Raw genomic sequence first — 62,111 nt, 5'->3', positions numbered from 1 at the left:
CTCTCCAGGAGCTCCTGACCTGGCAGGAGAATGAGGTCTCCCCCTAAAAATAGTAAATATTAGTCTGAAAAATGTCTTCTTCATGACAATTTAATTCCAGCTCTTCCTCTAGCCTAAACTTCGGGATGGGGCAGATAGGAAAGTCTTCCCTGTTTCTTTTAAAACCTAACCCTTGTCACTTCTAAGAACTTTCCCAGCTGACCTAGAAACCCAGAGCACTTTGTTGCCCTTATCACTTAATACTGTAATATTTACATAGCTGTATCTCCACGGGGTAGAGTGAACTCCCTAAAACTAGGTGCCATATATCTTTGATCCCTCAACACGACTGGTATAAGGCAGGCTTCAGCAAATGTTTGTTAAATGGGTGAAAGTAGAGGCCTGCACCACAAATCAATGGGAAATGGACATTTTAATAGATAGCATTGGGAAATTTGGCTCACCATAAGGAGAAAAATAAAACTGGTTTCCTATTTATTTATCACATAAGAGGGTGGAGAATATCTGTGACCTAGGACAGGGATGGACTTCTTAAAGTATCAAATACGCAAACTATAAGGAAACAATTGTAATGAAATCTTTGATAGAAGTGAAAATTGGTTTTACTACTTTGGAAAACAATTAGGAAATATCCAGAATAGTTGAAGATGGCCCTGGGACCCAGCAATTCTATTGTTAGAGCTATATATACAGAGGGTGCCAAAAACAATGTACACACATTTTAAGAAAGGAAAACTATTAAAATAATACTCAATATATACCAATAACAAAAGGTGAATACAAGTCACATTTGACTTCTGCAATTACAAGAGGTGCTTAAAGTGGTTACCATCTTTAATCAGACACTTCTGATTACAGTGAACTACTGCTTGGACAATGTTGACCGAAGTGTCCACTTGTATATCTTTTATTGGCACCCCCAGTACATATCCGTCTCCTAGACTTTAAGTCCTAGAGAAATTCTTATACATATGTTCAAGGAGGCATGTGCAAAAATATTCATTGCAGAACAGTTTGTAATACAGAAATCTGAACAATCTAAAAGTTAACCAACAGAATGAATAAATAAATAGTGGTATACCCCTACCACTGAATACTATACAGCAGTGAAAAATGAACGAGAGCTGCATGTATCAACCCCGATACATTTCAAAAATACAATGCTGAGATAAAATACAAGTTGTAGAAAGATACATGAAGTATGAGACCATTTATTTATATATATTTTTTAAATCTAGAAAACTTTTTGTTTATATAAATATATAAAAATATTTTTACAACAAGAGAATTAAATACTAAATGCAGAATGGGGATTGCCTCTGGGGAAGAAAATGAGCAGAATGAGAGAGAAATACACAGGAGACTTAAACTGATTGTTTAATAGTTTATCTGGGTAGTAGATACATGGGTGTGTGTTACATTATTCTCTATAGTTACTTGCATGCCTGAAAGATTTCATAATTTTTTTTTAGAAAGACCACAAGGATCTACAACAAAATTAATGGTGGTTAAATCTAGATCAGTGGTTCCCAAACTTTGGCCAGCATTAGAGTCACTGGGAGGGCTTGTTAAAACACCATTTGCTGGGCCCCACGCCCAAAGTTGTGTTTCAGTAAGTCTGGTGTAGGGTCCAGGAATTTGCATTTCTAACAAGTTCCCAAGTTGTGGTGGTGGTGGTGATGGTGATGATGATCATGATGATGATGATGGTGGTGGTGAAGTTGTTAACTGCTGCTGCTGCTAGTACAGGTATCATATTTTGAGACTACTGACAGAAAATGAGGTTATCAGTGAATTTAGATTTCTTAATTGTATTTATCTGTGTTTTCCACATATTCCATGAATATGTATTACTTTAGGGAGGTTTTTGCTATTTTTAAATTCACTTTCATCTCCACTTACCACTCTTATTTCCCTCATGTACACAACCATTCTAAAGTGTTTTATGTATATCTTTTGTCTATATGTATTCTTGCAAAATATGTATTGTTTTATGTGCATATATTTTCCCCAAATTTTTATTTTTCAAAATTCAGAGCAGTTGAAAGGCTAGTACAATGAAAGCCTATTTACTTTCTTTAAAAGATTTTATTGGGGAAGGAGAACACAACTTTATTAGGGAACAGTGTGTACTTCCAGGACTTTTTCCAAGTCAAGTTGTTGTCCTTTCAATCTTAGTTGTGGAGGGTGCAGCTCAGCTCCAGGTCCAGTTGCCGTTATTAGTTGCAGGGGGCACAGCACACCACCCATTGCAGGAGTCGAACTGGCAACCCTGTGGTTGAGAGCCCGCGCTCCAACCAACTGAGCCATCTGGCACCTGGCAGCTGAGCAGCAACTCATTGACTTCATTCTGGTTGTGGAGGGCGCAGCTTGCTGGCCCATGTGGGAATCGAACTGGCAGCCCCATTGCCCAGAGCTCGCGCTCTAACCAACTGAGCCACTTGTCCGCCCTATTTGCTTTTAATGTTTTGCCAAATTTGCTGTATTTCTCTTTATACCATATTTCCCCCAAATTAAGACCTGGTCTTATATTATTTTTTGCTCCAAAAGACACATTAAGGCTTATTTTCAGGGGATGTCATTTTTTCATGTATAACAATCTACGTTTATTCATGTACAACAATCTACGTTTATTCATATTCATGTACAAAAATCTACATTTATTCAAATACAGTCATGTCATCTTCTTCTGGAACATCGTCATAACTCTCCAAACCCCGAATTCCGGCTTAAATTTCTTGCGACTCCATTTCCTGTAGAACCACTGGCCCCAATCTCTCATGTACAGCAATAGAGCTCTCCTTAAATGAGCGCTTCTTGTCCATGTAACCTGCTCATAGTGCGTTGGCAACACAGCTGTCAGTGATTTTATCCCAGGAATTCTTCACCCAAGTCATGACCTCTTGTAGACTAGGCTTCACAAAGTTTCCACACTGATTTCTCTCCATTTTATTTTCAATGTAGTCACTGATTTCTAGACACAAATGGTCCTTGAATGGCTTGTTTATTGCAATATCAAGAGTCTGAAGATAGGCAGTCATTCCTGTGGGAATCATTATTCGATCTATTCTTCTCTCTGCAAGGAAGATCTTCATGTCTTTATCGCGGTGAGTGCTGGCTGAATCCCAGACCTCTTTGGCCACCTCGCGAAACAAGAGGCAGCATTAAATCGAGCCACTTCCTTATAACTGCTTGTGTGCACCAGGCTTTTTCAGTTTCAAGAACATAAATGCCTGAAACATGTTCAACCTTATCTTTCTTGCCCTTAGTGATGATTAGAGGTGGGGCTTTCTTTCCATCCAGACGAATTGCCAAAATACAGGTAACAAGTGCACTTTCGTAACCAGCGGAAGGAATGTAGTAGATTGACGAGGCACCCTTCTGATCAATTGTTGTTTGAGATCCTTGGCCCATAAACACTGCAGTTTCATCCATAGCAATCATGTTGGAGAGTTGGTATTTAGAAAAGTCAATGCCATCAAAAAGGACTTGAATGCAAGTGCATGTTTAATAACTTCAGTATCTTCCAGCTTGAACAGTGTTGCCGATCTTACAGACAGTTCATAGCGCTGAAGGAAGCCATCCAGCCAGTGTTGTGATGCTTTGAATTCTTCTGGGGATATTTCTAACTGTGGTGCCACTGCAAGGGCAAATGCTTGAATATCAGCCGTGCGCACAACCAAAGCCTTTGCTTTCCTGTCAGCAATCCATTCACAGATGATGTCTTCCAGCTCAGGAAATGATGGCTGCCGACCTGATCCACACTTGCGCTTCTTAGCATTTCCCTCGTCCACCTGTTGACTGAGGTTATCGTACTCTGCTCTCCATTTTCAGACCATTCGGAGATCCAACTCCTTCTCTTTGCAGAAAGCCGTTAGATTCTTGGCCCAGAGTCCTCCACGATTCCTTTCTTGTACTCAATGGAATAACTCTTTCTTTTTGCACTCATCTTGTCTGGGGGTCAAAATAGTATTCCTTTTAAATCTACCATTAAATCAAGTGTTAACTGAAGATTTATGAGACAAGAGTGGCAATAAAAATGATGACAGTTAAGAACAATGGTCCACACAAAAGCAATGAAAAATTGCAGGCACCAAAATTCAGATAACGTTTATTTCACACGAGTGCATTAAGTACATCCGTTACAACACACGACATACTGAATTACGAAGATTCATATTAGACACAACCACATCCGTTCATTATCAAGTGCACACGTTATTCGTGCGTTGTGTCTGTACTCCGATTGGTCATTCGGCAATAAGTATCGAGTTCATTTGTTTACGTAGGCATTTACCTCTCATCCAAAGGTGCCCGCTTGGGTATTTACAAATAATTATAATTTATATTATTTATTTTAAGTATTAATGTCAATGATGTTATTTATTTATATTTAATTATATATTAATATTTTATTTTATAATTCGGTACTACATCGTGTGTTGCCACGGACGTACTAACTGCGTCTGTCTGGCTGACGATCTTAACTGGGGTTTATTTTTTGGGTAGGGCTTATATTACAAGCATCCTGAAAAATCATGCTAGGGCTTATTTTCTGGTTAGGTCTTATTTTGGGGGAAATACAGTATGTGTATTTATACATTTCTTTTTTTGATGAACCAATTGAAAGTTGCAGGCTGTCTAACACTTTATCCTAAGTTCTTCAGCACACGCCTATTGGATTAAGGGCATTCTCCTACTTAACCTCAATACCCTTATCCCACCTAAGAAAATTTAGCAATAATTCAATAATACCATCAAAGACACCCTATGTTCAAATTTTCCAAGTGTGCCCAAAATGTTTTCAGACCTTCTCTTATTTTTCTTTATCCCAGGATCTAATCAACGTTTGTGCGTTATGACTGGTTGTTGTATTGCTTTAACCTCTTTTAATCTAGAATGGTACCCCTGTATTTTTGTGTGTTTTATATTACACTGATATTTTTGACAAGTTTCTTGTAGAATGTCCCACATTCTGGATTCATCTCCTCTTTCCACATGATTAGATTCAGGTTAAATATTTTCAGCCTTAACATACATAGGGTGTTGTTTACTTCATACTGTATCACCTCAGGAGGCACATGACATCAGGTTGTCCCATGATAAAGGATGCTTTGTGTGTGTGCATTTTCATTTTATATAAATGATATCTCATTCTGTTTCTTACCTTTTTCATTCAGCCATGGGCTTTTAAAGTCTATCCATATTGCTGTTCATACATCTAATCCATTGCTTCTAACTGCTCGTGTAACCACAGTGTGCCTTTACTATGTTTTCCCTGAATATTCCCATAATAACAGGCAGCAGGATTGCCTCCAACTCCCTGATACCACAAATAATACTGTGATGAACAGCTTTGTGCATGTCCCCTTAAAGGCCTACATGAGAATTTCCTTTGGAACATACACCCGGAAACAGAATGTTTGCATCCTAAAGTGTGCATGTACTTAGCTTGACTAAGAACACTAATACTGCTAGATGGTTCTCTGGGATGGTTACACCAGTCCGCAGTTTTAACATCAGTGTACAAGGATCCCTGTATCCCTACATCCTATTAACACTTGACAATTTTCAGCTTTCTAGTTTTTGTCAGTCTAACAACTATAAAGTAATATTTGTTTTAGTTTGCATCTCTCAAATTACTAATGAATTTTTGAGCATCTCTTGGTACATATCTTAAACACCTCTTCTGTAAACCACTTACTTGTATAGTTGGCCCTTTTTTTTCTGTTGGGATTCCTCTTGCCTGTTGATTTGCTAGAGTTCCTTATATAGTGTAGCTATTACTCCCCTGTCAGTTTCAGACATTGTGAATATTCTCTCCCTCTTTTAACTTTGCCCATGATAGCCTTCTTTGAAAAGAAACTGTTAATTTTAATGTAATCAAATTCATCAAATTTTTGCTTTATGGTTTTTTATTTGAGGGGGTTTTATTTAAAAAGGAGTCCCCTCCACCTGGGTCAGAAAGATGTTCTCCTACTTTTTTCTATTAACTTTAGAGTTTACCTTTCACGTTTAGGTTTTAATCCATCTAGAATAGGTAGGGATGCAATTTTATTTTTTTCCATATAGTGAGCCGCATTGCCCACCATCAAACACTAAAGAGTCCTTCCTTTTTCATTGATTTGCCAGGCCATCTTTGTCATATAGTATGAAACACACACATAGGTCTGTTTGTGTTCTTGCACTAATACCACCTTGTTTTTAATATTTTGTAATATATCTTAACATCCGATAGAGCAAGTCCCTCCTCTAATTTTCTTTTAGGGTTGTCTTAGCTATATCTCCACATACATTTGAAAAAGTGTTTATCAAGCTCTTTAAAAATCCAACTGGAATGTTGATTAGGATTGCATTGAATTTATAGATTAATTTGGGGACATGGACACCATCAAAATATTAACTTATCTCATCCAAAGGTATGGAATATCTCCTCATTTGTCCAGTTCACCTTCTGTCTGTGTTCTTTATTAAAAGCTTAAAGTTTCTTTTTACAATAGTTGTGTTTCTTCTAATTTAATTCCTAATTGCTTTATAGTTTTTGTTACTACCATGAATATTTTTTCAATAGATAATACACATATTTTGAATATCAAAACTATATAAAAATTATACTTTGAAAAGTATCACTCTTTTCCATTGTACCCAGTTGTCACCACACTCCCCCATAGTTACCAGTTTTATTAGTTTATTTTGTATTCTTCTAGTGTTTCGTTCTTACACAAATGGTGACATGTTATACATATTGTTACAAATGTTGCTTTTTTCACTTAATAATACTTCTTGGAAGTATTTCCATATCAGAGCATTAAAGAGCTTCCAGTACATAGAAAGTCACTTATAAAAGCAGATAGAGTACTTCCTCAAAATGTTACATTATGTGGATGTACAATATTTAATGACTGCAGTCCCTTATTGATGGGTGCTTGGGTATTACACATCATGCCATAATGAGTTAGACATTTCATACATATGCAGATATTTTTAGAATAAATTCCAAGAATTATACTTGGAACTTTGGTGGATATTTCCAAAATTTCTGTCCATAGGTTTACCATTTTGCACTTACACCCACGTTGTTTCACCACAGCCTCACCAACAAAGTGTAATGTTAAAGACTTCCTCTATTTTTCTGTTAGGTTGTTGGCCTTTCCTTGATTTCTAGAACCTTGTTATATAATTAGAGAGATTAGACCTTTGTGAATGATGTCATTTGTCAGTATTTTTCCCAGTGTGTCTTTCTTTTGACTTTGCTAATGAATTTTTTCCAAGCAAATTTTATTTTTATGTAAACAAATTTTCCTATGTTTTCTTTTATGGATTCCTGATTTTGAGTGGTAGTTTTGCAGTAGATTGCATTAATGACCCCAATTTTTCATGTGTCTCTGTATCCACACCCTTTGGTAGTGCCCTCTCATACTGACTGAGTTTGGCTATGTAACGTGCTTTAACCAAAAGGAAACTTGATATAAGCAGAGATTTGGTAAAGCTCTTGCATATTCTGCTTCCTCTCTTGGATCCCTGCCCCTGCTATGAGAACATACCCAGGCTAGCCTGCTGGAGGGATGTGAGACACATGTAGAAATGAGTCTGGTCCTCCCAGCCAAGGCGTCCTATAGCAGCCAAACTCCAGCCAAGCCACGAACTTAATGCAGACACATGAGCTAACCCACTTGAGATCAACAGAGAGCCTGATCCAGACTGTAGAACCTCCCAACTGATCCATAGACTCTAAGTTTTGGTACAAAAATATTAATTTTGTTTTTTTACAGAGCATTATTATGACAATAGTACCCCATCCATTGTTCTTCCTTTTCAGAGATATCCTGGCTGTGCTTGCTTGTTATTTTTCCATTCAAACTTGAATTCAGCTTGTCTAGTTTCAAAAAAAGGAAAAATATGGTATTTTTAATAAGCTTATGTTAAATTTATAAATTAATTTGACATCTTTATAATTTTGAGTCTTCCTATTTAAGAATGTGGGATGCCTTTCCATTTGTTCCTTCAGTGTTATAAATATTTTCTCATAAAGGTTTTGGACGTTTCTTGTTAAGGTTTTTCCTAGGTAATTGCTATAGACTGAATGTCTGTGTGCCCCTCCCCCCACCCCAAATATGTATGTTATGTTGAAACCTAATTCCCAATGTGATGGTAATTGGAGGTGGGGCCTTTGGGAGGTGATTAGGTCATAAGGGTGGATCTGTCATGAATCAGATTAGTGCCCTTGTACATAGAAGAGGTTCAGAGAGCTCCCTTGTCCCTTTCACCAAGTGAAGGCAGAAGATGGCCATCTTTGAACCAGGAAGCAGGCTCTAAACAGACATAGAGTCTGCACATGCCTTGGTCTTGGAATTCTTAGCCTCTAGAGCTGTGAGAAATAAATTTCTGCTGTTTGTAAGCCACCCATTCTATGGTATTCTGTTATAGCAGTCCCAACAGACTAAGACAGTATTTTATCTTTTCTGTTGCTCTAATAAATGGAACCTTCTCCTCTATGATTTCTATATATTAATTTTGTATAATACTACCTTACTGAATTATCTTGTTTGTAGTAGTTTCTCAGTTGGTTTGCTTGGATTTTCTGGCTATGCAGCTTATCTATAAATAATGATAGCTTTACATCCTCTATTCCCATTGTATACTTCTGATTTCTTTCTCTTTTCTAACTACAATGCTTCCTACCTCCAGTACAATGTTAAATTGTAGTGGAGAGAGTATATACCCTTACCTGGTTTCTGATTTTAGCACATGAACACTGCTAGTGTTTCCTGGTTGAGTAAAATGCTGGATTGCTAGATTTTGAAGCATATGAAAACATGCGCACGCAGACACGCTCACACACACACACAAACACAAAATTACTCATATATCCAGGGAGAAACCATATATACCTCTTTTATTGAATGTTGTTATAAACAATGGATGTTAAATTTTGTCAAAGATTATTTGGTATCTCTGAAAAAATTATTTTTCTCGTTAGATTTAATGTTCGATTGTATTAATGGATTTCCTAATATTGAATAATCTTTGCATTCTTGGAATAAACGCGATACAGTTGTGGATTCTGTTTGCTAATATTTTATGTAGAATTTTGCATTGATATTCGTAAGTAAAGATTGGTCTACATAATTTTCTTTTTTTAAATTTTTTATTGGGGAATATTGAGGAACCGTGTGTTTCTCCAGGGCCCATCAGCTCCAAGTCGTTGTCCTTCAATCTAGTTATTGAGGGCGCAGCTCAGCTCCAAGTCCAGTCGCTGTTTTCAATCTTTAGTTGCAGGGGGCGCAGCCCACCATCCCATGCGGGAATTGAACCAGCAACCTTGTTGAGAGCTCATGCTCTAACCAACTGAACCATCCAGCCGCCCCTCTGGCAGCTCATTGTCTCCAATCTACCGTGTTTCCCCGAAAATATGACCGGGTCTTATATTCAGTTTTGCTCCAAAAGACACATTGGGGCATATTTTCAGGAGATGTCTTATTTTTTCATGTACAACAATCTACATTTATTCAAATACAGTCATGTCGTCTTCTTCTGGAACATCATCATAACGTGCTAAGTGTGTCCCTCTCACTGACGACCTTACCTGGGGCTTGTTTTCGGGGTTGGTCTTATTTTGGGGGAAACATGGTTGTTGTGGAGGGTGCAGCTCACTGGCCCATGTGGGAATCGAACCGGCAACCCTGTTGTTCAGAGTTTGTGCTCTAACCAACTGAGCCATCCAGCCGCCCCCATAATTTTCTTTTTATTCTGGAATCTTTGTCAGATCTCGGTGTCAATGTTATACTCATTTCATAAAAAGAATTTCAAAGTGTTTGTTCTTTATCTAGGCTCAGGAAAATAAAAATAGCATTCAAATTATCTGCTTTTTGGTGTTAGTATACATCTGCCTGTGGAAGCATCATAGTCTGGTACTTTGGGGGAAAGTAGATCTTTATAACTTTCTCTATTTCTTCTTTGGAAATTGGTCTATATGGACTTTTCTCTTTTAGAGTCAGTTTTGGTAAATTACCCTTTCCTAGGATGTTTCCCATTTCTTCCAGGTCTTTAAAACAATTTGCATAGAGTTGTATGAGGAAGTATTTTATGCTGCTTAAAATGTCCTCTTACGGCCAGCCCGGTGGCTCAGGCAGTTAGAGCTCCATGCTCCTAACGCCGAATACTTCCGGTTCGATTCCCACATGGGCCAGTGGGCTCTCAACTACAGGGTTGCTGGTTCGACTCCTCGACTCCCGCAAGGGATGGTGGGCTACGTCCCCTGCAACTAAGATTGAACACAGCACCTTGAGCTGAGCTGCCACTGAGTTGCCACTGAGCTCCCAAATGGCTCAGTTGGTTGGAGCGCGCCCTCTCAACCACAAGGCTGCCAGTTTGACTCCCACAAGGGATGGTGGGCTGTGCCCCCTGCAACTAACACCGGCAACTGGACCTGGAGCTGAGCTGCGCCCTCCACAACTAAGATTGAAAGGACAATAGCTTAACTTGGAAAAAGGCCTGGAAATACACATTGTCCCCCCAAAAAGTCCTGTTCCCCTTCCCTAAATAAATAAATAAATAAATAAATAAATAAATAAATAAATAATAAAATGTCCTCTTACTATGGCTATATCCAACTTTTCATTTCCTAATTTGTATATTTTGCTTTCTCATTTTCTTGATTATTTAATGGATCATATAGTTCTTTTTGATAGAATCGGCTTATTTATTTATTAGTTCTACTGTTATCTGTCTTCTAACTCCTTTATTTGAACTTTTCTCTTTGTTTATTTTTTCCTTCTGTTCCCCTTAAATATATTTTGTTTTCCTTTCTCTAACTTTTTGAGTCAGATGCTTATTCACTTAATTTTTCTCTCGTTTTTAATATAGGTATTTTAAGGCTACAAACTTTCCTCTGACCACTGCTTTAACTGTAGCCATAGATTGATACGTGGTGTTTTCATTATCATTATTGTCTAGAAATTGAACAATTTGGGTTTGGATTTCCCCTTTGACCCAAGAGTTGTTTGATAGAGAGTTTATAACATACTCAGATGGAAGATGCACTTTACATTGATTTCTAGTTTCATCCAGCTATGATCAGAGAATATTGTATTAGTTCTACTTTTTGGAATTTACTGAGATTTTCCTCTTGACCTAATATTGATTTTGTTGTTTAGGTTTTTAATATTCTTACCAGTTTTTTTTTTCGGGGGGGGGGGGGTTGTTTTTGTTTTTGTTTTGTTGTTGTTGTTCATTTGACCTGTCCTGGAATGAGAAAGGTAAGTTAAATCTCTCCTGTTTTTAGTATGTTTCAATCTATTATCTATTTCTCCATGTATCTCATAACATTTCAGCTTTGTGAAAGTTGCTGTTATTTGGTACAAAAATAGTCATAACTTTATATTTTCCTTTTGAATCATGGCCTGTTTTGTTGTGATTAATGGGGTTTTTTTGTAGTAAGCTTTTTACTTTGTATAAAATATACTGTAAGGTTTGGGTATGTAACCTTCACCAAGTTAAGAAGTTTTCCTTCTATTCTTAATATGTTAAGAGTTTTCATCACAAGTAGGCATGTAATGTACTTTTTCTACATAAATTGAGATAATCATGATTATTCTCTAATGTATTAATGTGATAAATTACATTGATTATTTTGATAGGTTTTCTGAGGTTGAATGCATTCTTGCAATAAACTCCACTTGATTATGATGTATTTTTTTAAATACTGTTGGATTCAATTAGCTAATATTTTATTTAAGATTTATGCATTTATAAAAAAAGAGATTTATGCATTTATATTAGTAAGTGAAATAAGCCTATGATTTTCTTTTCTTTCATTGTTCTTACCTGGTTTTAGAATCAAGATTTCAAGATTGTACTAGACTAATAAAATGAGCTGGGCAGCTTTCTCTCTTTTTCTATTTTCTGCAATAACTTGTACAAGAAGCAAAGTAACTGTTTGTCCAGTTCCTAACAGTCATGTTTCTGGCTTGAGTTCCTGGTGGTGCCTTCACAGAGAGGGGGGTGCTGGAGGAGCAGCATGTCTGTCATTTGGGGGTCAGAGGGAATTTGGCTACCTTTGCACTTCCAGCAAAGCAATGGCTACATGTGATTCTGTGTTGCTTTGGGTTTTTGTGATTGTCTATGAAAGTGCACACTTCTATAAATATGTGTGTTTATACATGAGGCTCTTGTGTGTTTCTGTTTATACGAAAATAGACTGAAAAAAAAAACAAAAAAAAAACAGTTTTCCAAAGGGAAATTAGCTGGATGAGTCTCTGTGTAGCTATTTTTCTGTATCTGTTTGCATGAGTCCCTGAGCTGTGAGGGGGTAATTCCATGGGTCTCTCAATGTCTCTGTGTATGTCTGTATCTCTGCCAGTGGGTGATTCGTTCTGTGTACTTTTCCATGTCTCAGAGTATCTGTTAACTGTGAGGGTTCGTGATTCTCTGTGTATTTTTATGTCTCTGCAAATGTCTGTTTTTCTAAGGGCAGGGGATTCTGTATGCATCTCTGTGTTTCACTGTAGAAATATATGCATAGAGTGCACATGCTACGTGGCAAGTTCAGACTCTCCAAGTCTGGAAGAAACATTACAACAGGAAATGCTCTGGATTCCAGCTTCCGGATGGAATTTCACTCAGAAAAATACCCCTTCCTGGTCCTCCCAATAACTGCAGCATTCTTTGTCTTTCTTCAGGAGGTTGAGTTGAGGGGGTTTATGCTAACCTTGACCTCAGAGGCCACATCTTTTAGGAGGATTTTGGCAGAGCCATGAAATTCCACACCCTGCCACTCGCCTCTTGCCAGGCCCACTTCTTCCTCCTAAACCCTTTTATAGCTCCACATTATCTACTAGACTAATTCTAATCTAAATTGTCCAGAGAGGCCAGAGGAAGACACAGGGAGTTGAGGACAGAGAAACAGAATAAGATTTTTAAAGGAAATACATAAATAAAGATAGCTATGGGAACAGAGGAACAGATAGAAAAATGAGAACAGGACATAAAGAAACAGAGACCAAGAAATAGGGCCTGAAAGGTGGGAGCAGATAGTCAGAAATGAAGATAAAGAAACAAAGAAGGATGGGGACAGAGAACTATACAGACAGATGGAGTGGGCAGCATGGAGAACGAGGGACTGACAGAAATAAGGTAAGAATGTAGGGAGGGAGAGAGAGAGATTGGGGTTAGAGGAGTAGCTGCATAAAAGATGAGGACAGAGAGACATAGACATGATAACAACTGGGTAGATAGGGAGGGAGTGACAGGGATTGGACAGACAAAGAGAAACAGATGGTGATGAAGATGAGGAGGAAGAGGCTGGTAGTGTAGAAACCAACATTTCTGACTGTTTGTTATGTCTGAGGCATGGTTCCATGAGCTGTACGTGTGTTAGTTCATTTAATGCTCATATGTAGTGATACTGTAAGGTACTGTTATCAGCGCTATTTTACAGATGAGGACACTGAGGCACAGGAAGTCAGTGGCACAACTAGGATTGGGATCCAAACCATCTAGCACCAGTGACCATACTCTTGACCACTGAGTCAGTCATAGAGATAGAGACAGAGGGATGGAGCTGGGGACAAGATAGCAAACAGATGAAACACAGAAGGACAGAGAGATGGAGACAAGAGACAGGCACATGAGGAGAGTGACCCAACAAGATGGTAACAAAGATAGAAAAAGGGTGATAGAGAGAGGCGAAAATCAAGTAGGGAAAGCGGGGCAAGAAAACCAACAAAGGTGTGTATATGCAAGAGAAAGGCAGAGACAGAGACAAAGAATGTAAATGTTAGGGGAGGGAGCAGATGAAGACAGAAATTGGAACAGAAAGGTGAGGACAGAGAAAGATAGGTAGGGAACACAGGCAGATGAATGCTGCAACACAAATAGAAAGATGAATGACAACTAGAAGACAGCTAGAGATAAGATAAGTAGGGATAGAGTGATGGAGACAAAAGGGCAGACAGAAAAGATGCCAAAGAGCCAAAGAAAACAAACAGAGACAGAAAAGACAGAAATTCTGGAACACATGGAAATTCAAAAACAGATGAGGTAGAGTAATGTGGTATTGCATATGTGAGGGCAGAGACACAGAGCACAATGAGAACCATAAGTTAGATGGAGACAGGTAACCCCCCAACATAGGCAACATAGTGAGAGTGAAAACAAGAGCAAGAAGCGGAGAGAGATTGAGAGAGAATATTAGAGACAGGAAAAGAGAAACCATCAGAAAGAGAAAAACAAGAGAAAGCAAAATGGAGACAAGAGATGGATGGATATCTGAGAGGTGGTGACAGTGATGGTGAACTGGGAGGGGGGGTGACAGACAGCAAAAAAAAATAAATAATAAGAGCAATAGAGACAAAGGAAGGAGTCATTTTGATACAACAAGGTTGCACTGGGCTGTGTGGTGCCCACTAAACGATGAGCTCAGGAAGGCAGCACCTGGGCCTTTGTTGTTCACTGCTGTATCCTGTACCAACAGTGTAGTCCCAGTCACGTCGGAGGGCTATTGTTTATTAAACATTAGGTACTGGAGACTGTGCATGCATCACATGGATTATATCATTGAATCCTCACACCTCTGATCTCGTAGGTATTATTAGTATCATTTCCAGTTTACAGACGAGGAAACTGAGACTCCACATGATGAGAAACTTGCCCAAGGTCACACAGAAGACCTAGGAGTGAAGACTCAGCCTGGACCAATGGTGAGAGTATATCATGAATCAAGGATGAGAATGAATCCTGTTCTGTCTGTGCGCTCGAGGCACAAAATACCAAATTCCAGTCTGCCTGACTCCCAGGCCTACATGTTTGACCACCATCCCACATTGTTCCAGTGAAAGTTTGCTGACAGACCGATGGAGGACTGCTGAGCCAAGGTAAGTGTGTCCTGACTCCTTATCCTCTGGAGCTCCCTCTATCTGGTGAAGGAAGCTGACCTGGCCAGCTCAGAGAGACTGGGAAAAGTCCAGTGAGTGGCAGGAATAAAGCCCTGTGGGAGAACCTTGGCCTAGGAAAATCAGAATGTTTCCTGGAGGAGGAGGTAGTTCAAAGAAGCCAGAGGCAAATTTCCGTAGGTCAATGAAGCTTCAGGGGCCCTCATTTGCACAGGTTCCTTCCAAGGCCTGGTTAATGAACAGTAAAAAATCAAAGAGTACTGAACATTTGTCACTCTATGAGAAAATTGAATTGCCCTGAAATCTTACAGCTCCTATATGAAATTTAACAGATTTTCTCACATTGGACAACAGTTCCAAAAATGTACATTACTGTGAAGCTGAATCTTTATTCTACACTATTGATTTAAAAACAAGCTTCTATCAACCATGCTATTAAGAAAGAATAATATTTCTATTCTCTCTATAGAAAATGACCTTACCTCATGCTTCAGGGACAAAATAGAAGCCATCATGCATTGAGAATTGTTACAGGGCCCCCACCTTCCTACCACTAGGTCTCTAAACCTCCCAGTATCTGCATTTATCCTTGCCTCATTCCTTCCTGTTACACTGAGGGCCCTGAGGACCTCTCCTCCTCTTGGAGGCCCAGTGCCCCCAGGTCCCAGCCCCTCCTTTCGCTTGCATTATTCCCTTTCTTTTCTGTGTCTTTATCCTCTCCCTTTCTACCCAATCGTTCTCAGCAGCAAACAAGCATAGTCTAGTATCTGCCATCTTTAAAAAACATCGTTCTTTGACCCTCCTCTCACCATCACCTTATCTCTCTGAGTTCTGTGCTCATTTATAGCCAAGTGTCTCAAGGGAATTGCCTACACACCTAGCTGCACTTCAGTGGGATGGGAGGGAGGTGTTCTGTTCCCTCTGATTTCAGAAAGGGTCTTGTAATAAGCTACACTTCCACCAGCACCCTATCCAATTACTCCTGTTTTTAAAATTAATTTTACTTCTTTTTCATGAGATACTTTGTAAATTTTAGGGTATACATATAGGTAGAGTTTGAATAAATAATCAAACAAGTAATCTGTGTACCCATCAGCCAGCTGCCAAAACTGATCATTTATGAATGGCAAAACCCCCTGGGTAGCCGTCACCAGTCACATCTCCTTTCATTCCCTGAGGTAACATCTGTCCTGCGTTTTTCATTTGTCATTCCTTGCTTTTTCTCTATGGTTTTACAGCATATGACCGTCTCCATATATTGTGTAATTTTGCATGTTTTTCAACTTTATATAAACATTCCCTCATGACTTTTTTGAATCAGCATTAGGTTTCCTGAGTTTCATCTATGTTGATACATGTAACTAGAGTTCATTCATATATTATTTTCATATAGTATTCCATTGTATAAATATGTCTCAATTTATTCATCCCATACTCTTGTTTCCATTTCTTGCTGTTACAAACAGGCTTTGGTGAACATTCTTATAGTGTCTCCCTGTACACTGTGCAAGGATTTCTCTAGGGGAGCAATTATCAGACGTTTTGGTCTCAGGACTTCCTTTAAAGACATTCTTAAAAATCATTGCAGACCCCAAAGAGCTTTGGTGCATGTGGATTATATCAACAGATACTTGCTTGCTCTATCAGAAATAAAAACTGAGAAAGCTTTCATATATTAACTTTAAAATAACAATAATAAACTCATTACATTGAACACAAATAACACTTTTTATGAGAAACAACTATATTTTCCAAAAGGAAAAGAATTTAGTGAGAAGAATGGTGGCGTTTTACATTTTTGCAAATCTCTTTACTGTCTGCTTAATAGAAGACAGCTGGATTCTCATATCTGCTTCTGCATTCAATCTGTTGTGATATCACATGTTATGTAGCCTCTGGAAAACTCCACTCTACATTCTTGAGAAAATGAGAGTAAAAGAAGCAAATAACATCTTACTAGTATTATGGTTTTGGCTCCCCACCCCACCCCGAGGGTCCCCAGACCACACTGTGAGAACCACAGCTCTGGTATATACCTATAATTGCTGGGTCATAGAGTGTGTACATCATTCAACTTTACTAGAAAATGTCCAACTTTTTCTAGAGTGATTGTATCAATTTACACTCCCACCAATAGTGTCTCCATTCACTCTTCATTCATTCTGGTGTTTGCTCTCACCACTCCTCCAAAACTACTTCTATCAAAGTCACTACCAATATCCATATTGCCATATACAATGGACCCTTTTAAATCCTCATCTTAGTTGACTTCTCAGCACTCTTGAAACATCACCAACACACTCCCAGTATGTTCTTATCTCCTCACCTCGTTCTCAGCCTCTTTGGCACCTCCTGCTCCTTCACCCATCCTCTAAAGTTTGTGTTCTTTGGAGCTCAGTCAAGGATTCTCTTCTGTTCTCTTTGCTCTGTTTCAGATTGACCTCTTCTCTCATGGCTTCTAATGCCATCTCTATGCTGACAACTCTCATGTCTATCTGAAAACATACCTCTCCCCTAGGATGTGACTTCTCCACTTGGCTATCTTAACGGCATGTAGAACCAAACTCTTGGTCTTCCTCTGAAAACCTGTTCCTCTTCTGTCTTCCTCCGTTCTGATGACCTGGCTCCACATCATCAGAATCCTGGGAGGCATCCTTGATTCCTCCCTCTCCCTTCCACCCTCATGCCACCAAGCCCTTTCAATTCTAAATATCTCTCAAATCTGTCTACTTCTCTCCATCTCCACCACCACCACTTTAGTCCACTCACCATCATCTCTGATTGCATGCAGTAGGCTCCTGATCTTGTCCACCTCCAGTTCAATCCATAGCAGCCAAAGTAATCTTCTTCAAACATTAACTATACCATATCAATCCCAAATTTAATCCCTTTCAATGTAGTGTATTTCAGCATTTGGGGGATGTGAAGTATCTATAAAAGAGATACTATTTCATCATGATCAAACTGAAACAACAGTTTCAAACTGAAACTTTTATATGTGATACAAACTTTTACATGTGGTACAAACTGAAACAAAAGTTTCATTAAATATACCCTTCCTACTTGAGCCTGTGATACTTTCTATTCTTTTCTCAAATTGATTTCAGTACCTTCTGCGGTTTGATCCCCATTTAAAAGGAATGCTTCAATATCTGTTGCTCATAGAATCAGACTCATTCCCCTTACCATGGCCTATAAAGCCCTACATAAGCTGACCCCTGCCTACTTCTTCGGCCTTGTATTCCACCCCTCTTGCCCTCGGTTCACTATGCTCCAACCACAGTGGCCTTCCTGAGGTTCATAAGTATACCATTTCTCTTTCTTCCCAGAGCTTTCCCACTTGCTGTGTCCTCTGCCTGGAACACTTTTTTTTTTAGTTTTTTTTTTGGGGGGAATATTGGGGAACAGTGTGTTTCTCCAGGGGCCCTCAGCTCCAAGTAGTTCTCCTTCAATCTAGTTGTGGAGGGCGCAACTCAGCTCCAAGTCCAGTCGCCATTTTCAATCTTCAGTTGCAGGGGGCGCAGCCCACCATCCCATGCGGGAATTCAACCAGCAACTTTGTTGTTGAGAGCTTGTGCTCTAACCAACTGAACCATCCTTCCACCCCTCCGGAGGCTCAGCGGCAGCTCATAGTCTTCGATCTAGTTATGGAGGGTGCAGCTTACCATCCCATGTGAGAACTGAACCGGCAACCCTGTTGTTCAGAGCTTGTGCTCTAACCAGCTGAGCTATCCAGCCGCCCCTGCATGGAACACTTTTGCCTCCACTCATCGTCTGCTCACTCCCATTCCTTCATGTCTCAGCTTAAGTGTCAGGCCCTTGCCTGACCCCTCCCTCAAGCTAAGTTGCCCCCACCTGTTATTCTCTTTCCTATCACCCTGTTCTCTCCTTTTATAGCCTTATCACAATTTGTAATTATGTGTGTTTACATCATGGTCCTTTCCAGCACCAGACTGTAAACTCTGAGAGCTGAGTTTGTTCACCAGTCTCGTTCGTGTCTGTCTTACTCACTACTGCTTCATACGGTTCCTGGGCCATAGTGTGTGCTCCAAAGACATTCATCCAATGAGCGGAAAGCTGAAGAACAAATGAAGTGGAGTTGGGGAGATGTGGAGAGAGTTCCATAGAGGCAATAGCATATGCAAAGACTCAGAGGCTACAGAGATTAAAGAATGGTCTAAGAATTTCAGCTTTGCCTCGCATGGAGTCTGGACAGGCTGGCAGGGGCCAGATCATGCAGGGCCCAGCTTAACCTTCCCTCTTGAGGAAGGTAGGTTTTCTTTTGAGCCAATGGGGATTTATTGAAGGGTTCTAAACATTAGAGTGATATGATTTCATTTACCTTTCCAAAATATCATGCTGCCTACTGTGTAAAGAATAGATTCCAGGGAACAAGACTGAAACGGGAAGGCTGTGACACCATTGCAGGTTAGAAATGATGCTTAGCTAGGCTAGGGAGGTGGCAGCAGAAATGAAGAGACTACATACATAAATTTGAGAGATATTCAGCAGGTGAAAATGACAGGACTTGGTGATTGCATGGGGGTGGAACAGACAGAAGAGTCAGGGGTGTAGCTCAGGTTTCAGCCTTGACTGGAGTCAGTCACTAAGGTAAAGTACAAAGAAGGGCAAGCAGGTTGAGAGGAGGATCCCTTGAATTGGGGAGAAGCTGAGGTTTTGGGTGTCTCTGGGGTATTCAGGTACAGCTGTCTAGTAACCAGTTGAATACATAGGTGAGGAGAAATACCTGGACTTGAGGTATCAATTTGGAAGTCCTCAGCAAAGAGATGATCATTGAAGCCATGGGATCAAATGTGATAATCGAAGGAAAGAGAGTAGAGAGAGAAGACAAGAGAACTCAGGCCAAAGCCCTAAAGAGCACCAACATTTAAGGATTGGACAAAGAAGAGCCTAGACAGTAAAAAAGAAATTACCAAGGAAGTAGGAGAAAAATGAGAGTGTGGTGTCATGGAAGTGGCTTAAGGAGGAGGGAATGGTCACCAGTGTCAAATGCTACCAAGAAGTCAAGTAGGAATACCACTGAAAAGATTTTGTTGGATTTAGTGACACAGACCATGGTGGACCTTGATGAGAGAGCAATATCAGGCAAGTAGTGGAGGCAGATTGCAGTGGGTTGAAAGACAAGTGGGAAGTGGGAAAACTGGGACAGTTAAGTGTAGGCGACTCTTTTGAGAAGTTTATAGAGAAGACAAGGGTTGGAGAGGGAGACTTTTTGGTAACTGATGATCTGTAGGTTTGGTGGTAAGAAGTCAAGAACTTCCTTTTTGGTGACTTCTGTTTCCTCTGTGAACTAAGAGGTGGGGTCATCTGCTGAGGGTTAGGGGGCAGATGGAGAAGTGCAGCATTTGAGGAGATGGGAGGTTTGAAATGGCTGCTGTGGAACATGGAAGAGAGAGCTGCCTAGGGGCACACAGTAATGTTGTCAGCACTGAGGGCCTGGTAGAAGCTGGAGACCATGAGTTTATAGTGCCACAAATCTGTGAGGCTGTGAGCTGGCCCGTTTTCTCCAACAGTGTTTAGTTGCCTGGGCGCAGGCATGGAAAAGGCGGACAGTTGGACTGACAGTTGCCTGGGATGTTGCCAGGCATATGCGACAATCCTGGGAACTGAGGCTATTGGCAAGAGAGTGGTGAAGTAAAAGAATATGAGGTCTGGTCCGAGCTGAGTGAAGAGGATCAAAGACAAGTCCTCTATGAGCCAAGCCCTAGGGAAACTGGAACATGTGGAAAGGCTTCTGGAAAAGAGACTGAAGGACAAGTGGAGGGAGGAAGACCTGAGGTGGGACACAAAGGCAGATTTGAGGGATTGAACCCTAAGACTTGACTGTGTGGGACCAGGAAGGGATGGGGAAAGCAGGCTGAGGGGGAATATTCAAGGGGGAGAAGGAGGACTTTGAGCGCAGTAGCTGGGAGAAGTGAGGCGGGACCGAGTGAGGGGGCGTGGCCAAGCGCCAATCCCAGGCGAGGGGGCGGGGCCCGGATAACTGGGTCCCAGCGCCGCTGTGCCTGCGGCTGCCTCAGCGAAGGCTCCCGCCTCCCCACCCCCCTTCCCGGGGTTCCTTCCCGCCCGCCGCCGTGGAGACCCAGACCGAGGGTGAGGAGGACGGTGGAGCCCGGCCGAGATCGCTCCCCTGACCCCGCCACTGGAGCATCGTCCGGAGGGATTGGCCGAGGGCGAGACCCGCAGCCCAAGCGCGGCGCGCACACGCGCGCCCCGCGCCACCGCCGTCCTCTCCTCCCACCCTCTCTCCCTCCCCTCCCTTGACCTCCCCTCCGCCCCCCAGCCTCCGCTGCGGCTGGAGGAAGAACGCTTTCCGACCAGCTAGGGGAGCCCGTATCGTTTCCCATTCGAGGAAAAAGAAGAGACCCCGCGCTCGGAACAGACCGGCCGCTCGCCCCGGGGCCTCGGAAGTGGCTCGCCGCCTGCGGGAGAGCCCGCGCCCAGCTCAGCCTCCCGAACCTCACCCGGCCGCTGCGGCGTAGACAGCGCTCCCCAGCGGGCCCCCGGCCCCGCCAAGCCCACTCCCCGCGCGGGGCCCGGGCCGGCGATGCCTGGCACGGCAGCGGCGGTGGCCACGGCTGCTGCTGGTGCTGCCACTGCTGCCACGGCTGCTGGCCCGGGCCCGGGCCGGGGGCTCCAGGCTCCGCAGTGGGGCTGAGCCCGCAGCCCCGCCCCCCGAGCCTGAAGCCGCTTCTCCGCGGGGCGCCGGGCCTCCTCCGCCCGCGCCTCCGCCCCAGGAGCTGGAGCCAAGCGGGGAGCCCGGGCCCCGCGCCCAGGCCCGGACCATGCATGGCCACCGAGTCCCGGGGGGCGCCGGGCCTTCTGAACCTGAACACCCGAGCGCGAACCCCCCCGGCGCCGCTCCACCGGCCTATGCTGACTCGGACCCTGGAGTCTTGGATCCCGGACTGTGGGTGCCCAGGGGCTCAGGCTCGGCTCTCGGCGGCCCCCTGGATCCCCAGCTTTCTGGACCCTCAGACGCCATCCTGGGCGCTGCTCCAGGCCCGCGGGTCTTGCCCTGTGGCCCCAGTCCACAGCACCACCGGGCCCTGCGCTTCTCCTACCACCTGGAGGGCTCGCAGCCCCGGCCTGGTAAGTGATCTAGAGAGCATGGGAGCCCGGCCACGGGCCTGGTACTGGGAGGGGGTTCTTTTTCTCCGGCTCTCTAAGCTCCACCTCGGGGCCGGTCGCTCACCCCAGCCCTTGGAGTCTTCTCAGCCCCCAACCCCTTCTCTCCCTCCTCGACCTTCGTCCAGTCCTTTCAACCTCTGTCCCCCGACTCCTCTCTGTCCCTTTTGCCCCCTCAACCCCCTTCTCTTCTATCTGCTGAGGCTAATGGGAGAAGGAGCACTCCAAGAAAAAGAGGCAGGATTGCAAGGCAGTAGAGGGGACTTGGTTGAGGAACTGGGGTTTATTTGGGAGAATAGGAGAAAAGGAGCCTCCCATTTGCCAAGCACCTACCTCGTGCCAGGCACTGGGCTGGGTACTTTACGTGGATTCTCATTTCATTTTCAGGAGCCTCCTGTAAAGTGTAATTAGCCCTATTTCGTAGGAGAGGAAACTGAGGCTCAGAGAAGTTAAGTCACTTGCCCAAGGTCACACGGCTAATATGGAGCCAGGACTCAAAACCAGATCTATTTGAGTCCGAAGTCTGTGGTCTTTCTGCTTCCCCCAAACTGAGGTTGGAGACCGTGAAAGTAATGCCAAACCTTCTGCTTATGTGATTTTCTCCTGTACTGTTCAGCAGCTCTGGAGTATGAGTGGAAAAAAAAAGGGGGTTGGTGGATTGATCCAAGGTTGGGGTTTTGCCAGGTGTGTGTGGCGGGAGGACAAGGGAAGGAGGGAATAGAAGGTGCTGATGAGAGATAGGTGGAAGAGGTGGGCCTCGGGGTCAAGCTGGAGGGGAGGGCTGGAGGGGCTAGTGGGTAGGGAGACAGCAGAAAGGTCAGGGAAGAGTTGCAGGGCTTACAAGGTTGTTTCTGAGGAGAAATCAGGATACTTGAACTTGGATTTGCAGAGGTGGAACAGCTCTAGGTCAGGCCACAGACCACTGACTGCAGAGGCCTTTGCACTGCATAGACTTGAGTGTCTGAGGAGTCCAGCAGGGCCTCCCCCATCTGGGGACATCCCCATGTGGACCTGAGCTCAGGAGCCATAGAGAAAAAGCAGTGCATATCTGTTCTGCCTTCCACTGGGCAACGCTGATCGAGCTGTTGCTCGTCCATGGCCTCCACAGGTCTTTGGGACTGTGGCCCAGCACCAGGCAGCAGTTGTGAAACATAAAGTGCAGGCGAGATGGACCCCTTGCTGCTGTTATGACCTTGGGCTAATCATGGAACCTATGGGAGTTTTCAGGGTCCGCTGCCGCCCCGCCCAGTGGGCTGGAGATATCCAGCTGACAACAGGCCTTTAACCTCCTGCCCTACCTGTTACTCCTGCTGACTTTCCAAACTCCCCCTGACAGACACTGTGTGGAGTAGGCTACTCACCCATTTTACTACAGCACCTTTCAGATCCCAAAATGTGCTACAAGTACTCCCACCTCAGGGCCTTTGCATTTGCTTTTCCCTCTGCCTGGCTGCTCTTCCCCCTGCTCTCCACCTGGCTTGTTCCTCATCTTTTAGGTCTCAGCTCAGAGGAGATACCCTGAGACATCTTCCCTGACCACTTTAGGTAGGGCTACTTGTGAGTCTCCACTGCAGTTGCCGGTATACTTCCATCCTTGTACTTAGTACAGTCTGCAGTGATCTCATTGTATGTGTCTACTTGTTTATTGCCCGTACCCTCCACTAGAAAGTGAGCTCCATGAGGTTTTGTTCATTCTTGTATCCCCAATGACTAGTGCAGTGCCTGGCACACAGTAGGTGCTCAATAAATCCATGTTGAACAAATGCCTGAACAGATTTGAAGGGAGCACATACAAGGCCCTCAGTAACTGTCGTCAGAGTAGGACTACTGAACTCCTGCCCTCCAGTTACTCTTGGTCTAGAAGTCAGTAGCTGGGCAGCATCTAGACCGCTAGTCCCTGGCCTCTGATCAATACACAGTAGCGATTCTGAGTTGCCTTCCCACTCCACCAGCCCTTCCAAATTACGAATCACAATACCCGTCCTGAATCATTCCCCTCCTCCTCAAAAAAGTTCACAGGATCCTTTTCCCAGTGAAGTCCCTGCCTCTGTAATTGGTGGGTATCTTTTTTGTTTGTTTGTTTTATAACTCCAAGATGAGGATTGGGACTAAGACGGGTGTCAGGGAAGGACCTGGCCTCCCATCCAACCATTCCTAACTGACTACACTGTGTGACCTGGGTGAGTGAGTTCCCTTGTCTGAGCCTCAATTTCCTCATCTAGAGAATGCCATGAGGAATCTATGAGATACTGGTTGTAAAGCCTGCAGAATGAAATAAAAAATTTTTTAAAAATAAGAGAAAAACCTTCTGAAGAGGAGGTGGAGGAATTACTCAGGCCCTGGTAAGGCAGACACCAGGCCCGTGTGATTCACAGCAGCATGGGGTGTGAGAGACCCGCCTCCCCCAACTGCTCAGCCAGCCCAGGGGTAGGCACAAGTGACTGGCTTCTCTCTCCACAGGACTCGCCTATAATTGGCCTAAGGAGGGCAGGGTTCGTGGTTGTAGGGTGTGTGTGTGTGTGTGTGTGTGTGTGAGAGAGAGAGAGAGAGAGAGAGAGAGAGAGAGAGAGAGAGAGAGAGAGAGAGACCTGAGCTTCAATTGAAGGGTTGAAACATTTTAGTCCACGTGTTAAGATTTCTGTGTGCCTGTTGACTTCCTCACTCATACTGCTGGGGCCTTTATTGAATCACCATCCTTAGGGCCCAGTGGCCCATCCTTAGGGGGGACTTTTTAAAGTAATATTTATATTTATATCTTATCCATGTGAAGAGCCTTGAATTGCTTCAAAGTGCTTTCTCTTTTAGTTACCCTGATTCTTGTTGGGGGACGGGATTGTTGTTATGCCCATTTCCCAGATTGATAAAACCTACGGCCTCATTGGTTTACTGAGATAACCCAGTGAGATACCAGAGAGGGCTTTGAGAGTCAGAAAGGAGATCCCAGGTGTAGGTTTACTCATAAAGATTTGGGGGGAACTCTACCCTATTCCTCAGGGTTGAGGCTTAGACTATCCTTCCAGATGCTGAGTCGGGAGGGGGGTTAGCTTGGGGCTTAGGGCATCCTTACAGACTCCAGGAGTTAGAATTGGAGCTGGGAAGGCCCCTAGACACCATCATGTTCTGGGTTTCCCAAACTGGTTGAGCATCAGAATCCCTTGCTGACTTTGAAAAAATAAATGTGATTCCTGGACTCTACCCCAGAGCTCCAGAATCTTGGGGTTGCAATGCAGGAATCTGTTTTCGCAGCTCCCCAGGTGATTCTGCTGCATTCCCTACAGTGGGAACCCCCTACAGTCAAGCCCATTTCCCAGTTGGAGCAGTGGAGGCTCAGAAAGGCAGTTGAGCCATGGTCCTACAGTAGGGTTTCAAGGCGAGAATTCCTGCCTGTTCTCAGGAATTTTCTTCACTTTCCCATTCCCAAATCCCGAGATATATATAAACTGTTTTCTGTTCTCCACGACAAATCCTTTCCACAAAGTGACGGCCGATACTACCAACCACCTGGGTTCAAGGAGCCGATTTTCGCGATTTCCCGAAGCAACTTTTCTCGGGATTCGGAAAAAATCCTGAGTACGGGTGGGAATTCCAGCCCGGAAAACCTGGCGACAAATAGGAAAAATGTCTAAGCGATACATTGTGAGTAGTGCGCTTATTTCCCATTGTGGGTATTACTGGGTTCAAGGAATGGATTTTCCCGATTTCCCGACCAACTTTTTTGGGATTCGGGAACGGAAAAGCGAAAACAATTTCTGAGAACAGGTGGGAATTCCCGCCTGGAGACCCTGTTCTACAGTGAGTCAGCATCATTAGGGCCAAGGGAATGCATCGGCCTCCCCGCTGAGGCCCTCCCCCATCGCCCTCTGTGGGCCTCACTCATTCCCAACCCCAAAGGTAGCATGAGATCTAAGCTGCAGAAAATGAGTCAACCTCTCAGCCACATAACACAAACACTGGCTGCCTCAGTTTACTCTCTATGCCCAGCTCTCTTGAATGGCTGCCATTTGGCAGTTCAAGCTGGCAGGCAGTTACAGTTCTCGGACTCTAGGAAGAGGAAATCCTGGCATCAGCAGCGCCTAGCACAGGGTCTAGCCCTAAGAAAGGGTTCCAGAGTGGTGTCAGCAAGGTTTGTAGAGCTAGGAGGAACATGGGGGGGCAGTTCACATAGGAAGTTTGGTAGGAGCAAAGGCACTGAGACATGGGGCATCCTGGGGACTGGAGCTGGTATTGGGAGGAATGGAGGGGTAAGGCTGACAAAGGGACTTTATGCTGAGGGCAAAGGGCAACCATTGAAGGGTTTATTAAGTAGGGGAATGATGTGCTCAGATGTTTGAGAGATCCCCATAGCTACATCTGGAGAGTAGATAGGAAGGGTGTAAGAGTGGGAGCAGGGAGACAGGCAGGCAGAGATTGCAGTCATCACAGCGAGAGGTGATTTTAGCCTTGTTTGAGCCGTGGCAGGGTAAGACCTGAGAGATAGATGTTTAGGTGCTAGCATGGGCAGGCCTTGTTTGTGGCTTGGATATAGAGGCCGAGGAAGACGGACAAGTCCAGGATGAGTCTGGCTTGTTTTCTGAAACCAACTATAGTGACCTGGTAGATGGTGGTGAGGCCATCTACATGTAAGAGAAGAAGCAGGTTTGGGGGAAGATACTGAGTTGTGTTTGAGACAAGCTGAGTATCAGAGGCCTGGGGGGACATCCAGGTGGAGGTGGCCAGCAGGCATTTGGATGTAGGGTTGGAAAACTCAGAAGAGAAGTCTTGGCCAGAGATGTTTGGGAGTTCTCACTGCCAGCCAGCATGTACCACAGACTACATAGCGGCTCCTGGGGAAAGCGTGCATGGTTCTGGGGGCCAGTCCCATCCTTGAAGACATAAATAGTGAGGTCAGCAGTCATGCTTGCTCTGGTAGAACATTCATTATCCCCCCAAACTTTGCCTTAGAAATGCTGGGTGGGGCACTTTTGAAAGCATATGTGCATAAAGCAGAAACCCAATTCACATACACTCAGGGTAGTGGCTGTTGCAAAGACCTGAGGCAGTATTCCTGAAAACCAAGTCACACGTTGGTAAAGTAAATTCCTGTAGCTCCCTCCATGTTCTCCCTGTTGAGGGCATCCTGAGTGGCTGTAGAGGGAGGCTCAAGGTAAGGAGAAGAGGTGGCTCACGATGGGAGGGGGTGGTGGGCTCTGCTGAGGATTTTTGGAGAGCAGCAGTTTGAGATTCCAAGGCAGTGTCTGAAAAAAGACCCGGATTTGGTTCCCAGTCAGCTGGGGTCTTCCAAACAAACATAACAAAATGTAAAGACTTGGGTAGCTGGGAAAGGGACTTCCCCAGACAGGAGTAAAAGAATTGAAGTTTCCAAGTGGCAGATGGTTGGCACCTGCATTCCTTGGCCCTTTCAGGTGACTCTTTCCCTGGGGCAAGGCCCAGCTGGGGCTATCTGCTCCCTCAAGGGGGAGTGGCAGCTAACAGTACCCCAGACAGACTCAAGCTATGGCTTTTGGGGGTCCAGTTAGCTAAATGCCTTCGGCAGATGTGGAGCTGGCCAGACGCTGGCTGGGTGGGGCTAAGACCTGTCTGGAATAAGGGCTGGAAGCACAGTCTGCCACTGGCCAGCCCTGCAGAGTTAAGTTCCCTCATCTGGAGAGAGCAGATATCCTTGGAGCAGAGAGTCCAGCCTTTCTAGGCTCCAATACCCAGTTCCTTGGAGCTAGAAGATATCACACCTCCAAAAGTTACCTCAAAACACACACAGGGCTGGAAACAAGGCTGTTGGGCAGCCATCAAGGAGCCTCAGCACTCTTGGCTCTGCCATTGGTTCACTGAACCCGCAGGCCTCCCTTCCCAGCTTAGGGCCTTAGTTTCCCCATTTGTAAGTTGTGGATCTGGTCATTGCATTCGTCTGGCATAGAATAGGGTGTCAATAAATACTTGGTGAGTAGTTCAGAGAGTGACACAGGAGAAAGGAGGGCATTTCTTCTTTTAACAAAGGTTTATTGAGTACCTACTGTGTGCTTGCTTGGCCTTGTGCCTTGTGTGAGGTGCTGGGTGGGCAAGAAAGCAGGCACAACCCCTGTCTTCATGGAGTTCCTTTCTAGCAGGGAAGACAAATATGACAACTAATTCTAAGCATAGAGGCTGCAGGAACATAGGAGGAGGTGGGCAAGGAAAAGAGGACAGTTGAGTTGAGACCTGAAGGAAAAATAGGAGTCCAGAGGTAAGGAGAAGCAGAAAAGCTGTTCAGGCCAAGGGAATGAAATGACATGTGCCAAAGCCCGAGGCGGAAGACAGCACTTTCGAGGAACAGACAAGAGGCCATTGTGGCTGGAGGGTGGGGGCGGGGAAGTGTTCCTGAGCTGGGCCTTAAATGTCCCCTTGCTCAGGAGTTTGGAGTTCACCCTGAGGCAAAGCAAATGGAGCCCTTCACTAGGCTGCAAGAATTGAAGGGGCCTGTTTTCACAAGCTGGTTGTGGTGTGGAGAGTGCCTTGTTAGAGCACCCTGAAGGATGAGAGGGAAACCAGGTAGGCTCGGGTGGGAAAACATGTATAGATTCAAGAGCTGCTAAGAAGTAGAGTCTGCAAGATTGGGGTCTGGTTGGATGTAAGTTGAGGGAGAGGGAGGAGTCATGGAAAAAGCCCTGCCTCTGGCTGGGGGAGCTGGGTGAATAGAGGTGCCATTCCTGGGATGGGGAGGGCAGGAGGAGGAGCCAGTGAGGGGCTGGGGTAGGGGGGTGGTTTAGGGTGCACTGAGTCTCAGGAGCCTGAAGACGTGACATCTAGGTGGTGGTGCCCAGTAGACATTGGCTGTGCTCATCCTGCTTCAGAGTAAGACAAGAGGGTGAGGGGCACAGGTGTGTGGGTGAGGCCCAGGGAGGGAGTGGCAGCTTCTGCTTGGTGCTGGCAGTTTCTAGCCCTTCAGGGCGCTTCCCAGTGCAGGAAGGGGTTAAGTCACCGCGGGAAGGCTCCCGGAGAAAGCGGGAAAGGAAGGATTGGCAGGCCTAGCCCCAAGGAACTGCAGCTGGCATAGAAGCCCATCCACCTGGGCGTGCTAAGCCGGCGCCACCACCTTCGCCTTTACCTTCACCTCCCCTGCTCCCTCTCCAGCTTCTGCCCAGCTCCCCTAGGCTGGGCCTCCCAGCCTAATACTTTCCAGGTGTGGACACAGCCCCTCCCCCTCTCAGGGTGGCCCCTCCCCCATCCCGCGGCGGCTGGGAAGGGGGCTGGGAGGGGGCAGGGAAGGTGTGGGTCTCCCACTGCATCTCTTAGGGGCTCCAGACTCCAAGTCCCCGACTGCTCTGTAGAGAATTCCTTCAGGAATCTGCTCCCTGTGGCTCTGGCAGGGTAAGGCAGTGGTGACAGTCCCCCAGATCCAGCCTTGCTACTTTCTTACTTTCTAGCTTCATGTGACCTTGGGCCAGTCACCTCCTGTTTCTGAGCCTTGGTTTTCTCACCTAGAATATGGGGTTATCATCCCCACCACCTAGGGTTGTTGTAAGGATTAAATGGCACAGATAAAGCCTGCAGCACTCATGATGGCACATTGTAACCATGCTCAACAAATGACCCTCCTTGCCCTTTCTGTCTCTGCCCCTTTGCCTCTCTCAGGCCAGCATCCCTCACTGTCTCTGTCTCCCTCCTGACTTGCCCCTAAGTTTTCTGTCCCCCTCTCTAGCTGTCCGGTTCTCTTGGTCTCTGTAGTTTTCCTGTCTTCTCCCTCGCTTGTCTTTGTCCCAGTCTGTCTTTTTCCTTCAGAATCTCTCAGTGTTGCCAACTCTCAATTTTGACCAGGCCTCTGGTGAGGGGGGAGGGAGATGGATGGGTGTTGGGGTCCCTGGGGTCACACACAGCAGGGGTCAGAGAGGCCATCCCTAGTGGCTTTGTCCTCACTGGAAGGGAAATCCCAGCCAGCGTGGCAGCCCCAGCACCCGCTAATTACTGCCCCCAGTGCTCCCAGCTGCAGCTCCACTCCACTCCCTTCCCTTCCTGTCCTCTAAAGTCCCCAGCCCCTCCCGAGGGGTGGAGCTACCACCCCCATCCTTCTCTGCCCTTAGGTCTAGAGACACTGGGAGGAGGTAGCCAGGCCCTCACAGCGATCTAGCAACTGGAACAGGGAAGGGCCGCCCGTGCTCCCAAGTGGCTGTGGTGTGTGTGTGTGTGTGTGTGTGTGTGTGTGTGTGTGCGCGTGCGTGTGTGCGTGCACGCATATGCATGCATGCATGCATACATGTGCCTTGCTGCCTGGCTGTCTTTGTCCCAGTGGGTCTGTTTTGTGTATATCGTAAAATTCTTATTTCTGTTTGTGTGTATGTTTGAGTGTGTGTCTGCATATCCGTATATGTCTACGTGTGTCTTTGGGTCTGTATATGTTGTTGTATGTTCCTGTATACATGGGTGTGTGTCACCTTGGCTCTGTCTAAACCCCTGGGGGTTTTAGATGTTTCTATATGTGGGTCTTTGTATATAGATCATGTGTGTGTGTGTGTGTGTGTGTGTGTGTTTCTTTGCTGGCGTCCATCTGAGTATGCTCCCTAGTATCTTAGTGGTGGTGGTTTGTGAGTGTGTGTGTGTGGGGGGGTGCCTGTCTGTCTTTTGCCCCTTCCTGCCCCTTCCTTCTGCTCTGGAACCTTCTTGCAAACCCAGGCACTCAGTTCACTCTTTACTTCCCCACCCCTAATATCCACACCTTTGCTCACTTTCTTCCCTTGCCCGCAGGACCATGCCCAGTCTATACCTGTAAAAACACACCCCATCCTGGATGGCTGAACTCAAAAACCATCTCCTTTAGAAAGTCACCTCCCCCATTTAAATGTGATTTATTTCCCAACTCAGCAAACATTGACTGAGGATATGCTCTGTGACTCTAAACACAGGCACACTTGAGATCCAGTTCCAGCTCAACCACTTCTAGCTGTGTACTCTCAGGCAAGTTATTTTGCTTCTCTGCCTCAGTTTCCTCATCTGTAAAACAGAGCTAATAGCACACAGGGTTGTTAGGAGGGTACCATACAGGAAAGTGTCAAAACAATGCCTGGCCCAGAGTAGGTGCTCAACAGTTGAATCAGCATACCATATATCCTCCACTAAAAAATTAACAGCTTGAGTTGCAGAGAGTTCTGAAAAGTTCTTGTAATTCCCTGCTCTCTTCTCCAGCCGTCCTGCCCAGAGCAGAACGTGAACTGGACCAGACAGAACAAAAGGCATATTCCAGTTCAGGGAACTGCTGACAGTTATTGCATGAGCCAGCTCCCTGAGCTTGCTCAGGTCCAGAGGAGACTGGGCCCTTCAGTGGGGGGAGTGGAGGTGGAAGAGGGGACCTTCAAGGCAGCCACCTAAGAGCCAGAGCACATAAGATAGGGCAGGAGGTAAACAGCAGAGGTGAAAGGGTCTTTAAGGACCATCTAACTGGGACATTGCAAAGTGGTGGCCCACAAATGAAATTTGACTCACAAGTTTCATTTGGCCTATTCATTGTTTTTAAAATTAGGAGATTTCACATAAAAGTCTGGATTTCTGATTGTCTTGAAATACTGGAAAATCTGAACATAAATACAGGGCCTCGTTACTGCAAGATGACAATTTGATGGAGGGGAAAAGCTGCTGTCTCTATTTTGGGTGAGGCATGTGCTCCCCAGTTGACCACAGTCCTCAGCATTCCCTATTGTCTTACAGTGTCCCATTTGACAGAAAGGTCCTCACTTTACAAAAAAGTTCCTCCATTTTACTGAAGAGTTTTCTATTGTCAGAGTCTTTCATTTACAGACAGGTCATCCATTTTACAAAAGGGTCTTTACTTTATAGAATTCTTCCTTACTTTACAGAATGTCCCTCCACTTTGAAGAAGCTTCCTCCATTTTGTAGAAACTTCCCCATTTTAAAGAGAATTTATCCATTTTACAGGAGGGAACACTCAGGGAAGCTCCTTACTTGCTTCCACTTTCCCAAAGTGCCTTCACTCTGTAGAGGGTGCCTCCATTTTTCTGCAGAGTCCTTATGTTCAGAAGACCAGTCCAGTTCAGGAAAGGAACCTTCCAGCAACCCACAGGATACCCCCTGCACTTCTCACATTTGACAGAGCTTCGTGTCTGAACTTTCAAACAGAACATCTGCCAGGTCAAGCAAGGCCTGGGTGCAGTCTGGCCACAAAAGGAGTGGGGCAGCTGGGCTGCACCTCATGTTCAAAGGGCAGGTGGGAATAAAGGCATAGGGGAGCTATACCTTTATCCTAGCTTTTTTCTCAAGCTGAGGAATTCCCCTTCCTCCTTTGGAGCTGGCTTCCCAAAATGCACATTCTTATTTGTTGGTTTTCATTCTTCTCTACTCCCTGTGTTCCCTTCCCCCCACCCCACCCCACCCCCAGGAATTCCAGCGGTCCCTGGGGCCTACCTCTCAGCCTGGAGAGGCAGAGCTCTGGGCGTGCTGTGGGAATCAGGAGTCCTGAGTGCTGCTGCTGGCTTTGGCCCACTCTCTCGCATCTCACCATTTCCTCACAGGGAGGAGCGCACACATATTCTCTCCATTTTGCAGATGGGGAAATTGGGGTCTAGAGCTGTGAAGTGACTCCCCATATTACCTGGGAGTTAATGGCCTGGCTGAGGTCCAGTCTGAGGCCCTATTAGCTGACTTGAAATTGAGCCAAGGTTACAGCTGGAAGAAGGGAGAGGGGGTGCTGCTGGCCTGGGAGGGGGAAAGCTGGGAGCTGACATTCCCAGAAAGAGGTGAGGGAGAAACAGAGGCTGTTCCCTTGGATATGTAGGGTCCTTGTCCTCAAACTCAGCAAGAGGGTAGATCTGATCTGCTAGTAAGCCCAGAAACAGGGGCTGAATGCACCTACCAATCAGGAGCCTGCAGCAACCAGGAACAATTTTTGGAATGATTTTGCTATTTCAATAACAATAAGGTAGTAAAATTCAAAACTGGTATTTTTAACACTTACTTTGCAATTTTGTACAGCTTATTACTTGAATTAAATTTGAATGGGGAAGGTGGGGCACCATTTTCTTTTCACTGCCTCCTGCCTCTAGTAGGAATCACACCCTGACCGGAAGAGGAGTTGTCCTAGAGAGAGCTGGATTCTGTGTCCCTCTCCGCCTGGTTTGCTTGTGTTTCTCCATTTGTCCAGAGCTTTGTGTTGGGTTGCAGCCTGTGGCCTGCGGGTTTACGGTTTACGTTATCTGTGTGAGTGTATCTGTGTGAGTAGTGTCGAATCTTTGTGCATTTGCAGTTCTGTTGGCTTTCACGTTTAACCCACATTGCTTTGTGGATGGGGGGGGGCACAATGCCCTTTCCCTTCATTGTCTCATGGACTCCCCAAACCAAGGAGCTGTGATTATCATCCTATTTTCCAGACAAGGAAATTGAGGCTCAACTAGCCCAGGGTCACATAGCTAGTAAACGGGGTGCTGGGAGTTAACCTCGGTCAGTGTGACTCCTGAACCAGCTGTTCCTAATGAAAGTGCCACAACACCTTAACCCATGCAGTCCAGTCAGCAAGTGTGATTATGCCACCCTTCTTTGGAATAGCCAAGTACCATCGGTGTTTAAGTATAAGATCAGATTGAAGTTTATCCCTGAAATAATGTCACTGTCAACAGCATTTAAGAGCCCACTGCAGGGAAATTGGATAGAGTCCGCAGCTTGCCTGAGGCTTACGTGAACAAGAGTCCAGGGGCCCTGATTCCCAGGTGCCACCTCGGAAGCCTGGCTCTGCCTCATTCACTCAAATCCCTCCTTGACTAGGGTTGCTGGAATTCACCCAAAAAAGTACTGTTCAATTTGAACTTCAGATATACAACAAATAATCTTGAGTATGGCATAATAAGTTTTTAGTGTAAGTATGCATGAGACTTGCTTATACTAAGAAATTATTCATTGTTTATCTGAAATTCAAATTTAACTGGGCAGCCTGTATTTTATCTGGCCACCCTGTGGCTGGCCTCTTCCTCCCCTGAGCTTCCCCAGTCCCGACAGGCTGACCCCCTTGCACTTCCTGAGCTGCTCTTATCTTCTCCTGAATGAGAGTCTCTCCTCTTTGTGATTGGGAGCTCCCTGAGGGTCAGGATCAAGACTGTCCTCTGGCCTGCTGAGAGCTTGTGGGGGCGCACACCCGCACCTCCACCCCACAGCAGAGCTGGGCCAGCACCCAGGTACTCCTGGGGTGCCCAGGGTGGGCTTCCCATGGGTGACGAGGGAAGCCCTAGTGGCAGCAGTGGTTGTGTATGTGTACACTGTGCAAAGCATGTTGCACTGGAACACGTGAACAGCTCTGCGGTTCTCACTGGGTCTTTGAGGGCTGCACATAGTTAGTGTGGGGGGAGGGGCTTTGTGGCGTCTGCTCCAATGGGCACTGGGACTTTGGTAAACCCAGGTATGGAGGACCCTGTCAGGTGCGTAGATATGGGTGTGCGTGCATATATGAGAGAGAGAATGTTGTGGGTTGTCAACTATAACAAGTAGGCTGGAGAAAACCAATGCAGGGCCTGGCTGGGTGGGGAGAGAATGGGGCAATGGGAAGGGCTGTGCTATCTAGAAAGGGGAAAGCCTCCCCTTGAGCTCCGCTAGAGCAGGGATGGGATTTTCACATCCTCCAGCACAGAGTGACCAGGCTCAGAGCAGGGCTCGGAAATACTTGAGGGATTAGCTGAAGCTGAGGGAAGCCAGAAAGTCCAGCAGGTCATGAGATGCCACAGAGGCCTAGCTGAGAAGTTCCTATTTTCCCCATGGGAGTTACAGAAGGGTCTTGTGCAAGTACGTGGCATAACCTGAGCTGAAGGTTCATGCAGGCACCTGGAGGGAGCAAGACCTGGGGCCAGGGGGCCACTGAGACAAAACACAGGAGACGGGAATGTAGGCAGAAGGACAGGGAAGGGGAGCACTGAAATAGGAGAGGGAGGGGTCTTGGAACCTTCTTTCCATCAGTGGAACCTGGCCTGGTTCTTGGCCAGGTCAGACTCCTAAACTAGAAGAACCATGCTGTTCATCTCCCATCATCCATGGCAGGCTTGGGGTCATTGTTTGCCCTAGCCACACTGCAGGTCACAATTTCTCAAGCGTTGAGATACACCCCTGCTCCTCCTGGTTCCCCTCTTTTCCAGCTTCCCCTTGGAGAGCATGGTTAAGAAAGGAGCCCAGTCCAGAACTAGCAGACCACTGAAAGTCTGCTTTTGACTTGCTGTGTGATCTCTGGCAAGTCACTGCCCCTCCCTTTGCCTTCATCTCCTCATTAGAAACTGGGCTGACAATCCCTGTCCCTCTCACCTGGGAATCCAGGGTGTCCCAGAATATTTGAGTTTCACTGAGCCTCCCATTCTGCAGGGCTGCCTACATGGAGGCAAAGAGAAAGGAAAGGAAGGCCCATCTATGGGCTCCCAGGTGAGGTGGGTGAGGAGGGAAGAGGGTGGGTCAGAGCAGGGCCGCAGGTCAGACTCCTGACCTAGAACCCTACCCCCAGGAGAAGCAGTGGAGCAGAGGGAGACAAGCCCCAGCCAGGGGCCGTGGGTGAGGAGGGCTTGCCCAGGGAGGCCTGCCTGCTTTGAGATGTGGAGACAGGGCCAGGTGGGCTCCTCCAGGCCCAAGGAGGCAGAAAAGGGGCACCTGGGACTCCGGCACCTTTGTGTGTATCTCCGGGATTGGTCTCTGCTCGGTGGAGTGCCTGGCTTTCTCTCTGGATATCTGGGCCTGTCAGCTACTCTCTGTGTCTGTCACTTTGGCCATGTGTCTCTCGAACTATGTCTCTGCGTGTGCCACCCTCCAAGTGATTCATCCTCCTCAACCCCACGCCCAGGGGGAGGGCAGGGCAGGACCAGGCCAGGATATGCTGAGCAGGGCAGGGTGAGCAGCCCAGCAGAGCTGAGAGGAGCACCTCCTTACTCCGGGCCAGGGCCCTGCCAGCTCAGGTGGGAAAGGAAGTGAGGAAGTTGCACCCAAAGCAAGGTACAGGGTTGGGGAGGGGACTCAGTCTGACGCTGGGGTGCCTTGTTCCCTCAGGGCTGGGAAGGGACCATGGCCTGAGTCCCTGGGGCCTATCTGGCTGGACTGTGGCCAGGGTGGGGTCAGGGACACAGGGAAGCTGCTGGAACCCTGGGAGTGGAGTTACTGCTTCCCTCCAGGACTGGGAGACCTAAAATCCCCTGCGGCTCTTTTTTGTCTATGTTACCCTGTAGGGTGTCTCTTTGTATGTGTTTAGCTGTATTTTTTGTAACAGAGGCCACATGACTGATTAGACCAGGAGGCAAGTGTTGTGTGTGTGTGCGCATGTGTGTATGCCTGAGCCCCCAAGACCCAGGGACACCATGGACATGCTTGTTTCGTGTGTGTGACCTAGTAAAGTATGCCATGTGTCTGTGATTATGTTTCTGTGTTGTTGGGTACATGGCAGTGTATGACTTTGTGCTGTTTTGCCATTGTGTGAGGTCTGACTTAATGACCCCGTGTGGCTGTAGTCTTTATGACTGTGAACCAAGTGCAGGTATCCAAACCTGCAGCACCATATTATGGTGTGTGTGATACTCTGTGACCCTGCAATTGTGAGACACATTATAAGTGACACTGTGTATCTTTGTAACTCAGTGGAACCGTGTTTGAGGAGTATATAAGTGGGTATATGATGATAAGTGGTTGGGTGATTGTTGTGTGAGGCTATTTGTGAAATGGTTGGCTTGCCCTTGTGTGACTGTCTTTGAGACTGTACCTGACCATGTTTGCCAGTGTGTGTGATACTGTAAGGCTGTGTGATAATGTGTGATGTTGTGACTGCGGGGCTTTATGACTACCGTGTTTCCCCGAAAATAAGACCTAGCTGGATCATCAGCTCTAAAGCGTCTTTTGGAGCAAAAATTAATATAGTAAAATAAGTAAAATATAGTAAAATAAGACTGGGTCTTACCGTGTAAATGACACCACGTGTCTCTGTGACTGAGTGGACGCATTTGTGACTGGTCATGTGTGAGACTGTGTGACACAGGGTAACAGACCCTCTGTGGCTGTGTGAGGCCATGTGGATGGGAGCTCTTGACTGCTGCTTGTTCTCTTGTCCTCATACTGTTTGCCTGCATCCTTCCCTACATGATGGCTTTTCATGGCTCCCTTGTGCCCTCAGGATGATCACCCGGCTCTTCAGCCTGTCATCCAGGCCTTGCCCTCTCTGCTCTGGCCCCCACTGACTTCTCAATCATCTGAGACCGCTTACAGCTCTCTGCCCAGCCAAGCCCACCTGAGCCCCACACTTCTTCCCTCAGGACATGCCATCCCTGGGGAGTTCCCTCACTGCCATCCACACCAAATCTTCTCTCCCAAGTGTGAGCCAAAAGACACGTGGGTTTAGGGAGCCCACAGTGAAGAAATAAGGACAGTGCAGAAATATCTCCCTTTTCTGAATTTGTTGCTTCCTGTCTTAAAGCTGTTCCTGTGACCCGAACTCTGGGTGCTGGGTGTGTGCGTGTGTGTGAAAGTAGAGGAGAGTAATGCAGATTAGTGAGAAGCTGGGATTTTAAGAAGCAAAACTTTTGCTCATGAAATACAATTTTGCCATTTGCTAGCATACTCAGCTATATAAAATCGTAGACAAGGAAGTCCACATATGGTCAGGACCTTAAGAAAAAGGGTGAAGAATGGTTTAGGCTCAGCGTACCCACTTGGCTATATAACAAACAAGGGCTGCAAACACATACACAAACTACACTCCCACCTCCACCGGCTTTACCTCCCAAGTAAATAATGCCTGCTGACATATAAGAAATCAATGTGTTGGTCACAAAGAACTCTTATCTATTGATGAAAACGGCCAGCCACAGTGCTGGGCATGGCTGCCCATCTGTGGGCTGGGTTAGGAGCTTCCCAGAAAAGTAGTGTGGCCAGGGAAGGGGCTCAGAGAAATCTGACACCCCAGATAACCTGCTAAGACTTGCTACTCTGCAGCCCCCTTTGCAGTAACATCAGTCATGTCACACCCAGTTTCTCCCTTTCTGCAGGGATGCACCAGGGAAATCGGATCCTGGTTAAAAGTTTATCCCTTGACCCTGGCCAGAGCCTTGAGCCTCATCCAGAAGGTCCCCAGCGGCTTCGCTCAGACCCCGGGCCCCCCACTGAAACCCCCAGCCAGCGGCCTTCGCCACTGAAGCGGGCACCAGGCCCAAAGCCACAGGGTAAGTGGTTCCAGAGAGGGGCAGATAAGTGGCCCAGGAGAGGGGACAGAGGAAGGGAAAGGTTGGCCAGTGGCAGAGGAGAGGGCATGTTAGAAGAATAGTAAGCACCATCGTCTAGGGACAGAGGGCTGTGGCCTGAGGCTAACGTGTGCATACTGCTATTTTACCTCAGGCCTGCTCTGTGCCTACCTCGGGCAAAGGTGCAGACAGGGGCTTTGCGGAGGGACTTGTGGCCTCCACTCCCCCAGCCACATCCAAACCCAGCTCATTGGGATCTCCCCTCTCTCTTCCATGTCTATCTCTCCAGTCCCCCCGAAGCCCAGCTACCTGCAGAATCCCCGGATGCCCCCTCCACCTGAGCCCATCCCCCCTCCACCATCACGACCACTGCCTGCAGACCCTCGAGTGGCCAAGGGCCTAGCCCCCAGGGCAGAAGTCAGCCCCAGTTCTGCAGCAGTATCCTCACTGATTGAGAAATTTGAAAGGTGAGTCTAGTCCCTGGGGCACCCTGTGGGGGTGAGGGTGGGCCTGGGACAGGAAGGACAGTTACAAGATAGGCCTCTTAGTCAAGCTCACACCCTGCCTCCATGTGTGTCCACCACCCACCTCAGAGAGCCTGTGATTGTCGCCTCGGATAGGCCAGCCCCTGGCCCCAGCCCAGGTCCCACAGAGCCAGCCGTGTTGCCACAGCCACCCCCGCAACCACCAGTGCCCCAGCTCCCTGAGGGTGAGGCGTCCCGCTGCCTGTTCCTGCTGGCTCCTGGGCCCCGGGATGGCGAGAAGGTGCCCAACCGAGACAGCGGAATTGACAGCATCAGCTCGCCATCCAACAGCGAGGAGACCTGCTTCGTCAGTGATGACGGGCCCCCCAGCCACAGCCTCTGCCCCGGGCCCCCTGCCCTGGCCAGTGTCCCTGTTGCTTTGGCTGACCCCCACCGGCCCAGCTCCCAGGAGGTTGATAGTGACCTGGAGGAGGAAGACGACGAGGAGGAGGATGAGAAGGACAGAGAAATCCCAGTGCCCCCGATGGAGAGACAGGAGTCTGTGGAGGTACTGACCCATGTTCACTGGTGGCAGGACCGTGGGGAGAAACCAGGAGCCTAGTTGTTCCACTTGGTTCTTCCCCTATCTCAGTATTTCTTGAAGCAGAGCATGTTTCCACTTTGGATGTTAGGCTTCCCTGGTCCATTGGTACTAAATATGAGTAGCAACCCCCTGCCTCCACCCCATCACTGATTACCAAAATAACCACACAGTTCCAAATGCCCACTTGGAAAGTTGTTCTGCCTTCATCAGAGAACCACTAGCTGGACCCCAGTTTTTGCATCTTGATGATGGGCATCTTGGTTAGGGATCTTTAAAGTCCTGTTCTAGTTGGGAAATCCCATGACTCAGTAGCTATGTAACATTGGGCAAGTCTCCGCTCCCCCACCACAAGTCTCAGTTTCCTTATTTGTAAAATGGAAAGTCTCATGTCCAGAGAGATTCCTCAACAGTTGCCTCTGGAAGCACAAGAGCAAGAGCCCCCCAGGGACCTGAGGCTGTGGGGGTGAAGGTACTCAGCAGCAGGAAACCCTTTCTGGTCCCCGGCAGCCTAACACTACTTTCAAAGGCATGCTTAGGTCATAGCCAGGATGCCTGCTTTGCCCGAAGGACACAGCTCAAAGTGGAAGCCAAGGCCAGGGACTCAGCAAATGTGTGTCCAATGAATAGGATACTGGGCCAACAGGCAATGAGTTTTATACATTTTTAGACTTTTGTGTTTTCCTCCCACCTCAGGTACTCAGCAAGCCTTTGCTGACAGTGAATTGAGTGGGTGAATAAATAACTAAATATAGTTTACTTAATCTGTATCCTGCTCTGTTTTATTTACAGTAAATCATTTAATTGTCTCCGTTACAAATGGGCTTGGGTCCTATTATTACCTGTATATGTAGATGATGAGCCTTAAATAAAGAGCAGTCACACAACTTATGCAAGCTAATGAATGGCAAAGCTAGGATTTGAATCCAGGAAGTCTGACTTCCCGACCCACACGCCTAACCACTGCTCTATGCTGAATGAATAGAGAGAATAGATGGCTGGGTAGGGTGGCTGAGTGAGGGATGCATGGCATCAGAATTGAGGGGTGAACTTTATGATATACTGGGGTTAGGGATAAAGATGAGGGGATTGTGGGTCTAGGGATGGCAGGTAAGGTTATCTCCTAGTGACATTAAGCTTAGAGTAGCATTTGAGCTGTTCTGAGAATTCTGAGGGCTTAGGTACAAGAGGGGTTAGGGTACAAGAGGATGGCTCAACCGTTGCCTCTTCTCCATTCCAGTTGACCGTGCAACAGAAGGTGTTCCACATTGCCAATGAGCTCCTGCAAACTGAGAAGGCCTATGTTTCCAGGCTCCATCTCCTGGATCAGGTGAATGGCCCTTCAGGGGTCCCGGGATCCTAGGACTTGGTAGGTGGTTGCCAACAAGAAAGTGATAGGGCCTGAGCTCAACCCTACCACTGGGGCTAGAATCTAGAGGTGGTAAGGCTCCTCTCTGATCTTGACCTACATCCTGTCTCTGAAGCCAACTCTGATTATAACCCCAAACTTGATCTTTGTACCAACCCTTATGTCTAACCCTGGGTGGGTACACCAGCCCTGACTGCAACCCCAACCTAGATCCTGAATTTACCCCTGGCTTTAAACTAGACCTTCAACCTCATTCTAACCCTAACCCCAAATCCACTAGAATCCCTAAGGGTAGGGATTTTTGTCTGCTTTCTTCACTGCCTGGCACATAGTTGGCACTCAAAAATATTTGCTAAATGAATGGATCTAATTCCAACATTCTCTCTGAGCCTGAATGTAATTCTGACCTGGACCCTGATCCTGACTTCTCATTGTTCCAGTGCCTACTTCCTGGTCCTAACCTTGACAACCTGAAATCCAACCCCACATATAAGCGTAACTCCATTCCCTCTCTCCCCAGTCTCAAGACTATGCTAATCCCAAAGGTCCACAGAGCTGCCCACAAACACTGCCCTTGCCTGCAAGCTGCCCCTTCCCCAGCCAAGCCCCAGGCCCAGCTGAGCTATGCACACTTTCCCTGCCCCACAGGTGTTCTGTGCCCGGCTGCTGGAAGAAGCTCGGAACCGCAGTTCTTTCCCGGCCGACGTTGTCCACGGCATCTTCTCTAACATCTGCTCCATCTATTGCTTCCACCAGCAGTTCCTGCTGCCTGAGCTAGAGAAGCGCATGGAGGAATGGTGAGTGGCTCCAGAACTAGACTGCCCGCCATCCTGTGCACTTGCCTGCTGAGCCCAGGCCAGATGTGTGCAGGAGAGTTTATCCTGCTTGCCCTCTCCTTTTACCGTGTTTCCCCCAAAATAAGACCTAGCCAGACCATCAGTTCTAATGTGTCTTTTGGAGCAAAAATTAATAGACCCGGTATTGTATTGTATTATATTGTATTGTATTGTATTATACTATATTATACTATGTTAAAGACCCAGTCTTATAGTAAAATAAGACCGGGTCTTATATTAATTTTTGCTCCAAAAGATGCATTAGAGCTCATGGTCCGGCTAGGTCTTATTTTGAGGGAAACACGGTACCTACCGCCTGTTGCAAAAAGAATCAGGCCCCAGTTCTGCATTCTAGGCCCTCCCAGTCTAATACAAAACACAGACCAGGACTCAGAAAATCACAACAGAATAGCAAAGCCCTTAAAAGTATGAGGGTGAGAGCCAAATTGGCTAGGTTCAAATTCCAGCTCTGCCACTTGTAGCTTTGTGACATTAAGCAAGTTTCTTAAATTATTGTGCTTCAGTTTCCTCTCTCTGAATGAGGGTAATAATAATAGCCTATGTTGTAGGGTTGCTTTAAGGATTAAATGAGTCAATACATGTAGAGAGGTTAGATCAGTACCCGGTATATAATAAGTGCTCAATGAATGTGAGCTGTTATTTTTTTATGAGTGCTGTTACAAAGCTGAGAGTGGGAGGCTATGGGAAGCCAGACAAATGGACAAAACCTAGCCTAGGGTTTAGAGAAGGATTCAGGGAGGAGGTGATACCTGAGCTAAGGCCTGAGGTAGAAGGGCAGGGTTGACAGGCAGTCTCCTGGCCTCCAGGCTCTCGTCTTCCAATCCATCCTTTACTGTCTACACCACCTGCCATAATGGTCTTTGAACAATAATTAGACCATGTCACTTCCTGCTTAAAATCATCCCCACACTCCCCATACCCACAGGATAAAGTCTGTCCCCCTCACCAGACTGTGACCAGAGAAAGCTGGCATGAAGCCACTTCCTACATCTCCCCAATTGACTGTGACCCCTGAGGGCTGGACCAGGCCTGGTCCTGTGTGTTCCCCAGCTGATTGAGACTACTGAGGAGTGTGAACAGGCCTCCCCTACCAGACAGTGACCCTCTCCGGGCTCAACTAAGTGTGAGTCATTTGTGTCCCCAGAATCACCCAGCACAAAATTGGGCGCAGAATTAATAATCAGTGTATGAAGTGGCCCTTGCACTGAGGTCAGGGCAGGTATTTCAGGACATGTTATTCCTGGTGCTTGCGCAGGGCAGAGTTGGGCAGGTGACAGCCCAGGCCGTGGTCTCAGATCACACTGAGGCTCTTGGCCTAATCAACCTATAAATATAAGCAGAATTTCCAAAGGAGCAGACTAGGTGAGAAGTAGAAGCATAGGGCTGGAGACCTATGGGGTGGGGGAACTTGGGGGACTAGGATCAACAGGACCATGTCAGCCCCTGCTTCCACCCCAGGGACCGCTACCCACGCATCGGAGACATCCTCCAAAAGCTGGCACCCTTCCTCAAGATGTACGGCGAGTATGTGAAGAACTTTGACCGGGCCGTGGAGCTGGTCAACACCTGGACAGAGCGGTCCACCCAGTTTAAAGTGATCATCCATGAGGTGCAGGTAAGCAGCAAAGCTCGATGAGGCAGATTGGGGAGGAGAGGTCTACGGAGACCCAGTGTGGGGTCTGTGTCCTGACCTGAGCCCTCTGCCTCTGCCGGTCACAGAAGGAGGAAGCCTGTGGCAACCTGACATTGCAACACCACATGCTGGAGCCCGTGCAGCGCATCCCCCGCTATGAGCTGCTTCTCAAGGACTATCTCTTAAAGCTGCCCCATGGCTCCCCGGACAGCAAGGACGCCCAAAGTGAGTATACACACCTGTGCCCTGTCCCCCCGCCCCCCGCCAAGGCGTAACTCAGCCTTCCATTGCCACATAATTGAGATCCCAGAATAGGATCTCCGAACTAAAAGACCAATGTTGAGGCTCTGGAGTGAGACCCCAGGATGAAGCTCCAGGTTGAGATCTCCGCCTGAGGACCCAGACAGAACATTCAGGAGTCCCCAAGTCTGAAGTTCCCAACTGGAATGCCACAGTTTGAAGGGCATGCCCAGAATGATCCCCTAAAGGAAACCATCTGTTTCCTAGACCAAGACCCCAAAGCTGACCCCTAGATCTGTGTTCAAATGAAGTTGTCGTAAGTCCAAAGTGACACTGAGCTTGAACCCCCAGGGACTGAGCCCCTTAGGCCAAGCCCTCTTTACTGAATCTCCACAGATGAGCTCCCCAGAAGGAGATTTGTCTCATTGAGCCCCTGATATTCCATCCTCCACATTTAGAGCTCCACTCTGTGTCTGCCAGCCACTACCCAGAATGAACCTCCCAAAAGAACCTCCAAGTCTGATCAGAGCCCCACAGAAACACCTCTCCAGAACTGAGCACCCCAGACTGAACCCCATATTCTCTGCCTCCCAAATTTAGTTCTCTAGGCTGAGATACTGCCTCCCCAGACTGAGTCCTCACACACTGAACCACTAGAAAGTGTTTCATTCTGATTCCTCCAGTATGAGACCCACCTCACAGGGTCACATCCTAAAAAGTGCTCCCCAGAGTTTCCCCACCTTTCCCCCAGACTGTTACTTCCATTCATTCCTTCATTAACGTAACATTTACTGAGCACCTCAGTTTTCTGTGCATTGTCCTAGGCACAGGGGATATGGAGATGAAGAAGACAGACAAGGTCCTTGATCTCAGGGAGCATATATTCTAGTCCGGAAGACAGACAATAAACAAAAGCACAGCAGGTCCTCAAATAGCACCATTTCCTTCAACATTATTTCTTTAGAACATTGAGGGAATGCCATAGGAACTTAACTCTTTTTTATATCAGTTAGCCTGTGGTAGAATTGGTTTCACTATGCGTTGTTTCTCTGCAGTTCCAAGAACCAATCAGCAATGTTAAGTGAGGACTTACTGTAATAAATATACAGGAGACGATTAGATAGGTGTTACGTGTAATTCAGAAAACAAGAGGGTGATGTGACAGTGGCTGGGGGGCCTTCTCTAGATTGGGTGGCTTATCTGAATAGAAAATATTTGAATCAAACCTGAATAACAAGAAGGGAGCCAAGTGCAGATTGGGGAGGAGCATGTTCCAGGCAGAGGCAACAGCAGGTGCAGCGTTCCTAAGGAGGAGGTTCAGCGAAGGGGGTGGCAGCTCACTTATCTTGGGACCAACGCTAGGGCCAGTATGACTTGAGTGTGACATGTGAGGGCAGAATGGTAAAAATAGTGTTGGGGAGAGGAGCAAGACTTTGAAGGCAGAGATAAGTAGATGGATTTTATTCTGAGTGTGGTGGGTAGCCATGGGAAGGTTTTGATCGGGATTACTTGGGAAGCAAGAGAGAGAGCCGAGATACCAGCTAGAAGCCTTTTGCAATAATTTAAATGAGAAAAGTTGGCTTGGATGAGGATGGTAGTAGTGAAAGTAGTGAGAAATGGTTAGATTCAGGATACATGTATTATACAGTTGACCCTCGAACAACACAGAGGTTAGAGGCGCCAACACCCCACCCCCAGGTCAGTCAAAAATCTGCGTATAACTTGACTTCCCAAAACTTAACTACTAAGCCTAAAGAAAGAAAATACATTTATAGTATTTATTGAGTAAAATCTATGTCTAAGTGGACTTGCACAGTTCAAACCCGTGTTGTTCAAGGGTCAACTGTATTTGGAAGTAGCATGGAAAGAACTAGGGTGGAATGGGTGTAGGGCTTGGGAGAAAGAGTCGAGAACAACTTGGCAGAGTTTTGGCTGGTGGTGATAGTTCCTGAGATGAGCTTAGGAGTTTGATTTTGGACTTGTTCGAAGTGAGGCAGTTAGATGAGTCTAGAATCCCACGGAGAGAGATCTGGATGTCACTGGCACATAGACAGTATGCAAAGCTGGACATAAGGCTGGATATGAACACTAAGGGAGTGAGTGTAAATGGAGAGGAAAATAGGGCCAAGGACAAAGCTGAGGGGGGTGGAATCAGCAAAGGAGACTTAGAAGGAGCAGCCCTAAAGGTAGCAGGAAAACCAGGAAAGTGTGGGGTCCTGGAAGCCACAGTTGTATCCACTTCCCAAACTGAACCCCCTCTACCCCAATTGATGGGGTACTTTGCTACTACCAAGCCTGGACCTCTAGAAAGAGCTAGAACCCTAGAAAGTTTGATAGCTGAGCTCTACAGACAGACATCTGCAGAGTAAGTACCATATTCCTCTCCCCGAATGAGTGCCGCCCCCTCCCGCCCCCCCCACTGAGGTGCTAAGATGAGCTATATAATACAACCTAAAACTCTAGAAAAACCCTTCCACACTGATTCCCAAGGACTGCCAGCTCTAACCTGAGCCCTTAGGCTGAACCCAGTCTGAGATCCTAGTCATAGATTCCCCCACACTGGTTTTCTCAAACTAAGATCCCCAGACTGGGCCTCCACAATGGTCTCCCCACCTTGAGCTCTGAGAGTGGGTTACCAGTCACAGCCCTCAGCCTGAGGTCCTGGAGTGAGATTCCCCCAAAAGAGCCTCACAATCTGGTCTCCTTGGCCACCATGCTATAGATGGGTATCATCTGAGCACCCTAGATTAGTCCCTCCATTTACTGTCCCTCAGACAGAGACTTCTGGCCTGAGCCCAAAAGACTGACTCTCCAGATCCATCACCCAGACTGTGTTATGATTCTACTATTGTGGCATTGAGACAGTTTCTAAGTGATGTTGCTATGGACATCTTTGAGGCTGGTGCTTTCTGGGATGGGGAGGGTGTGGTCAGGCCAGGAGGAGGTATTCAGGGAGCAAAGACGCCCCCAAGAGCTTCTTCTCTGCTAGGCCCCCATGTAACTTGGCACTCTGCCCGCAGAGTCTCTGGAGCTGATAGCCACAGCAGCAGAGCACTCCAACGCTGCCATCCGAAAAATGGTGAGTAGCCCTTCTAATCCTGCCCTTCTTTGGCCACAGACCTGTGGTGTCTCTGTTCTGGGCTTGTGACTTGTGGCCATCTGAGGGAGCTTGGCACCCCAACCCCGCCTTTTGCTCACTGTCTCCTGCCAGGAGCGAATGCACAAGCTGCTGAAAGTATATGAGCTGCTAGGGGGTGAGGAAGACATTGTCAGCCCCACTAAAGAACTCATAAAAGAAGGCCACATCCTTAAGCTGTCAGCGAAGAATGGGACCACTCAAGACCGATACCTCATATTAGTAAGTGCCAGGTGTGGGGTTGCGGATGGGCCATGTCCCCACACGTTGACCTGGTACTCACGCAAGACTACACCTCCTGCTAGTAGTTCTTTCCTCCATTAACTCATTGTACTTTCACTACCTACACTAGGAATTTTTTTAACCTCTACTTTACCAATGGTGTAACTAAGACTGAGAGAAGTGACTTGCCCAAGGCTGCCCAACGAGGGAGCGACTCCCATGCCTAGGCTCTTTCCTTGTGACCTGTGTGCCCAGCCTGGGCTGTTTTCTCTATCTATTACCTTGAGTCCCCAGTAATAAAGCTCCAGGAGTCCTATAAGGGTAGGGAGCTGGGCCACAACCCTCCTGGGTCCTCTGCACACACATCCCAAACCTTTTCCTTCCTAGTTCAATGACCGCCTCCTTTACTGCGTGCCCAGGCTGCGGCTCCTTGGCCAGAAGTTTAGCGTGCGGGCACGCATTGATGTAGATGGAATGGAGGTAAGCACCAGGAAGTGGGAAATAGGGAGCTGGAGTGGGGCCTTGGTGCTGGGAGGTTGGAACAAAGGTGTTCTGACTTTGACCCCAAGTCTGTATACACATGTGTACAGAGGATGAGGGCCCTGTGGAACTCAGGAAGCCTCACAAAGCCTTTCTCCATTCAGCTCAAGGAAAGCTCCAACCTCAATCTGCCTCGGACCTTCCTGGTGTCAGGAAAGCAGCGTTCCCTGGAGCTCCAGGCCAGGTACTTGCCCTCGCCCATAACTTCTCTGATATGCTGAGGCATTCTAGGCCTAGTGCCAAGCGATAGGCTACCTCCCTAGGGAGAGACTGTTCCAGAGAAAGGGTGGACACCTTTCCCCAAAGAAGCAGGCTTGCTTTTCTGGTGGGCTTCGTTAGAGAGAGAAGAATGAGATATTGATCCAAACATGAATAACAACAACACAAATAATTTATTGTAGATTCAGAGATTTAAGAGAAATACCAAATGCAGTGCTTGAGCCATGATGCAAGGCTGGTTTGAGAAAAACAGCCCTAAAAGGTATTTGCAAGACAACAGGGAAAATCTAAATGTGAATTGAGCATTAGCTGTTGGGGAATTACTTCTAACTTCCTTAAGTATGGTCATGGTATAGTGGTTATATAAGAGACTCGCCTTGTTTTTTGATGATGCATGCTGAGGATTTACTATCATGATATCTGTAATTTATTTTTAATTGGTTTATCAACTAAAAATATATATACACGTATAAAGTATGTGTATTAATATATACATATATGAAGTAAATATGGCAAAATATTTTAAGATTTGGCATTTATATAGTGGGTATATAGTTAATGTTCTGGTGCTATACTGTCTGCTTTTCCGTGTGCTTGAAATTTTTCATGAGAAAAAAATTTTAAATAGCAAATTTAAAAATGATGCCCAGCCATTTAAGAAAGGGGCTTCTTTTATTTCCATCTTCTATTTGGATGATTATAATAATAATAGCTCACATATAATGAAGACTTGCTCTTATGCCACACACTGTTTTAAGTTAATTTTAATTTAAATCATTTAAGTGTAAATTGACTAGTTCAATCCTTAAAACAATACTTGAAGTAGCTACTGTTACCATCACCCCCATTTTACAGATGAGGAAACTGAGGCATAGAAGAGTTATGCATCTTGCCCAAGATCCTACAGCTAGAAAGGAGCAGAGCTGGGATTGGAGCTCATGCTGCCTTCTGAGGGCCCAGGTGATAGGATATCAAGGTCACACAGTCAGGGCCAGAGAATGGGTGCACATGGCTAGATGATCTGCTTCTGAAAGGCTGCAAGGAAGTGAGAAATGAGAGTCAAAACCCTCATTGCTGGGACTGCGTGAAGACGGGAATGGTGAATGTGGGCTAGAGGGTGTTGAAAGCTCTGGGAAACAGAGCATCCTGGAGATCTGTGGCCTCCCGGGAAAACGAGAACAAAGCCGACTGGCACATGGGGGGGGAGGGCAGGTGTGGGGCCTAGTCATACGTCAGAAGAGCCTGAGTGACAAGCCATGTGACTGGGACACGTCCTCTGCTGGGAGGATGGAGGGAGGGGGCTGCAGAGGGATGCTGAGCCCAGAAGGGTAAGCTGAGCAGTCTAGGGTTTCCTCCTAGTGGCAGAAGGAAGGCATTAAGGGTTTGCTTTGCAATTGCTTTTACTGCTCTTTAAAATGTATTTTAATGAAAAATTTCAAATATTGAGAAAAGTAGAAATGCAACAAACACCCATGTGCCCACCATTTAGACAACTGGTTCTTCTCAACCTTGGTGACACATAGGAATCAGCTGGGGAGCTTTTAAAACGTGTCTGGGACCCACCCCCAGAGACTGTGATTTAATTTGTGGAATATAACCTGAACACGGGAGTTTTAAAAGCTCCCCAGGTGATTTTAATGTGTACAAAAAGGTTTAGAACCACTGATTTAGAAAAATGGCTATTGACATTTTGCCATTTATATCTTTTGCTGAACCAATTTAAATTCTAGACATGATACTTCACTCCTATATACTTCAGCATGCATTGCCAAAAACACTATTGTGGCTCTTAAAAATCAAAAGCAGTCTTTTTTACTTCAAAGAAATTCGAAATTAGAAAATATAAAAATTAATTTTAAAAAAGAATACAATCAGAATAAAGAAAAATTCCCAAGAACTGTACCACCTAGAGAGAACCAGTACTGATGTGTTGGCAGAACCCTTCAGGCCTTTCCTCTATTTGCCTGTGTGCACGCGCACACACACAATTTTCTTTCCGTATTATGAAAAATTTCTAAAATGGAAGTTTAAAGAATTGTACAGTGAGCACCCATAAGCCCACCATATATACTCTACAAATATTAATATGGTAGTATATTCACTTTATCATAAATCTATCCTTTTATCCATCCACCAATCCATCTGATGTTTTAAAGGCTTTTCAAAGTCAGGTGTAGACATTGTTATACCTTACTCCTGAAGAATTTGGTGTGCATATTATTAACTGAAGTTCAATATTTCTTTAAGGTCCCCTCCTTTTCTTGAGGCAAAATTTTCAGACAATGAAATGCGCAGGTCTTAAGTGTACCATGGATGAGGTTTGACAAATGTAAACTTGTATTTTTGAACAAAAATGAAATGCTATGGTGTATGTTATATATGTTGTTTTCACTTAACATATTATAAACAGGTTTGTACCTCATTTATGTTCGCTGGCAGTAATGATGTACCATTATTTCTTTTTTGTACCCGATCCCCTGTTGTCGGACATGTAGGCTGCTTCCAATGATTCACTACAATAAATAGCATTGCAATGGACATTCTTATAGCTAAACATTGACTTACGTCCTTAATTTTTCATGAAGCGGTTCTAAGGATGTAGTCAGACTATATACTAGAAAAATACTTTTGATATCTGGAGTGTGGATGTGGAAGGGGATTAGAAGAGGCCAGGAGGGAATCAGCTAAGAGACTGGCTCCTATCCCTAGTGAGCACTTGATGGAGCTGCAACCAGGGCAGAGGCCTTGGAAACTGCAGGGCACACAGGAGAGTAGGGGAAGGAAAGGGAAAATTCACACCAGTATCTAGTACACCGGGAATTGTGCTGGGCACTTCACGTGTCACCTTAGTTACTGCTCAGAACCCAGGCTGATGATAATCTCCATTTTACAAGAAAAATAAACTGCCTTCCTTTATCAAACTTAACATTCCAGCAACAGGGAACTGTTTGTGGTTTCTTGTATGTTCCATACTCTTACCATGTTTCCCCGAAAATAAGACCTCGCCAGACAATCAGCTCTAATGCGTCCTTTGGAGCAAAAATTAATATAAGATCCGGTCTTATATTATAGTGAAATAAGACCAGGTCTTATATTAATTTTTGCTCCAAAAGACGCATTAGAGCTGATTGTCCAGCTAGGTCTTATTTTCAGGGAAACACGGAGCACACATCTCACCCATATCCCTCTACCTGAAGCCTAGCATCTCTGTGCGGAAACCCTTCCTTAGCAGCCCCACCTAAACTCCAGGCTGGGGCAAGAGTCCTCTTCTGGGCTCCTCAGCCCTATTTTCACTCTGTCACAGCACTGATCCCCCTGTGTTGTCCCTGTCTGCACCCTCCCCAACCCCGGTCATAAGCTCGAGGGTGAGGTCCTCTCTGAGGTCCAAGTTCCTAGCACATGGTCTGGAAGGTATTAGTAACTATTGAATAAATAGACTCAGACAGGTTAAATGACTTGCCTAAGGTCACATGAGTAACAATTAAGGAACAGATGGCCAAACCCAGGTCTATCCAACTCCAAATCACCTGCTCTTTACCACTCCAGTTGCTCTTGGTTGGCCTGCCTAACAACATCTTTCTTTTTTGCCCCCAAGGACTGAGGAGGAGAAGAAAGACTGGGTCCAGGTAACATCCAAGAAGGCTTTGTAGTAGGGGCTGGAGGAGTATTAACAGTTCTCCTAGGGGTTGGTGGATGCTCACTCTCTAAAACTCACTTCTGACCAGAATGGGCCTGGACAACAAACTTTACCATCCTCATTTTACAGATAAACCAACTGAGGTCCAGATGTTAAGCAGAAACTCACAAATTCTTCCTTTAGAGCTGGATCCTCTGAGTGTGTAACCCCAGTGAGTGAAGCCCTGTAAAACCTTAAGCCCAGATAGTAGCTAGGAAGGCCTTCTGAAGTTTTTCAGCCACTGATCCCCCTCTCCCATTTCACAAATATAAGAACTGACACCTGGATTTGGGAAGAGACTTGCTTGAGTTTAGACACCTCGCAAGGGGCAGATCTACGCCTAGAATCAACTTTTCTGACTCCAGGCTAGGTCATAGGAAGGTGAGGTGAGGGTGGAAATGGGTGGGTTGTGAGGTGATCTGACCCCTCATTTCTTGCACTGCCTCCTCAGGCCATCAACTCCACCCTCCTGAAGCATGAACAGACCCTGGAGACCTTCAAACTGTTGAACTCAACAAACAGGGAAGATGAAGACACACCCCCTCACTCTCCAGTAAGAGTCCCCACCCCCTTTCTTTATACTGGGACCCCTTCCAAGCCTCCAAGTCCCCACCTTACCTTGAGATGCTCCTCTCCCCTTCCCAGAGAATAAAGACCACAAAGGCATTGCATGGTTTCAGAAGCACAGTCTTCTGTTGGGAGGGCCGCAATCACTAGGGAAATGGAGGCCCAGAAAGTAGAAGTGACTTGCCTTCAGTAGCAGTGAGGTAGGGACAGAGCCAGGATTCAGAGGCAGGTCTTCTGAACATGTCTGCTGCCTCCCAATGATGATCCAAGCTTTGGGGAAGGGGAAAGGGAAGGGCTGGCTGGACTGGGCTGGGGAGTAGCTGTCTCTTACCTGGGACCTGGCCCTCTCTCCAGAACGTGGATCTTGGGAAACGGGCACCTACACCCATCCGAGAAAAGGAAGTTACCATGTGCATGCGCTGCCAGGAGCCCTTCAATTCCATCACCAAGCGCAGGCACCACTGCAAGGCCTGCGGGCATGTGAGTGTTGGGAGGCAGGGGCAGAGCTAGGGAGGGGACAGGCTGGTGGCCTGAAGGCCTGCTTCTGAGAGGGCACCCTCCAAATGAGGAGAGGCTGAGTCTGCTGTGGGAATTGGTACACTGAAGGGGATGGCCTGCTGGAATCAGGCTTCTCTTGCCCACCTGCCACTCCAGGTGGTTTGTGGGAAGTGCTCTGAATTCCGGGCCCGCCTCATCTATGACAACAACCGCTCCAACCGTGTGTGCACTGACTGCTACGTGGCCTTGCACGGGGTTCCTGGGAGCAGCCCGGCCTGCAGCCAGCATACACCCCAGCGCCGGAGGTCCATCCTGGAGGTAAGAGCCAGGCCCACAACCACTAACCCTCCTACACCGACCACATGAGCTCCAGCCACCCACCCAGTGTGACTGAGGCCTGGGCATCTGTGAAACCATAGGGTGCCGTGTTCATCCATTGAACAAGTGACCCAGGCTTGGAGTGAGTAAAATGAATGCAAGAGTGAATGAAAGCCAATAATTTTTATTTAAGTGCTTCAGACATTTAATCCTCATAGTAACTAATCTATCCATGCTATTACCATCCCTATTTTACAAATGAAGAAACTGAAGCCCAAGGAGTTTATTTGCCCAAGTTACACAGCCCGTGAGTGGCAGAGCTTGCATGTTTTTTAATTAACATATTCTTTACTTACAAAGAATATGTACACTGAAGAAAATTAGACAATATAAACAAAAGTAATAAAAACACCCTATTTCTTCTACCCACTAGATTACCACTAATACTTATGCTTCCTAGGCACGTGCACATTTTGGTTTTGCTTTTTAACCAAATCAAGGTATTTATCTTGTTTAACACTTAAAGAACACTTACTCTGTACCAGGCACTATTATAAGTGCTTTGCATCTATTAATTAATTTAATCCTTACAACAGTTCTATATACTCTCCTTCCAAGTCAACACATTTTCATCCAGAGCTGGGATTCTGAGCCAGACTGCCTTACCCATCCCTCTACCCCGTTAACCATAATGCTAGGTGGCCTCTCGTTGAGTGTAGGGAATGGATGTGATGTATTAGGATGGTGCAAAAGTAACTGTGGTTTAAAAGGTTAAAGATAATTGCAAAAACCGCAATTACTTTTGCACCAACCTAGTAAGATGAAAAAAGGTGAGGTGGAAATGCGTAAGTGACTTGAGGAATAAATGGACTGGTGGAAGAATGCCTGGCATCTAGGTGTCCCTGCTGAGAGCTGTATGTAACCCCTCTCACCAACTCTCAGAGGCAGCAGCCATGGCCTGACTGACTCGCTGGCAGGCAGTGGACATATCAGTCCTGCCACCTGAGCTTCAGCATCCTCATCTGACATATGGGCATAGCAGTAACTGCACTGAGGGGGTAGGTACTAAAGCCGAGGCGCCAGACTAGGCCTTCTGTCAACACTCATGCTCCCCATGTCTCTGACCACAGAAACAGGCGTCGGTGGCTGCGGAGAACAGCATCATCTGCAGCTTCCTGCACTACATGGAGAAGGGTGGGAAAGGCTGGCACAAAGCGTGGTTTGTGGTCCCCGAGAATGAACCCTTGGTGCTGTACATCTATGGAGCCCCTCAGGTGTGCATCCTACTCTTTTGGGTCCTTGCAACCACCTGGTAAAACCAGGCTTCCCCCGTCCCGTCCTTGACCTCTCCTTGGCCATGGGGGATAGATAGGGTAAGCCTAAATGGAAGTCAGAACCCCCACCTTTGTGAGACAAAGACTGGCTTGAGACAAGGATTGTGGGCCATCATATGCAGGGAAAGATGGGGCGAGTTGGAGGAGGGGGCTAGCTTTCTGGAGGTAGCCGGAGTGAAGATGGGGCACTGCTAGGTCCAATTTGGAGTGGGGAAGAACATGCAGATGGGGGCAACAGCCTGGACAAAGGCCTGAAGACATTTGGTATATGCATGCTAAAGAGTAGCCCAGCTGGTTTGGGGGTACAGGAGGAAACAGGTATTAGAAGACACCCCGCGTCCAACCCCAGTTCAGACATTTTCCTGTCACTGTCAGTGGAGCCACGGAAGGTTTTTCAGCAGGGAGAGGGAAAGAGGGGTTTAGCAGATACAAAACCAGCGAGAAGCACAGCCCCAAGGTAACCCCAGCTATCCCTATTCCCCAGGATGTGAAAGCCCAACGCAGCCTGCCCCTCATTGGCTTTGAGGTGGGGCCTCCTGAAGCAGGGGAGCGGCCTGACAGACGCCACGTGTTCAAGATCACCCAAAGCCACCTGAGCTGGTACTTCAGCCCTGAGACAGAGGAGCTGCAGCAGCGCTGGATGGCCGTGCTTGGCCGGGCAGGCCGTGGGGACACGTTCTGCCCAGGGCCCACACTGTCTGAGGACAGGGAGGTGGAGGCGGCACCGGTGGCAGCTTCAGGAGCCACTGCTGGAGCCTCTGAAGCCCCCCAGACCCGAGACAAGACCTAGAGGGTTTGGGGGGAACTGGGGCCCCCTGCCCCACACTAGCTGCCCATGTCCAATTGGGGGCCCCAACCCCCTCCCTCCCAGCTCAGTCAATACTTGAATTCCCATCATGGGCACTTTCAATCCAGAATGCTGGGTCTTGGGTTTTTTTAATTCATCTTTTCACAAAATGTGGGCTTTTAAAAGAAATATTCCTACAGTGATGTTAATTTTTTTTAATCCCTGTCCCCAGGGAGGGTGGGAGCTGTTAACTAGACCTGCCTGAATTAGGCCATTTCCCCACCCCACCCCCGATCCCCTCAATACCCTACAGAGCCTGCCTCCACCCAATTCCCCCCAAAGCACCAGAGGCAGGAGACTTGGTTTCAAGTGCCAGCTCTGTCACTGACCCCATGGCCCTGGCCCACCCCTGCCCTCTCAACCAGTGTCTTCACATGTATGATGCTACATGGGGTGGTGCCGACTCCTGCCTTTCCATGGCTTACAGCTTCTACCCAGTCCCAAGGCTACCCAATATTTTATCGTCCAGACCCATGGCAGGGCCACCGGGCAGGACAGGGGAAGGGGGGGAGGGGAGGAAAACAATGGATACTCTGTTTTGTTTTGTTTTTAAAGAAAATACAGTTTATTTCAGGCTTACAGAAACTTTCAGAGCACTGCTGTGCTCCATTCGCCCATCTGTTTGTCCAAAGTACCAGGCTGCAAGGGTGGGCCCAGAAACTGCTCCCTCGCTGAGCTCTGAAGCTCAGTTCCCAGAAGGCTGATCCAAGGCTACTTACAGGTCAAGCCACAGATTAAACAATAAGGTATTGAGATCTTAAACCTCATCCCTGGACTGGGATGGGATGAAGAGTTTGGAATGAGGTTGGAGGAGACAGAAAACAAAGCCCAGGTCCCCCAAGCTTACCACCCTGCCAAGGTCTTAGACTTCCAGAAGTAACCCAGGGCTGGAGATGGGACTGCAAATCGGAAGCGTTCCTGGAAGGCTCCAATTTCTGGGCAGAGGTGCAGAGCTACTGTGTGTGTGTACAGGTGGGGGACAGGAGGAGTGGGAGAGGTACAACAGCTATTTTCATTCGTATCGTTAAATACTCTCTCTCCCAGTTGCCTGTTCATCATCTCACCATTCCTGACCCAGCACAAGTATTGCTTTCACTGGTCTTCTCCCTTCACAAATCCACATGCCCGGCACCAACCAGCATGTAGGTCTATCCTCAAGCCATGCTCACACCCACTCATCCTTCCCTCTTCACGCTGACTGCACCCAAGAAGCACTGTGCTGGGAAACCAAGCCTCATCGCTCAGATTATAATCTAAGGCCCAAGGGGATGTGGTGAACCAGGTCCCACCACCCCAAGACTAAGGACCCTAAGGCTCTTCTTCCCCTGGAGGGAGCTGGACAGGAACAGGGAGAGGGTGGAGATGGGATAACCAGTCCAGAGGTCCACAACCCTCCAAAACAAATCTCAAAACAACTAACAAACAAGGGCCCAAACCATATCCAGCCCCACTCATTTCTTTCTCCGAACAATGGTCCAGCCATCCTCCACTATATCCTCTTCCTTAATAGTCTGGGAGTCTGGACCAGAGGGTTCAGGCTGGGGGCAGACTCCATCAGTAGCCGCCCCATCTGTAGCTGTGACCTGGAGGAGAAATACAAGAGAGCTAAATGCAACACCTAGCTGTAGCCCGTGGAGACCCAGGCTCTCCTCCCAGCTTTACAAGGACTGGCTATGTGACCTTAGGAAAGTGCCCTGCCCTCTCTGGATAATACAACCACCACCCCACCACCCCCATCTCTTCCCTGTAAAGCTAGCTGTATCTCCCTGCCCAAGGGGCAGCCCTTCACCTCCATCTCCTCCACGCTGTCTGCATCATCCTTATCTGCCTCGCTGGATGTCGTAAGTGCGGTGGCTCTAACCTTGCACTTTCTTTGGGTGATGTGGGAGGCCATCTCCTTCAGAGCGACCCCATCACCCCTCTGGAAGTGCTGGAACATGGTCTGCAGCTGTTGGCTCACCTATCAAGAAAACATTCAACCAGCTTGGACTTTCTAGAGAACCTACAATACAACCAGCCCATGTTTGCAGCAAATGTGGAGAGGGGCTTGGAATTTTCCAGAGAACGGGGCTCTTTCCTCCCCCAAGGAGTTCACTAATGAAGGAACAACATATGAAAGGTTCAGGTAAGGGCCTAAAGCTTGCCTCCTAGCAAGGGAGGCACTAGAACTGGGTTTGAAAGCTAGATGTAAAAGGGAAAGCAATCCCAGCAGGGGGAGTGATGTTAACCAGAGCAGAGGTGGAAATGTACCTGCCTGACCTGCCCTTAGGATGATGGTGAGGAACAGACCTAAGAATGATGTATACAGAGAAATAAAAAAGAAGAGGCAGGGTTTGGAAAGGCCTAGGAAGACTAGATTTTTTCCATTAGGCAATAGGGAGTCATAAAAGGTTCTTGTGCAAGACTTAAGAAAAGAATGGTTAGAGCCAAGAGTCTTGGCCTAAAATAGACACTTGGGGAGAAGAAAGACTACAGGCAGGAGATGGCAGTTGTGTCCACGACATGCTCACCTGAGGCAGACTCCCGTCCTCCACAACTGTGTCAAACTCGTTCGTCATGAGCTCACCAAGGAAGTCCTCCACCTCATCTAGCTCCAAGTCAGCTGAGTACGAAAGGATAGGACCCTTTGGTCAAAGACAAGCCAATTTCATCACTCCTGCCTACTACTCTTCAATACCTACTTGCTGGGTCCACATCTGGTTGGTGGGTAAAGGTCCAAACAGTGAGCCTTTTATTCGCTGCAGTGCTCTGCATTCCAGGTTTTAACATCATTTTTTTTTAAATGGAGAGACCCTTCACAACTGTTTCTCCACTGATACAGGAGGCCACAGACTAACGGGATAGGTAAGAAGAAATGGATATAAGTACTTGCAATGATGAAACCATCATAGCCTTGACATCAACACCCTATTGTGTGACTTCGGCTAAGCCCTCCTCTCTGGGCTTCAGTTACTTTATTGGGTCATGCTCTTCTTCTGAATTAGAGAATTAACTCAATCTTCCACAAAGTTCCTCACTCTCTCTTCCCTCTGGAAGAGCTCATTCACCCCCTTGGCTTTCCCTACCATTCTAACCTAATATCCCCCAAATCTGTCTCCAACCCAGACTATGTTCCACTTGTTTTACAGGTGCCTCAGACCCTCCATATCCAAAGCCAGACTCACCTTACCCTCCAAACCTACTTCCCATCCCAGGATTCCTCTGTTCCATGCAAGGAACTTAATCCACCCAGTGACTCAAACCAGAAACCTGCCTCCTTTTCCCTCCCCCTCTAGAGCCAAACTATCTCCAAGGCCCTAATCCACCCCTTCTTTTCCATGACTATCACCAGTGCCCTAGTTCAGGCCTCATCATTTTCTAGAAACAGCCTTAGTCATTCCCTCTCCGGGCCATGCTCCATACTGAGTACTTTCTGAACTTCCTAACTAGCAAATCCTACCATTTTACTCACCTTAGGACCTCCCCATGGAGTTTTCTCACCTACTGCAGTGTTTCATATTCTGCTTTTGGGAAATAACTGTCCTGTTGGGTTTTAAAGAAAATCTATCCATAGAAAGCTAATGGGAAACAAAGGTAAACAGGCTTCTTTTTCAGTGGTTTCTATCCTTATCCAAGCCTTTACTATGTTAAGGGTTATTGTGACTCTTAAGTAGTAGCTAAAGAAAAGAGATTTTCTTACATAATATGACTAGAGAAGCATTTCTTCACTGAACATCTAACAAAACTAGTCTTCCATAGCATGCATTTTGACAAACACTGGCCTAAAGGACAAAATCAAAGGCATGTAAGGCCTTACATACCTTACCCTTTTCCAGGAGCCTCTTCACCCCCTAGCGTCATTCTCTACCACTCCTGCCCTCCACATACCCATAAGCACACACACACATCCTTACTCCAATACTGAGCGCCCTACCACTTAACAAGTGTAACACAATCTCTTCATACCACAGAATTTGAGCGTCGCTCTCCCTACCTCCCACACCTAGTTAACTCTCATGCCTTAAGACTCAGCCCAATCACCACCTCCCCTAACAATCTCCAAAAGAGGCCTCCTCAGTGTCAAGTTACCCATACAACCTGAGCTCCTCTTTATTAGAACACCTATCACTCTGTTTGTAAATGCCTTATCTGGATCCCTCACTAGATTGTAAATTGCCCGAGAGAAAGGTCTCTGCCTAATGTCATCTACAAAACTTAAAAAAAAAAAAAATGAGTGAAGAATTTTGTAAAAATACTAGCAAGAGGCCGTCTGCTAGGCCACTTATTTTTATGTGACTCTCAAGACACATCAAAAGTAGATCTTTGCTGTTCAAATGGCCAAATGTGGTTATTAAGCACTTAAAATGTGGCTAGGCCAAACTGAGGTGTGCTAAAACTGTGAAATACCCACAAGGATTTGAAAATAGTCTTATACTGAAAATAGAGTTTCAGTATAAAACTGAAATATTTTGGGTATATTGAAGTGAATAACATTTTATCTGTTTTTTACTTTATGAAAGTGGCTGCTGAAAAATTCTAAGGTACATGATGTGACTCGCACTATATTTCTATTGGACGGAGCTGGGGTGGATACTTTTATACCCATTTTAAAGAAATTAGGAAACTGAGTCTCAAGGAGGTAAAATGACTTGTCCAGTGTAATTCCATGAGTCAATGGCACAGCCTGTAAGGCATGTGAATTCAGGATTCTGACTCCAAAACTCGTACTCACTCCACCTCACCCTTAGTCAGGAACCAACCCTCAACTGCGCAACAGGAAGTGCGGGCTCTCCACCACGGGCCTCCAGCCCCTCCCCGCCCCCCAACACACAGGTCGCAGCGCCTCACATTCACTCACCGTTGCGGAAGAAGTACTCTTCCACGGCACCCCCCAGCCACTCGGCCTTCTCCTGGCTGTGCACGCCCCCGAAGCTGTTCTCCACAGCGATCTGTGAACAGGCCCAAGCCCACCACGTCAGCCCAGGAGCCGGACTGGGGCGGCGCAGGCATTCGCCAGTTACGCCGCCCCGCCGAACCGCAGGCAACTCAGCCGACTAACTCCTATTGTGCCCCAGGCCCTAACCTTTACCCCACCCCGGTCCCACAGACCTGCAATGCCGGCCAGGCCTCCAGTGCCGCGCGGACGCCAGCGCCGAAGAGCGCTCTCGAATCTTCCCCAGCGCCCGCCATTTTCTGGCTGCAGGTCACGTGATGCCCAAACTGTGCAATCCTTCCGTTGACCGGCCCAGGCAGAATGAGCCGAAAGCGGACCCTGAGAACGCAGATTCGCATTTCCGCTGACCTGCAAACAAGACTAGAGCAATAGAAAATTCCGTCAGAGCAATGCCTGGCACTCCACAGTTATTACTTGCATACAATAATTAAATGAAAGGAAGCCAGAAGTGGAGGACGCGTGGGGCCATGGGACTATGAGTAATGGGTGCCGGTATTGCACAGGAAAGATGTGGGAAACTTAATGATATAAATTCCAGTTCCTGGGACAGGAATCAACCCCTGGGAGCGTAGCCTAAAAATCTGCATTTGATGGTTGCCAGAGGGGAGGTGGGGTTGGGGAGCTGGGTGAAAAAGGTGAAGGGATTAAGGAGTACAAATTGGTGATTGCATAATAGTCACAGTGATGTGAAGTACAACATAGATAATATAGTCATTAATGTTGCAATAACTATGGAGAGTGCCAGGTGGGTACTAGACTAATCAGGGGATCACTGCATAAATTATATAAATGTCTAACCACCACGCTGTATACCTAAAACTAATATAAAATAGTATTGAATGTCAACCAACTGAAAAAATAATTTTTAAAAATTAAAAAAACAAAATAAAGGATCCTAACATCTGTAGAACACTGCATCCAACAACAGCAGAATACACATTTTTCCCGAAGTGCGCAAGGAACATTCTCCAGGACAGACCATATGCTAAGTCACAAAGCCAGCCTCAACAAATTTAAAAGGATTGAAATCATACAAAGTATGTTTTCCTGCTACAATAGAGTGAAGTAAGAAATCAATAACAAAAACAAATTTGTGAAAATCACAAATATGTGGAAATTTATGCACTTCCAAATAACAAATAGGTCAAAGAAAAGAAAATCACAAAGGAAATTAGAAAACATCTTGAAATGAATGAAAACGAAAGCACAGCACACCAAAATTTATGAGCTGCCACTAAAGTAATGTTTAAAGGGAATTTTATAGCTATGGGTGCCCTTATTAGAAAGAAAGAAAGATCTCAAGTTAATAACCTAACTTTCTACCTTAGGAAACCAGAAAAAGAAGAACAAAGTAATCCCAAAGCAAGCAGAAGGAAGGAAATAATAGGTTGGAGAGGAAATAAATGAAATAGAAAATAGAAAAACAATATACAAAAATCAGTGAAACCAACAGTTGGTTATTTGAAAAGATTAATAAAATTGACAAACTTTTAGCTATACATTGACTATATTAAAAAAAGAGAGAGAGAGAAGGCCGGCCCGGTGACTCAGGCGGTTAGAGCTCCAGATGCCTAACTCTGAAGGCTGCCGGTTCGATTCCCACATGGGCCAGTGGGCTCTCAACCACAAGGTTGCCAGTTTGATTCCTTGAGTCCCACAAGGAATGGTGGGCAGCGCCCCCTGCAAGTAACATTGAACACGGCACCTTGAGCTGAGCTGACGCTGAGCTCCCGGATGGCTCAGTCAGTTGGAGCGCATCCTCTCAACCACAAGGTTGCCAGTTCGATTCCTCAACTCCCGCAAGGGATGGTGGGCTGCGTCCCCTGCAACTAGCAACTGGCAACTGGACCTGGAGCTGAGCTGCGCCCTCCAAAATTCAAAGGAAAACTTGACTTGGGAAAAGTCCTGGAAGTACACACTGTTTCCCGATAAAGTCCTGTTCCCCTTCCCCAATAATATCTTTTTTTAAAAAAAGAGCTGAAACAATAAATTGCATAGTAGAAAGCATAGGTACTAAACTTATGGACCTTGGGTTCAAAGAGGATTTTGTGAATTTGACCTCAAAAACAAGGGGAGTAAAAACTGAAATAAACGAATGGGACTATACCAAACTAAAAAGCTTCTTCACAGCAAAAGAAACCATCGACAAAATAAAGAGGCAACCAACCAAATGGGAGAAGATTTTCGCAAACAACACCTCCAATAAGGGGTTATTATTCAACATATATAAAGAACTCGTACAACTCAACAACAACAAAAAAACAATCCAATTGAAAAATGGTCAGAGGACATAAATTTTTGTTTTTAAATCCACCAATCTGTAGCATTAGTTATGGCAGCCCTGGGAAACTAATATAGTTTCACAACTCTGCAAATATACTAAAAACCATTGAATCATACACTTTAAATAGGTGAAACTTATGATATATAAATAATATCTCAATAAAGCTGTTCATAGAA

The 62,111-nt window shown here is 46.5% G+C and overlaps 2 protein-coding genes across 4 annotated transcripts; one reads left to right on the top strand and one right to left on the bottom strand.

Moving 5' to 3' along the window:
• The first annotated feature begins 12,344 nt into the window (after positions 1–12,344).
• On the top strand, positions 12,345–54,862 carry FGD1 (FYVE, RhoGEF and PH domain containing 1). 3 transcript variants are annotated; one of them, XM_074323810.2, is made up of 19 exons: positions 12,345–14,873; positions 18,401–22,004; positions 38,006–38,179; positions 38,487–38,664; positions 38,791–39,229; positions 40,503–40,592; positions 41,280–41,428; positions 42,947–43,103; positions 43,208–43,346; positions 46,382–46,440; positions 46,573–46,719; positions 47,107–47,199; positions 47,364–47,443; positions 51,074–51,104; positions 51,606–51,707; positions 52,076–52,201; positions 52,376–52,537; positions 53,668–53,811; positions 54,356–54,862. In XM_074323810.2, the coding sequence occupies exons 2-19, from the start codon at positions 21,698–21,700 to the stop codon at positions 54,659–54,661; spliced, it is 2,883 nt and encodes a 960-aa protein (XP_074179911.1). In that variant the 5' UTR covers positions 12,345–14,873; positions 18,401–21,697; the 3' UTR covers positions 54,662–54,862. The 3 variants fall into 3 exon arrangements, with proteins under 3 accessions (XP_074179911.1, XP_019566389.1, XP_019566390.1); XM_019710830.3 differs by having other exon boundaries at positions 12,345–22,004; XM_019710831.3 differs by lacking the exons at positions 12,345–14,873; positions 38,006–38,179 and having other exon boundaries at positions 21,547–22,004.
• A 392-nt stretch (positions 54,863–55,254) lies between these two features.
• On the bottom strand, positions 55,255–59,966 carry TSR2 (TSR2 ribosome maturation factor). The gene is made up of 5 exons (XM_019710836.3): positions 59,807–59,966; positions 59,556–59,646; positions 57,229–57,320; positions 56,508–56,678; positions 55,255–56,301 (listed from the first exon to the last, which is right to left on the bottom strand). The coding sequence occupies exons 1-5, from the start codon at positions 59,885–59,887 to the stop codon at positions 56,170–56,172; spliced, it is 567 nt and encodes a 188-aa protein (XP_019566395.2). The 5' UTR covers positions 59,888–59,966; the 3' UTR covers positions 55,255–56,169.
• Between the last annotated feature and the right edge of the window lie 2,145 nt (positions 59,967–62,111).

This window comes from Rhinolophus sinicus, chromosome 18 (assembly GCF_057876585.1).
Source record: "Rhinolophus sinicus isolate RSI-liver-muscle chromosome 18, RSI-T2T, whole genome shotgun sequence".
Taxonomy (NCBI): Eukaryota; Metazoa; Chordata; class Mammalia; order Chiroptera; family Rhinolophidae; genus Rhinolophus; species Rhinolophus sinicus.
Note: the sequence above shows the minus strand (reverse complement) of the source record. Positions and strands in the feature narration are given on the sequence as shown.

Bases quoted from the DNA above. Each gene is read 5' to 3' on its own strand.
- FGD1 (XM_074323810.2), top strand. From the start codon at position 21,698: ATGCATGGCCACCGAGTCCCGGGGGGCGCCGGGCCTTCTGAACCTGAA. The intron at 22,005-38,005 runs GTAAGTGATCTA...CCCTTTCTGCAG, and splicing joins GGGCTCGCAGCCCCGGCCTG to GGATGCACCAGGGAAATCGG. The intron at 39,230-40,502 runs GTACTGACCCAT...TCTCCATTCCAG, and splicing joins AGAGACAGGAGTCTGTGGAG to TTGACCGTGCAACAGAAGGT.
- TSR2 (XM_019710836.3), bottom strand. From the start codon at position 59,887: ATGGCGGGCGCTGGGGAAGATTCGAGAGCGCTCTTCGGCGCTGGCGTC. The intron at 57,321-59,555 runs GTGAGTGAATGT...TTTCGTACTCAG, and splicing joins AGAGTACTTCTTCCGCAACG to CTGACTTGGAGCTAGATGAG. The intron at 56,302-56,507 runs GTGAAGGGCTGC...TTTCTCCTCCAG, and splicing joins ACAGCGTGGAGGAGATGGAG to GTCACAGCTACAGATGGGGC.